Source organism: Trachemys scripta, chromosome 2 (assembly GCF_013100865.1).
Source record: "Trachemys scripta elegans isolate TJP31775 chromosome 2, CAS_Tse_1.0, whole genome shotgun sequence".
Lineage (NCBI taxonomy): Eukaryota > Metazoa > Chordata > Testudines > Emydidae > Trachemys > Trachemys scripta.
Window position 1 is genome coordinate 58730847 of NC_048299.1, and position 72089 is coordinate 58802935.

The 72089-nt window shown below is 41.2% G+C and overlaps 1 pseudogene; it reads right to left on the reverse strand.

The window, feature by feature from the left end:
• Nucleotides 1-26365: 26365 nt before the first annotated feature.
• Nucleotides 26366-26516, reverse strand: LOC117874008 (annotated as a pseudogene).
• Between the last annotated feature and the right edge of the window lie 45573 nt (nt 26517-72089).

The window sequence follows — 72089 nt, forward strand, 5'->3', positions numbered from 1 at the left end:
AGGGTTCCTAACCTGGTCAGGACTGTTCACAGCCCTTTGCGGAAGGGATCATAATGAAGCCAGAAGTGTTGTAAGGTTTAGTAAAACTGCTCCAGTTAGGGAGGCAGGAGGCAAAGTGTGTTGATGCGCTTTAGTAAGTTAAAGAAGGTCTTAGAATGGAGTGACAAGACCATAATCAGGGCAGGCTTGGTCTAATTGAGAGATGTTGGTTTATTAGATTGACAGCAACAGGAGAGCACTACTCTGGTTTCAGAACAAAGATTAACAGCAAGAAAACTGTCTAATTTGAAGCAGCATTTGCTTTCTGAAGTGGCAGATAACAGCTGAGCGGCAAGAGGACTATATTCATATAGACAGGCTCATTACAGAAAGGAAATAGAAGATTAAGCCACTGTTGATTCTCATTGCTTTGGCTGACTCAAAATCCAAGAGCTCCTCACAGTTTGCATTCTGTAATCTTGCCCTCCCCTCTCCTCCTTGCCTTTTGAGAACATTTCTGAACATGCTAGGCAAAGATTTTTATTTAGACTCCTTCTGAGACTGAAATGTATTGACAAGCTGAATGTGTCAAGGATGCTTACGTATGTTATTGCCTAATAATAATAACTCAAAACCACTGTGATGCTTTTCTGCCAGGCCTGCAGCTCACGCAGGAGACTTGAATGATCCTGTCCACTGCAGAATCACTAGTACACTGCTCTCCTCGGGGGTAGGATTGTGATTAGCTTTCTGCTCTAAGCCCAAATTCGAACCCCCTCATCTATGAATTACTTTTGTTGAAGAATGTGCCTGAATGCTCTCTTGTTTGATCTTCTATTTAAGGGTTAGAGAGTTTTGGTTTTGAAAGACTGGTGGGAACTGGAGAAAATCTTCATGAAATAGGATATTTTGCAAAGTTTCCTCACTTTTATATTTTGTTGTAATATAACTTAAAAAAAAAAAACAACCAAACACAAAACCAAACAAAACCTTGGCATAGAAACTCCAAATCTAATTTAATTCTGTTGTCCTCAATGAGGACTGGTGCTTTTGAGTAATTTCTACTTTTCAACAAATTGGTGGGATAATTTTGAAGTCAGTTACTAATTCTACTTTTGAACTAATGAGAACTCTGCAGAGTTTATCAAACTTGCAAAATATACTGCTGGATTTCATGCAGATTGAAAGGTCCAGGTAAAAATTCAAATTGTGTAGGCCTGTTCCACTTTTAAACTGGATTTCAAGAAATGTTATTCTGTCTAATTCCATGGAGATTCCACTCACCACAACTGTATAGCCCCATATAAAGTGTCAAAACTCAGAACCAATTAAATGTAAGACAGAATCATGATATCATTAAAACAAACGCTAATTAGCTGGTTATACCCCAAAGCCAAAATCTAACTAGAAGATCAAGCCATTGCTTCTACCATCTCAACATGTAAATCATATTATCCAATTAAACTAAGAAATAATTCTGAATTGAGGATTAAATTTTCCTCAGCTCTCAGAAGGGGAAGAGGCTAATTTCTGGTAAGTAGCACTGAAATCCTGTACCCCTTTACTGCAAATAGCACAGAAAAGCCCCACATTTTTGAAGGGGAAGTTATTTAAACACCTGAGGCTCCAATCCTACAAGCTGCTTTGTGAGTTCGGGGCTTCCCCATACAGAACAATTTGAAGGATTGGGACCTTAGATTATAAACTCTTCAGGACAGATGCATCAAGTGCACTTTTGGGTGTGGGAAAGAATGATAGAACTAGTGTGTTCTAGGTGTCCCACAGGAGCAAGCAGATACAGCATCTGCCCTGTAGAGTTTACCATCTAAAGTCCCAATCCTGCAAACTGTTCTGTATGTGAGAACCCTGTGCTCTCAAAGCAGCTTGTGCGGAATACCTTAGTATATAAGACTATGTGTTCACTGCAAAAAATTCAGTGTGTTTTTACATTGAGATAATTAACTTGAGATAGCTATCTGAATAGGAAATGTAGCTAGTTGAGAACAACCTTTATCCCAACCTGGGGTTGACCTTGATTAGCTACGTTGAGGTAAAATCTACTGTGCCTTGTCTCCACTAGGATTTTACATATAGTTAGCTGTCTCAAGTTAGCTATCTCGATGTAAAATCACACTTTTTTTTGCAGTGAAGACAGCCTTAGATACAAAGATATTAGGCATTTTAGAAATACTTAAGAAATACATTTTTTCTGTTCCACCTTTTTTAGTGGAGATTCATCACAAGATCCATTAATTTGGGGGAATTATTTTAATTACATTATAGAGAACGAGATCACATGATGTCTCAGTGTATGCCACTCAAAATCTAATTTCCTTTTTTTTTTTTTTTTTTTGCTACTCGATCACACTGCATGCTTTGCTTCATATCCAGAGTCCTTTATTCCTGCTCGGCCATTTTTTTGCATCTCCTCCTCAATGAGTGTCTACAAGTGTTTCAGATGATCTTTCTTCAGATGCTTCATCTTCCATCTTTTCAGATTGAACCTTTTTGATATGAAATTATATATGTTGCCTACATTTGCTACCCTTTAGGTTCTCTGTTCTCCTTGGTGTTCTTAACACCTACCTATTTCCTGAAAAAAACATTTTTTTTTTGTAGTTTATTGTGGAGACTCTTCTTCCGGATCATTAATAAAGTTCAGAAGATGTCCATGAACTGTAGCAAAACTTCTTAGATTAGATGGTGTCTTGACTGCATGCCGTCCTCCCATGGGCTGCAGAACTGGCATGAGGAGGCTTTTCTTAATTCCAAGATTGAGGCCCTGCATAAACCTACAAGTCTTGTCACAAGCACAGTAGGATATCACTTCTCATAATATTGGTTAGAAGTGACTATTTATCTTGGGTATTTTTACTACCATATTTATCTTTGTCTCATAATTATAATTAATAATTTGACTGTGAAGCTTCCAGGCATGACTAATACCCCCATTGGCTTGCAGTGATGTCTGGAGATAGAAAATGTAGGACGAGTCACCACAGTAATCCTTCCATGCTCCTAGTTTGCAACTTATGTTTGCTGTCAGCTGGTGAAACAAAGTGCGTGCTACAAGATAGCTGCCATTACTGTTTTGCTACCGTTGTCAGTGACAGGATCTTTTACAGATTCCTTGATCCACAGTTGCCAAGTAGCATGATGTTAGAATTCGCTTTGTTGGCATCTTATTATCAGCAAGAAGCTGGTACATCAGCTGTATTGTATCATACGTTTAACTTTTTGTACTTGAAAGAAAAGTCATCAGTTAAATTACTTGCCTGGAAGTAACAAATAAAGTACTGCAAATTGCATTCCTTTCACCTCAAATTGCGCTTGTAGCCTGCCACAAATGGGAGAAAAAAGGTTGTTTGATTTCTGTAGCATTAACAAAAAGATTGAGAAACATGTTGGATGGACGCCAAGTGTATCTGTCAGGTGCATCAAAGCAATGAAGAGACGATAATGTACTTTCATTTTCACGAAGGAAAGGAAGCTGTTCCTCTCTATTACTTTTATCAAAGTCATCAACCTTAGAGATGCCTGTGCTTACAAACTGGTTTGAAACGTCATTGAGAGTTTATTACCATTATGCAAGTCAATACAATTTTCTGTTTTCTTCCTTGAAAACTATATCAGCTGTCTTTACATAACATCCTGCATGTCTGAATTTCCCCATTTTAAACGTATTATGAGATGGTTTAGAGAGATAATAACCGATAATGGATGCTTAATAATATCCCATAGTAATACCACAGCATTAATTACAACATGACTATAAGTTTTGCCATGATGAATATTAGACAATGATGACTTATCCTTACAAGAATACATTATTTTATTATTCAGCATGCACTTATGAGATTTTTGGACTCAAAGGAGATATCTTGGTAGAAACCATAAACTATTCTGATTTTGCTTCATATTCTACTCCAATATGTATGCTGTTTAATAAAGGATTTTGAGAGACTGGACAGAAGACAGAAAGCAAAAAATATTAGTGTATTCATTTTATAATTTTGGGAGATGCTCAGTGATGGGTGCTATGAACTTACATGGTTAGATGACTTGAGTTGCTGGTATTCCCAGCTCCAGCCCGACCCTTCTCCACACTGTATCAAATGTTCCTCTTTTTGGACTGCTCAATGCCAGGCCCTAGATTAATTTGACTAGAGGATCATGCCCATTTATTTGATATCCAAAGTGAGTCAACAAGCTTACACTTGCCTCAGTGAGTCACCAGAGCCCAATAGCACCAACTTGTAGGGTTCTACCTAAAGCTGGTCAAAATTTTTCCATTGGAACTATTTTTGAGCTGAAAAACAAAATATTGAAACATTTCAATTGAAGTTTACTGCTGCAGTGCCTCAGGGGAGTTTAGTTCACGTCTCGTGTTCCCATTCTCCTCTCTGGCACACTCATGAGCTGGACTTTATCTCCCATTCACCACAGTCATGGGACTCTCGTGATGCACCTTCCACTCTTATTAGGAGGGGAGACTGTGTTGCATCATCGGAGCTGTAGCTGACCAGGGACCCCAGCATGAAGAGGAAAATGGGAAGATGGGGCACCCAAACTACAACTCCAATGCCCCATAGCACCATTTATGGATTGAAATATTTCAGTGTTTGATTTTTTTGCTGAAAAGTCAGTTTTCCACAGGAAAATAAACCATTTTTCAACCAGCTTTCATTCTAACACTTGGTGACAGGCAGACTCAACTAAAGAACCCAACCATCCTGCTACAGATTGATTGTGTAAAGCATTTGCAAAAATACCTTCCACAAGAAATTAAAACCAAACAAGATATTATTTTGTCTTAAAATGTTTAACCTGCTGTCTGTGGCATGACTGTAAAAGCAAGGGATCTCTACCCTGTTTTCTCTGCTTGATGGTTATGAGGATGAACACAGAACATGACAAATTAGGAAGGGCAAAGTGTATGCATACATATGAAAAGAGCCACATGGGCACCTGATAATCGCCTTATAAATTACAGGCTTTCACGGCTTTGTATTTTACAGTGTGATCCTTCAGTGACAATACAAAGTGCATTAACTAAGAGGTATATTTTTCTTTGGACAAAAACAAGCAACTCCCAGGAGTGTTAATAAGGGTTACGCAGTCACATTGTGAAGCTCCTTCAAGTTTAAAAGGAATTTTATTTTCCACACCACAGCAAAACGTTTTCATGGACACAGCCTTGCTGTTTTGTTAGAAGAGCAGTGTGAGACTTCTATTGAATAGGAAAGTTTATTGAATAGTAAGTGATGCAAAATGCATAGAGAAACATAGGGCAAGTGACAGGAGATGTTCATTTGAACTAGATTGGGCAGGTACTGGCTTGTATTTTAGTTCTCTACCAGTGGATATAAAATTTGACAAAATGAACCAGAAGCAGCCTGCACACTATTCATACAGGTCACACCTGACCCTTCAAATATATATGCATGTGCTTAACTGTATGTTTTCATTGTGGATGACATTCCCTTGTGTTAACTCTCATTCTCTACTAAAATATCAATTCTCTCCATCTATATGGATTCAAACTTCCATTTTCAAGTTTGAATGGACTCCAGAGAATTTCTGTTCTTAGAGTCCAGATGGCTGGAGGAAAACCCTTCAAAAGAACTAATCTTTTAGGGTGGTCAGCATTTTAAATATTTATAATAATATTGGTAGGAAATCCTATTTGAACTGTATAGCTCTACCAGATTTTGCTCTCTGAATATTCTTGCATGAAAATCTACTTTACGTTACCTATCCATTGTGTGTGTGAGACTATGCACAAATTTGATCCAGGGCAATATTTTACAGTGTGTGATTTCTATTCAAGCAAATATAACTTAACTTGGTGAAAATATCTCCCTTACTGCGTAAAATCCTGAGTTAAGTCCAGTTCAAAAAAGCTCACCCTTTTTGTAGTATAAACACTTTTTTTGTGGTAAAATGTCAGAAACAGTCTTTTTGGTTTTAGGGGAAAATTCAAAGCAAGAATGATAAATGTTTTGCTCTTCTGTGAGCCCTTGAAAATGTGAAAATTCCCAGTAGAGAGATTTTTTTTTTACATAGCTTCAGGGGTGAGTTTCCTGCTTGCTTCTTTGGAAGATTTTCATGTAAATAGAGGGATTCTGTATGGAATGGTTTTTAGCTGTTGAGACCATAGAAGAATATCCTCCTCAGTGGGGATTTTTAATCTTGGCAGTATGGGGAAAGGGAATTTTGAAGATGATCCTCTCATGGTTGGATGATTCCAATTTAAATTTCACAGACTTCCCACTGAAAGTCTTTCTGAGCTGGCAAGAAAGGGTTTTATTTAAAACACCCCTTCTGAAGATTATAACATTATTGCTTGTTTTTCTGTATAAAGCGTGTCTGTCTGTCTGTCTGATTTTTGAAATATTTGCCTGCAAAGAAATTTTGCTCCATTTTACAGAAAGACTTCAGGAATCCCTTTCTTTAACCACAGTCATGCAACTTGGGAATTTGTAGGGCAAGAAAGAGGTTGAGTTAGATTACCAAAGGTCTGCTCAGCACTGAGAAGCATTGAATTCATTTGAAATGTTAAACATTTAAGACACACACATACGCGCGCGAAAACTGTTGGAAAATAAATTGCTGTGGAAATGCTAAAGGAATAACATTGGAACTCTTCCATTTAACTCAAGCCTTTATTTCCCATTACCTAGGTAGCTCTGAAGAGAAATAAATGAACACCCAGACTCAGTCCTCAGCTCAGTCTGAGGAGCTCTTAGCAGAGTTGAGGAGGCAGGTTGTGTAAAGGTGGCTTTTAGTCACCTTCTCACCCTCCACAATTCCTAAGCAGTCCTGGCACAAAATGATCTCTACCATAAATCAGAGTATCCTGAAGACTGTTCTAATTTGCTTGGCTACCAATGAGCCAGAGGGGTTATTTTGACAGCTGGAGATTACTGGGCACAGGGATGACATGGCCATGTCTCCGTTTCCTTGGCAACAGCACCAGTGCTTGTGGCAACTAGTTTTATAATGACAATAATTTATGTTTATTTCAGAAGGATCCCAAATCTCTTTACAAACTATGGTCTTGATCCTGCACTAACATCCATGCAGATGGACACCGATTGATGGAAGTGGTGATTGTCCAGACAAGCAGAAGACTTTGTTCATGCACAGCCAAGCTCAGGCTTGGTGTGTTCAAAGCAGGTACAGTTAGGTGCCATCCTACAGTTGACAGTTTTGCTCAGAGGGGGCCCCCCCTGACTTCAATGGGCATCTGCTCATGAAGATTTGATTGCTGATTCAGTGCCTATTACACTAATGTGAACAAAAATAACAAAGTGTAGGGCAGAAAAATGCCTGTGGAGTTATCTAAAAGCTAAGAATGTAACTGCAGAAAAGGCCAGGTAATTCAGACGTTAATATTTCCACTGAAATATTAATTGTGCCACATCACACACGACACATAACATTTTAGGTTGTTTATGCTTTGAAATGTATGCTGTAATATATGAGTGTGGCTGGGTCTAAAAGTGCTATGAGAAACTTAGTGTCTGAATTTCCTCATTATTAGCCAGTTAAATGCTCAACCTTAGCATTTTATAAATGTATTGCCTTTTCATTCCATGGCCTTACAGGAAATGAATAAGTGTCTCATATAATCCCCTCCCTGATGCCAATCCCCTGGCCCTCTGTGACTATGCCATTGCCTTCTACCAGCTTTCACACTGACGCTCCTGCTTCTCTGACTAGCCCATGATCATTCTAATTCCCTGCTTCTGGACTCACTCCATTCCTCTCTCCCAGTAACAAGTCCTGACCCATTCCCCTTCCCAGTTAAAGAACTCTAATGGAATGACATTGAGTTTAACAAATTGCTATGGAATAAATAATGACCACAAGTGTGTCAGGACCTCAGTTTTCCATCTCATCCCCAAGACAGCACCTTCAGCAGCCCAGTCTTTGCTGACATTATGCCGGCAGGTTGTGCAAGGAGGAGTACTCTTTTGAATCACTAGCAATGCTCAAAAAAAATTCTATCCCATAATCACACTGCATCTTTGTGTTACCATATCTAATGCAAAACACTAAGGGAAAGATTTTTCAGTGTTTGCTATATGCAATTGTGCGCACACTTTTATGTGCATATGTTTTATGAGGCAAATACACAGTGTGTGAATATAAATACCTTATTTGGGTGTGCAATTTGAAATATATGTATGCAATTGAAAACCTGGCTCTAAAAAACATATGGTAAACAGATGAGGTAGGTGTTAATTTATTCATGTGTAAAGCCCTTTTCAAAGAGAAGGGGACAAAATAGTTTTTACAGAAACTTGATCAATTAATTTCATCTCTTGAAAAATGCTTCATTAAACTGAATAAAAGTGAATGAGTAAAATATTTCTATGTTTGGTGTATTAAATAACAGTAAGATAATTTTGTGTGCTTTGTTTAGACATTTTTTCAGGGATTCATCATCACTTTTCAGCTGTAATGACTAACTGAGTTTCTACAGGATACTACAATCTGCATGTACAAAATGAAGGATTTTTTAAACAGTATGTCAATAAATTCCTCCATACTCTCTAGTAACAGAGAATGATTGCTACCCGGAATACTTGTTCATCTTGATGGTAAGATAGTCCAGTATCTGGTTTATTCATGTTCCTGAGCGACAGAGATAAGAAAATGAATTTACTAGAGTTCAGTCATGGAATCCAGATTAAAATTTACCGTAGCCTATGAACCATAGCTTTAATATCAGTTTTACTTCATCAGAATAGTAAGTGGTTAAGGAAACAGAAAGCTCACTGATCGTAGACCTTTAACATTGAGTAAGGCTGAAAGCTCAATTTTCTAACTATAGAGAGTTATTTTTCCTAATTCTGAATTCTTTCCTCTGAAAGGCAAACAAAAGCATGCAAAAAACAGTCAGGTCTCAAGGGAAGAATATATGCAGTAGAAATATTATTTTATATAGCAATTGACATATGCAATGGTTGTTAAACTCTTTTTCTATTAATCTATTCTTCATTGGCAGACTACTGGTTTCTGTTTTTTTTTGGCAAGTCTACAATCTATTGGTAAATTACAGAGGTCAAGCATTTGAATCCTCAGCACACTACACTCTGATTTAGGGAGTGTAAAATTCATAGCCCAAATGAGGAAAACTTATCTATCCGAAAGCGCGTTACAGTTATGGCAGTTAGAAAGAACATTGCAGCATCACAACCTGAGTATATTTGAAAGGTCAATGCAGAGACAACATCCATGTGCACTCTCATGAAAAACTGCCATGTACACCAGCTCAGAAGTCATTAGTAGAGCTAGGGAGAGGTTTTTAAAAAATGTAAATTGCAATTAAAAAAAAGTCTTGCTTTCATTATTGCTTCTTTCTGATAAAGAATGTCTTGATGTTTATTTTTAAAAACAATTTTCCCTGCTTGTTTTTGCTTTTTACCTGTGAATAATCAGCACTATCAGGTATTTGCTTCCCTCTCTTTGCTGGAAGACGAGATTTGGAGGATCTGAACAGTGAGATAGCTCTCCGGAAGTTAACCTGAACTGCAGGTGTCCCTCTCCTTAGTTTAGAGGGAAGGAAATGTTTGATTCTTGAGAAATGCCAGAAGAGGATACATAAAACAAGACAAAATGAAGAAAATGGAAGGTTTTGCCAAATGATTTGGAGGGCATGCTGCAGTATTTAAAATTGCCATGATTTTTTACAAACTGCCTTTCAAGCACCCTATGTACCTTGATGGCAGAGATGTTTCTGATTACTGCGACAAAATTATTATTATTATTATTAAGGTCTACAGAACTCTGATTAGAAAATGTATGTAACTTTTCAATGTGCATCTTGGCGAATCAGAACCCTATCTAATTCCCACTGAAGTCAATGTGAAGGCTCCCATTAATGACAATTGGAGTTGGATTGCGTCCTTTGGGTGAAATGCTGACCTCACTAGAGACAATGGCAAAACTTCTTTTGCCTTCAGTGGGGCTGCAATTTCACTTTGATCTCTGTTGTGGACTGAAATTGTATGCAAAAGTTATGCCCACAATGAGAAAGGTCACTAATCTGAAAAATGTCTGCATTATTGATATCATTCATTATTGCTCATTATAGAACTGACTTGTTCCCAATGGAGATGATGAATTTTGTGGCTTCTTAAAATACACCGGTTTGATAAGTTAAAGATAATGAAACCTTTCAGTTTATGAGAAATTTACAGAACAATCTGTTTTTAATCAGTGACATGTAAAATAGCCTCTGATTTTTATTCTGGTCTTGTAAATGTAGAAGAAGGAAGATGATATTAAAAATTATATGACAAATGCAGGTTTTCTCTTTGATGAAGACTCTAGGAATTGGCTCTGAGCTTAGGGTCACCCTATCTTCTATTTAATGTTTTTAGGAAGGGAAGAAGATAAAGAACCTTACTTATATACTTAAATATTTATGTAAAATAGATAGTAAAAAGTACTGCCCTTTTGAAATAAAGAAATGAACATACAGACCAAAACCGTCAAACTTGGGAAATTAAAATAAGACCCTTGAATGCGTATTTGGGCATCTAAACCAGTGGCCTACATTTCAGAGGATCTGAGCACCCTTTACTCCTATTGAATCCTCCTGTTCAAATCAGGCCATTGATTCAGGGGCTCTGAAAATGTTGGCCTCATTATTTGTCTGTTAGGGCCAGATGCTGGTACCTTTACTCAGGCTGAGTTGAGCATTATTTAGTGAGTAGTCCCATTGATTTCAATAGGAGTTAAAGGATAAGGCTGCAGTATTTGACCATTTATACTAATTTTATATCAAACATGGCTTAGTCTGTTGCAAAATATTATATATTTCTTTATTATAAAAAAAATCATGAAGGAAACAATAAAGAGAGGCAACAGCAAAAGTTAGGTAAAAGTGAAGTGGGGGGCTTGAGACACTAAAGGAAGTCAAAAAATCAAGAAGAAAGATGGATTGCAAAAGTTTTGCCTTATATATTTTTACTGGTTTCAATTACTTTGCCACTGTTTCAAGAAACCAGTAATAAAGACCCAGAAATCCAAGGAGAAATACTAAGCAGACATCTAGCAAGAGATTCAGTATATTCATCTTTATAAGAAATTAGGAAAAAGTAGACTAGAAGGAGACATTTAACATCTACTGTAAAAAGTTACTGTGAAAACTCCAGAAATCTGGTTCTGCAGTGCAGCTTCCAATATTACAAAATGGCACTGCAAAGCAATTTTTCATTGGTTTGTAACTTTGGTAATGGTATATAGTTGTTGCATTGGTGGAAGTATATTTTATATTGCTATGTCGGATTTGGGTTTTAGTTTCCTCGTTTAAAAGTTTGTATAACTCAAATATAACTGAACACATGAGCTTTTTCTGTGAAGTTTGAGGGTGAAGGAAACAATGCATAAACTGAGAAAGAGGACTTGAAACTGTACTGTTCAGCTGCCAGCCAGAATAACAAGATGTTTCTGGCATACGTGCTGAAACTGAGAAGAGCTATAGAAATGGGAGAACTCTGAGAAAACATTCTTAAGAAGCTGGAAATTTGTACTTCCCTTGTTGCTCCATGTTCTGATTTGATTCTAGGAATCAAGAGTTTCTTTTCCTTAGGCTAGGTCTTTACGCTACGGGGGGGGGGGGGGGGGGGGTGTTGACCTAAGATACCAACTTCAGCTACATGAATAGCGTAGCTGAAGTTGCGTATTTTAGGTCGACTTACCTGGTTGTGAGGATGGCGGCGAGTCGACCGCAGCCACTCCAGTGTCGACTCCGCTTCCGCCTCTTGCCACGGTGGATTTCCGGAGTCGACGGCAGAGCAATCAGGGATCGATTTTATCACGTCTTCACTAGATGCGATAAGTCGATCCCCAATAGATCGATTGCTACCTGCCGGTCCGGCTGGTAGTGAAGACGTGCCCTTAGTCTTAGAGACTGGAATTGTTGGAACGATGTGTGGGTTAGCCAGCTGTGCAAGGCCTTCTGCAAGCCAAGGTAAAATGTCTTGATTTAGAACTTTGACTGTTTTCTTTCATATTTTTTACTAATTACTGAAGTTTAAATTTAAAGAAGAGTACTTCTTGTAGACATTCACTTGTATAAAATAAGTATATGCACATGTCCTCTAGAAGTAAATCCTAAGAAGTCATATGTTAAAATTAGGGCTGTCGATTATTCGCAATTAACTTATGCGATTAACTCAAACAAATTAATCGCAATTAAAAAATTAATCATGATTAATCGCACTATTAAACAATAGAATACCAATTGAAATATATTAAATATTTTTGGATGTTTTTCTATATTTTCAAATATATTGATTTCTATTACAACACAGAATACAAAGTGTACAGTGATCACTTTATATTATTATTTTTTATTACAAATATTTGCACTGTAAAAATGATAAAAGAAATAGTATTTTTCAGTTCATCTCATACAAGTACTGTAGTGCAATCTCTTTATTGTGAAAGTGTAATTTACAAATGTAGATTTTTTTGTTACATAACTGCAAACAAAACAATGTCAAACTTTAGAACTTACAAGTCCGCTCAGTCCTACTTCTTGTTCAGCCAATCGCTAAGACAAACAAGTTTGTTTACATTGAGGGGAGATACTGCTGCCTGCTTCTTCTTTACAACATCACCTGAAATTGAGATCAGGCATTTGCATGGCACTTTTGTCGCTGGCGTTGCAAAGTATTTACATGCCAGATATACTAAACATTCGTATGCCCATGCTTTGGCCACCATTCCACAGGACATGCTTCCATGCTGATGATGCTCATTAAAAAAAACAACGAATTAATTACATTTGTGACTGAACTCCTTCGGGGAGAATTGTATGTTGCCTGTTCTATTTTACCCGCGTTCTGCCATATATTTCATGTTATAACAGTCTTGGATGATGACCCAGCACATGTTCATTTTAAGAAGACTTTCACAGCAGATTTGACAAAATGCAAAGAAGGTACCAATGTGAGATTTCTAAGGCCCAAGATTTAAGAATATGAAGTGTCGTCCAAAATCTGAGAGGGACGAGGTGTGGAGCATGCTTTCAGAAGTCTTAAAAGAGCAACATTCAGAAGTGGAAACTACAGAATTTGATCCACCAAAAAAAAAAAATCAACCTTCTGCTGGTGATATCTGACTCAGATGGTGAAAATGAACATGCGTTGGTCCGTTCTGCTTTGGGTCGTTATTGAGCAGAACCCATCATTAGCCTGGATGCATGTTCTCTGGAATGGTGGTTGAAGCATAAAGGGACATATGAATCTTTTGCGCATCTGGCTCGTAAATATCTTGCGATGCCGGCTACAACAGTGCCATGAGAATACCTGTTCTCACTTTCAGGTGACATTATAAACAAGAAGCTGGCAGCATTATCTCCTGCAAATGTAAACAAACTTGTTTGTCTGAGCGATTGGCTGAAGTAGGACTGAGTGGATTTGTGTAGCCTGTAAAGTTTTACATTGTTTTATTTTTGGATGCAGTTATTTTTTGTACATAATTCTACATTTGTAAGTTCAACTTTCATGATAAAGAAATTGCACTACAGTACTTGCATGAGGTGAATTGAAAAATACTATTTCTTTTGTTTTTTACAATGCAAATATTTGTAATAAAAAATAAAGTGGGCACTGTACACTTTGTATTGTTGTAATTGAAATCAACAATTGTAATTGTAATTTGAAAATGTAGAAAACATCCAAAAATATTTAAATAAATGGTATTCTACTATTGTTTATCAATGCAATTAATCGCGATTAATTTTTTTTAATTGCTTGACAGCCCTTATTAAAATGATGGTGGCAGCAAGTTTTGCTCTATAAAGAAAAGACTACAGAGTGCTTTTAGTAACTGAAACAGTGGATCAGCATAGTCCATTCTGCTCCCAAAGACCAGAGTGCTCCTGTGCTAGTAGGAACCCTCCACTGCTGTCCGAGGCTTCCCTTTGGGTTGGGACTGGAGTCTCTCCTCAGCCTTTTTGTGGCCTGGGTGCTGCTGGATCAGACTCCACCTGTTTGCTCTTCCTCCTTTGAAGGTTTGTTCCCAAGGGTGCACTGGCAACATTTGTTACCCTGGCCCTTATAAATAGGCTTGGCAGTATTAGATTTTTATAGGTAAGTGTTGGTAAACATCGATTTCACTGTGCCCACACAAATCAATGAAAAAATATTTCCAGCAGTAATAATCTAAATTTACCGATAGGTAAAGTAAGAAAAATGCTGCTTGAGAACTTACAAGAGTTTGATTTAAGGATATTTACTTTGCATATTTTGACATGTGATGTTGCCAATTTGTGTTTTAACCGTTATAAAACTTTAACTTTTTGAATCTCAACGTTCACTGGCATTAAATAGTAATTATCTGACACCCCTTTTTTTTCAAGAAATTGAAGAAGTGGAACAGTACATATATTTGGGCCAAGAAGTTAATATGCGCCAAGACATGAATGGAGAACTCTCGCGAAGGATTCGGGCAGGATGGTGTATGTTTAATTCCATCCTCAAAGGAAAAATCAACAAGACCACACGTACAAATATCTTCAATTCAACAGTGCTGCCAGCCATGCTGTATGGCAGTAAAATGTGGGCACTGACAAAGAGAGAAGCACAGCGGCTGTCGGTAGCTGAAAGGGCAATGGAACGAGCTATGTTGGGAATTTCCCTTCTGGATCGTATCCCAAATGAAATGATCAGAGAACACAGTGGTGTGAAAGATATTGTCGTGGAAAGCAGATGTAAGATACAATGGGCGGGGCCACATAGCACGGCTCACGGACAATAGGTGGACCGCAATCATTACTGAGTGGTACCCGCGAGAACAGAAAAAACCACCTGATCGGCCTCCAAGAAGATGGAAAGATGACATTTGTTAAACGTTTCAGATGAATGTGGATAAGAAAGGCAAGAATGCGAGAAGAATGGCAGATGTGTTGTGATCGGCGCAGTCTTAACAACAGCTGAAGACCGATCGATCCAGGTGATCCAGGTGTGATCTGACACTCCTATGGCCTGACCTCCCATAATTTCCTGCAATTGTGAAAATTTAAATGAATAAAAATAAAACAGATATCAGTTGAGATTGGAAAAAAAAATAAAATTTTGCAAAGTCTACTTATAAAGCAGCAGAACATCCTAAATTCCAGTGCTTCTGAAGCCGTGTACTGTTTCTTTAAAAATGGAGAGAGACATAATAGTAAGGAAATGAATATACTCTTGTGTGTTGCCCATTGCAGGATAGTATGGGTCACGAAACATAAGTTATAAATACTAAAGGCTGATAGCAATAGCCTAGCATTTTAAAATCTCTGTCTGCATCTTTTGCCTTGTTCTCGCTCTCTTTCCCATTTTATAAAGGCTGTCCTTAGACGAGCATCATCAGCTGCTGTCATGAAAGGTTGTGTCACATCTTTAGTTAGAGGTTTAGGTAGCTGCTGGTATTTTTAAATTCCAGGTCATCTAGCTCTGATTAGAGCAGGTGAATAGAACCCAATGCTGGCAGCTGCCAATACCTTGTCTACGTTAGCACTCCCACTGGTGAAGATGAATCAGTGGGAAATTTTAGCACAATTTTCCTACTATATACAAGGACAGACACTCTTTACACAGAAACAATTTAAAATTGCAAGCTCAGGGAATTATGTAGCTAGTTTAGCAACAGGCCACGTGCTGTCACCAAGCATGCCCCTGCTATGGCATGATGTGGCCCTGGATGGCACCCTACCTTCAGTTCTGTCCTAGTTCTCCCAATAATTTACTCACAGCCCAGAGTATTTAATAGATTAGGCCCCAAGAAGAGGAATGTTTGTCTTTATAAAATATAGGTCTCTTTGGCCCTTCTGGCCCAAATCCATCCCTTTTGGGGCTTCCAATTCATCCTTGTTCCAAGACTTCAGGTTCCCCTCCAGTTCCCACTGAGTGGGGGAGCTCTGCCAGTCCCACTGCAGCCCCTGGCCTCTCTGGTGAGTCTCTCACAGGTCTCCTCCTGACCTGGTCCCTGGACTTAGCTCCTTCCTCTTGCAGGGGGCGGCAGGTTTGTAGAAAATTTGGTGGTGCCCAGAACACCCAGAGCCTGCCCCCCCCCAAACTCTGCCCCCCCTCACCTGCCTAAGGCTCAGGGAGAACATCTGGGGTGCAGTCGCTGGGCTGGGGCATGGGATTGGGGTGCAGGAGGGGGTGAGGGGTGCAGGCTCTGGGAGGGAGTTTGGGGGCAGGAGAGGGTGTGTGGGAAGGGGGTGGGGGTGCAGGTTCTGGGATGGAGTTTGGGTGCTGGGTGCAGGCTCCGGGCTGGGGCAGGGGTGGGGGGGCAGGAGGGGGTGAGGGGTGCAGGCTCTGGGCTGAGGATGGGGGTAAAGGCTCTGGGCTGGGGCAATGGGGGTATAGGAGGGGGTGAGGGGTGCAGGGAGTTTGGGGGCACGGGTGTGTGGGAAGAGGGTGGGGTGGAGGCTCTGGGACGGGGTGTGTGTGCGGCGCTTACTTGGAGCTCCTAGGCAAGGCGGGCGGGGGGCCTCCATGTGCTGGGGCCCCCATGTGCTGCTACCTCCAGGCACTGCCCCCGCAGCTTCCTATTGGTTGCAGGGGCACTTGGAGTGGGATACAGACCCACCTCACCCAGGGGCTGCAGGTAGTGGGTGGGGGCCCCTGGCCTTTTTAAATAGCCTGGGAGAGGCGGGAGGGTGGGCAAGGGAGAGAGCCGGCCTCAAACATTGCTGGAGCTGGGCCCCGGGCCAGGAATATTCCTGGTGCCCAGGCACCATGAGCCCATAGAACTCGCCACCCATGTCCTCTTGGTTAAGGGATCCCGCAGCTTTCCTTCTTGGCACTTTGCTGTGATTCAGGCAGGCTTCCCTAGCCCACCAATTTCCCTTCTGACTCAATTCCAGGCTATCTGCCCTCTCTCCTCTCGGGAGTCCCCTAAAATCTGGCTTTTATCATGTTTAAGAGTTAGCTACCTGATCAGTGCCTGGCCCCATTTCCAGCGAGTCTGCTGCTCCCTTGAATACCAGTTTCCTTAAAAGAGCCATGTAAAGGAACAGGGGTTGGGTGGACCCAGGCTCTCTATCCCTAAACAGGGATGGACCACGGTGTTTCATACAGCAAGTTGTCCATCCTTAGGCTATTGGTACATACTTTGGGTTTGTGGTAAGGATTGGTTTTGAGCATGAATATTGAGACTATCGATATAGAAAATAGTCTTACCTGAGAATTTCCAGACTTGTGTACATTTAACTGTAACATTCTTTACAACTAATTGTGTCAGAGGACAAATTAGCAACCTTCATTTAGTGATAATGATATTTTTGAGGGAGATTTAGGTTCCTATTTTCCACTGTTTATCTAGACCCCAGCATGTCATCCATAGAATTTCTGGAAAACTATCCATGAGGATCTGTTCATTAGTTAAATTTGTTGTTGAATGCCTTAAATCTGTTTTTCAGAACCACCCATCTGCCTTTACCAGCCTATAGGGTCATATGGACTATAGCTAATATCTCTCCAGGTTCTGCCAGGAGCTTTTTTATCATGCCTCCTGCACTGGCACCTGCCAGGAGCACAGCAAGCGCTCAGCCTGGTTGCTAGGCAACCCAGGAAGCTCATCTGGGCCCAGTGAGCCTTTGCCAAAAATGGTGCCTCCTGATTGGGCAAAGGAGCCAGCGGCCTGCTTCTTGAGCTTTGCAATAGCACAGCAGCTACTCAATGCATACCATGCCCACAGCTGCACTTGCCCTGCTCCTGCTTCGGTTTCCAGTCCTTGCTCCAGCCCTGCTCCTGCTTCTGCTTCCAGTCCTCGCTCCAGCCTTGGCTTTGGCTACTTCAGTCCAGTCTTTGTCTCCTTGCCCTACTCCTGATTCTGACTTCAGTTCTGACCTTTGGTATGGCTCTTTGGTGCTGACTCTAGCTTCACCCCCTCAGCCTGGTACCTAGCTCCTGGATCTACTCCTGCTGTTACTCCAAACTGCCACCGCATGCCCTGAGAGCTTACAGCACACAGAAGTCAATACACCAAAAGAGTTCTTAGGTTACAATTAAACAGTGCACTATTTTTATTTGGAATTAAGTTCCCTACCACACCCACTATCTGCAGGTAAAACAGAACAGGAGACATACAATTCTCCCCCAAGGAGTTCAGACACAAATGTAATTAAATGTGTTTTTTTTTTTTAACAAGCATCATCAGCATGGAAGCATGTCCTGTGGAATGGTGGCCAAAGCATGAAGGGGCATACAAATGTTTAGTATATCTGGCATGTAAATACCTTGCGACGCCGGCTACAAAAGTGCCATGCAAATGCCTGTTCTCACTTTCAGGTGACATTGTAAATAAAAAGCAGGCAGCAGTATCTTCCATCAATGTAAACAAACTTGTTTGTCTTAGTGATTGGCTGAACAAGAAGTAGGACTGAGTGGACTTGTAGGCTCTAAAGTTTGATATTGTTTTGTTTTTGAGTGCAGTTATGTAACAAAAATATCTACATTTGTAAGTTACACTTTCACGATAAAGAGATTGCAGTACAGTACTTGTATGAGATGAATTGAAAAAATCCTGTTTCTTTTGTTTATCACTTTTATAGTGCAAATATTTGTAATAAAAATAATAATATAAAGTGAGCACTGTACACGTTGTATTCTGTGTTGTAATAGAAATCAATATATTTGAAAATGTAGAAAAACATCCAAAAATATTTAATAAATTTCAATTGGTGTTCTATTGTTTATCAGTGTGATTAAAATGGCGATTAATCACAATTCTTTTTTTTGAGTTAATCGCGTGAGTTAACTGCGATTAATCAACAGCCCTAGTCTTATTATTTTTAAGGCAAGAAGTATTTATGAACCATTCATAAATGGTTGGCTTACACTCCATTCCATCTCTATCAAAAACTGGAAACAGACTCTTTTTCTTAATGCCCCATCCATTTATGGGGCTGGGTATAGATTCATAGATTCTAGGACTGGAAGGGACCTCGAGAGGTCATCGAGTCCAGTCCCCTGCCCGCATGGCAGGACCAAATACTGTCTAGACCATCCCTGATAGACATTTATCTAACCTACTCTTAAATATCTCCAGAGATGGAGATTCCACAACCTCCCTAGGCAATTTATTCCAGTGTTTAACCACCCTGACAGTTAGGAACTTTTTCCTAATGTCCAACCTAGACCTCCCTTGCTGCAGTTTAAACCCATTGCTTCTGGTTCTATCCTTAGAGGCTAAGGTGAACAAGTTTTCTCCCTCCTCCTTATGACACCCTTTTAGATACCTGAAAACTGCTATCATGTCCCCTCTCAGTCTTCTCTTTTCCAAACTAAACAAACCCAATTCTTTCAGCCTTCCTTCATAGGTCATGTTCTCAAGACCTTGAATCATTCTTGTTGCTCTTCTCTGGACCCTTTCCAATTTCTCCACATCTTTTTTGAAATGCGGTGCCCAGAACTGGACACAATACTCCAGCTGAGGCCTAACCAGAACAGAGTAGAGCGGAAGAATGACTTCTCGTGTCTTGCTCACAACACACCTGTTAATACATCCCAGAATCATGTTTGCTTTTTTTTGCAACAGCATCACACTGTTGACTCATATTTAGCTTATGGTCCCCTATAACCCCTAGATCCCTTTCTGCCGTACTCCTTCCTAGACAGTCTCTTCCCATTCTGTATGTGTGAAACTGATTTTTTCTTCCTAAGTGGAGCACTTTGCATTTGTCTTTGTTAAACTTCATCCTGTTTAACTCAGACCATTTCTCCAGTTTGTCCAGATCATTTTGAATTATGACCCTGTCCTCCAAAGCAGTTGCAATCCCTCCCAGTTTGGTATCATCCGCAAACTTAATAAGCGTACTTTCTATGCCAGTATCTAAGTCGTTGATGATGATATTGAACAGAGCCGGTCCCAAAACAGACCCCTGCGGTACCCCACTCGTTATGCCTTTCCAGCAGGATTGGGAACCATTAATAACATATGGTTATCCAGCGAGTTATGCACCCACCTTATAGTAGCCCCATCTAAATTGTATTTGCCTAGCTTATTGATAAGAATATCATGCGAGACCATATCAAATGCCTTACTAAAGTCTAGGTATACCACATCCACAGCTTCACCCTTATCCACAAGGCTCGTTATCCTATCAAAGAAAGATATCAGATTGGTTTGACATGATTTGTTCTTCACAAATCCATGCTGGCTGTTCCCTATCACCTTACCACCTTCCAAGTGTTTGCAGATGATTTCCTTAATTACTTGCTCCATTATCTTCCCTGGCACAGAAGTTAAACTAACTGGTCTGTAGTTTCCTGGGTTGTTTTTATTTCCCTTTTTATAGATGGGCACTATATTTGCCCTTTTCCAGTCTTCTGGAATCTCTCCTGTCTCCTATGATTTTTCAAAGATAATAGCTAGAGGCTCAGATACCTCCTCTATTAGCTCCTTGAGTATTCTAGGATGCATTTCATCAGGCCCTGGTGACTTGCAGGCATCTAACTTTTCTAAGTAATTTTTAACTTGTTCTTTTTTTATTTTATCTGCTAAACCTACCCTCTTCCCATTAGCATTCACTATGTTAGGCATTCCTTCAGACTTCTCGGTGAAGACCGAAACAAAGAAGTCATTAAGCATCTCTGCCATTTCCAAGTTTCCTGTTACTGTTTCTCCCTCTTCACTAAGCAGTGGGCCTACCCTGTCTTTGGTCTTCCTCTTGCTTGTAATGTATTGATAAAAAGTCGTCTTGTTTCCCTTTATTCCTGTAGCTAGTTTGAGCTCATTTTGTGCCTTTGCCTTTCTAATCTTGCCCCTGCATTCCTGTGTTGTTTGCCTATATTCATCCTTTGTAATCTGTCCTAGTTTCCATTTTTTATATGACTCCTTTTTATTTTTTAGATCATGCAAGATCTCGTGGTTAAGCCAAGGTGGTCGTTTGCCACATTCTCTATTTTTCCTAACCAGCGGAATAGCTTGCTTTTGGGCTCTTAATAGTGTCCCTTTGAAAAACTGCCAACTCTCCTCAGTTGTTTTTCCCCTCAGTCTTGATTCCCATGGGACCTTACCTATCAGCTCTCTGAGCTTCCCAAAATCTGCCTTCCTGAAATCCATTGTCTCTATTTTGCTGTTCTCCCTTCTACCCTTCCTTAGAATTGCAAACTCTATGATTTCATGATCACTTTTCACCCAGGCTGCCTTCTACTTTCAAATTCTCAATGAGTTCCTCCCTATTTGTTAAAATCAAGTCTAGAACAGTTTCCCCCCTAGTAGCTTTTTCAACCTTCTGAAATAAAAAGTTGTTTGCAATGCAGTCCAATAATTTGTTGGATAGTCTGTGCCCTGCTGTGTTATTTTCCCAACATATATCCGGATAGTTGAAGTCCCCCATCACCACCAAATCTTGGGCTTTGGATGATTTTGTTAGTTGCTTAAAAAAAAGCCTCATCCACCTCTTCCACCTGGTTAGGTGGCCTGTAGACTCCTAGCATGACATCTCCCTTGTTTTTTACCCCTTTTAGCCTAACCCAGAGACTCTCAACACTTCCATCTCCTATGTCCATCTCTACCTCAGTCCAAGTGTGTACATTTTTAATATATAAGGCAACACCTCGTCCCTTTTTCCCCTGTCTATCCTTCCTGAGCAAGCTGTAGCCATCCACACCAACATTCCAATCATGTGTATTATCCCACCAAGTTTCAGTGATGCCAACAATGTCATAGTTGTATTTATTTATTAGCACTTCCAGTTCTTCCTGCTTATTACCCATACTTCTCGCATTTGTATATAGGCATCTAAGATACTGGTTTGATCTTTCCTCCCAGTTTTGTCCTGACCCTCCTTTCTCTCTGCCAATATAGCCCACACTCCCTCTCGTTTCCGACCCATCTCCCAGGTCTCCATGTTCCCCACTTAACTGTGGGCTTTGCTCACCTGTCCCTGTCAAACCTAGTTTAAAGCCCTCCTCACTAGGTTAGCCAGTCTGTGTCCAAATAGGGTCTTCCCCCCCTCGAAAGGTGAACGCCATCTCTGCCTAGCAGTCCTTCCTCGAATAGCATTCCGTAATCTAGGAAGTATGGCTATAAACTGCATCTGACTGGAGGGCCTGGTGGCTATGTGGAGGAGATACTTCTGAGGTAGCACCTATAAAATATCACAATGTTGCAACCTCCAGAGTAAGTCGAGTATAGGGTGTCTCAAAACTCTAGCCCCCACTGCCTTGTGGGTATTCCTTGGTTGGAGTAAGGCTAAGGGACATCACCCTGACAGAAATGTGCCCTCATTGAGGCATTAGGCAACCAGCAGCAGCTCAGATCTGTTTCTCTCTGGTAGAAGCTGCAACCATTGAGGCGCTGAATGTCTAGACTTCGTCTGACCTTTGAACTCTGTCTGAATGGTCTAAAGAGAGGATGATAGGTCTAGGGCACCCTCCACTCCTCCATACTTTTGCCTAGACATATGCATCGAAGGTAGGGTTGCCAGGTGTCCAGTTTTCACCTGGAACACCCAGTTGAAAAATGACCCTGCCAGCTCTGGTCAGCACACCTGACCGGGCTGCTAAAAGTCTGGTTGACTGCAGCGGGGCTGGCAGGCTCCTGGGCTGGCAGGCTCTGCGTGGTTCCCAGGAAGTGGCCAGAGTGTCTGGCTCCTAGGTGGAGGGTCGGCCAGTGGGACGCCACGTGCTGCCCCCACCCTGAGAGTCGGCTCTCCAGGTCCCATTGGCTGGGAACTGCAGCCAATGGGAGCTGCGGGGGAAGCACACGGAGCCAAATGGCCTCTTCTCTGTCTAAGAGCTGGAGGGACATGTCGCTACTTCCCTGGAGCTGCCTGAGGTCAGCGCTGCCCGAAGCCTGCACCCCAAACCCCCTCCCACAGCCCAACTCCCTTCCCCAGCCCTGAACCTCATCCTGCACCCAAACTCCCTCCTGGAGCCAGCACCCCCCGCATCTCAACTTCCTGTTCCAGTCCTGAGTTCCCTCCCACACTTTGAACCTCTTGGCCCCAGCCCAGAGCCCTTCTTGCACTCTAAACCCCTTATCCCTGACCCTACTCCAGAGCCTGGACCCACAGCCGGAGACCTCATCCCCTCCCACACCCCAATACCCTGCCCCAGCCTGGAGCCCCTTCCCACACTCCGAACCCCTCGGCCCCACCCCCAGCCCAGAGCCCCTTCTTGCACCCTAAACCCCTTATTCCTGGTCCCACCCTAGAGCCTGCACCCCCAGCTGGATTCCGCACCCCCTTCTGCACCCCAACCCCTTGTCCCAGCCCGTAGGCCCCTCCTGCACCTCAAACCCCGCACCCCCAGCCAGATCCCTTCCCCCCCCACACACACTCTTCCCCAGCCCAGTGAAAATGAGCAAGTGAGCACGGGTGGGGGAGACCATGTGACGGGGGTGGGGCCTCAGAGAAGGGGTGGGGGAGAGTGGGGCCTAGGGCAAGGGTGTTTTGGTTTTCTGCACTTAGAAAGTTGGCAACCCTTACTCAAAAGTCTTGGTGTGATGGTTGCAGAATTCCGTAAGGGGCATAAGGAACCTGAGGCAGCTACCAAGGTGTCCAAGCAGCCCTATTCAGGGGTGGCCTGCTTGCCTCTCATCCATTTATGTTCTAATGCTCTGCGCATGTATGTAAGAAATAAACAACAAAATAACAACAACGAAGTGGCGTAAACATATTTTCTGAACGTAACAGTAGCCATTTCAAGGACAGACTATGGTGATTGTCACTGCAAAGGATAATAAGCCAGCACAGCAAAATTGAATATAAAGACTAAGTTATAAATGCAGTGATTATCCATTAGACATAGTAGCACGTAGTTGTTTTTTTTCAAACAATTTATCCTTGGTTCGCTCGTGATAAACAAATCTAGCTACATTAACCATTCTGTTATGATACAATCTAAAAGAAGTACCTGAAATGAGGTATTATTAGAGGCATCTTAAAAATGTAAGAATAATTCTTGGAAAATCAATCTAGCATGTATTTTATCTTTTACTTCTCTTTGAGAGAATAATTGCCCCAGTAGATGATTGTGGACTGTTATAAGATGTAATTTGTTCTGTCAGTTCTCTGAAATGTTTTACAGATTAGTACTTAAGAGCTGGCATTTACAAACCTCCTACTGAAGCTAATGTGTAGCAGTATTCAATACATTTTTCCATATAGCTATTTCTAGAACTGCTTGTGTTTTCTATTTTTTGTTTAAAGATGTGTAGATTTAAAATTATTACACAAATCTCTGAACTCTTTATTGGGAATGCAAATAATGGAATTGATCCTGCAAATAGATAACATGCACACATACCCTGAGTTCCCTTGAATTCAGTGGGAGTTTGCACGGGAATAAGGGACCTCAAGTGGGGACCTGTTTGCAGGATTAATCCCAAAGAACAAGTTTTCAACTCTACAGATTTATTTCAGGAGGGCTAGTGAGTCTTGAACTGTTGTGGTGATTATTACTTATTTTTATTCTGGTAATGTCTAGTGGTTCCATTCAGGATCGGGGCCCTGCTGGGTGCTGTACAGCCTCATTAAAAAAAGAGAGAGTCCCTACCTGGAAGAACTAAAAATCTAAATAGAGAAACAGACCAAAGGGGCAGAGGTGAAGGGGATGCAACATAGAAATGAGAATGGGGGGCAAACAATGTGGTAGCTCTGCTTTTAAAAATAATTATTTGTATCACTGTGGGTTTTGTTTTGTTAAATAAGGGCAAAAAATTCAGGGGCTTGGTTAACTGGATCATAGGAGTTGGAAAAAGAAGGGAGGAAAGGGCAATATTGAGGGAAGAGGAGGATGAAGGCTTTCCTTGTTGTTATGAAACAGAAAGCCTGGCCGGGTCTCAGTCTGTTCCCTAATGAACAAGTGACCAATCGCAAAAGTGACCATCACAGTTAGCATTGATTTGTTGGTATCCTTGCTGGCAGTTTCAGGAGAGGGGACACTAGGCTTTGAAATCTAAGATAGCTTGTATCCCCCTAGAAGTGATCTCTCCAGGTCCTTGCATTGATTGGACAATGTGGTCAGGGCACCTTTCACTGCATATCTCTTTGTTCTGCATCTGCTATGGTCTCCAGGACTGGCAACCTAGCACCTATCACTGGTAAGAAGGTCATTGTATTTTATTTTTTTGGCATTAAAAAGTAAATAAAAAGAGCATTCCTAGACATGGCAGGATCAAGTTTTGTAGAATTTCTATATCTAATCAATGCAGAATTTTTATTGTTAAAAATTGGTGTATTTTTGGATGATATATAAGACTTCTGGGGGACGTTTTTTGATCATGGTTATAGTAAATTCAGCAGATTTTGTCACTGTTTTGTATTTGATGTTGCAAATCAGGCTTTAGTGTCTACCATATTTTTCAGTGCCAGAATAACTTGTCTCCTAAGTGTCAGTCTCTTAATAGGCTTGCTTATTAAAAGAACATCTGCTTCCCAAGTATTCTGGCTCATCACTTGAGAATTCAGTCTTAATTTTCTGCATGGTTGCTTCTAAGATTTTGAAGATATACCTGTATTGGTTTATCCAGGCCTTTGGTTGGTTAAAATACATCAGTAAATATATGAGAAGTTCACTTTAACACAAGTGAAAAGATAAAGGAGTATCCACACTTTGGGGACCTTTGTGGTAATGGGAAAATTTAAGTTTTAATGTCAGGATGAATTAGGCTTATTGCTTGGCCAAAATGGTGACTATGTAGATATAGAGTTCTGAGGAGGAAGAAATGAGACTTTTGGATGACTGTCAGTATTTTCTTATTGGGATAGTGTACTATGCAAAGCTACATTGAAATGTCCTATTTCTGGGCTTTATAAATTACTCTGTGTACAAAATGCTCCCAAAATGGGTGTGAGAGCTGTTTGTGAGAATGTCAGGTGCAGATTATTGGATCATGATGGAAAACTAACATTAACAACAACCGAGGAAGAAAGGTGGTGATATTCTATTCAAACCACACTCAGACTCCTCTGATAGCTTGGCCAAAATTCAGACTAGAATGAAAGAACTGGGGCATGGAAGGCAGTAAGTAGCTGAGCAGCCTTCACATGTGCTGCTCCTATACATCAACCATGTGGCAGGTGCTGCAGGCCACATGGTGCCAGTGGACACTTGGAAAAACAAATAAGTTTGGAAGGGAGCAATGTCTGCACTGTACTGTACAAATTTATTCCATCCTATTTGGCAATATCAAGAGGTAGGTTGCAAGATATAAAACCGTACATAGAATTTATTAAACCCCACTATGGCTTCACAAGATGCCTCTTGCGTTATTATTTACATAGCGGCAATGTTGTGACATCAGAGGTTCTCTAACACATTTACTGTGGGAATGCCCTATGGCACAGCTCTTAATTAGAATTCATTTAGCCTTGCAGCAGCAGTTTCACCGAGGTTGAAGTTAGTCATTAAAGGAGACATTAGTCACTTACTGTCTTCGAGCAAATATTTGAGAATCGCTTTGGCTACTAAGAAGATCCTTCTCAACATGTGGAAAAAAATTTCAATTAGCAATAATCATGCCTCGGATTAATCTCATTGGCTACGATACTGCCATTGCACAAGATCCTGCATGAGATTTGGTGGAGCAGTGCTCTCCTGGCTGTAGCTAAATTTGAGATGGCATCCTTAATCCAGGTGAGTAAATTCCACATGTGCAAGCAGATTTGGCATTCAGTTTTAAGAAAATTAGTAGTTAACAACTTAGGTTAGAAATATCTAGCGTCTCTCATGATGTTTTATAAGTTATAGTGCTGGAGCCCATTTAAAACTTTAATTTTCTTTTTAGTTTCTAGTCTGACTCTGAGGATGCCCTGCAGATATGTTACCGTTTTCAGCAATTCTTTGTGGGGCGGTACACTATACGATATAGTCTACTGTGATGTAAGTTTGACCTTCATTTATGGGTTTTGTCTGGATGTGTTCATGTTTGTCTATGTATGGTGGCATTTCTCCTACTGTTGGTTTTGTTCATCAGAGGATGTCTGATATGAACTTCATCTTTTTACAATATAACTGGAAATTTGCACTGGCTCGGCCTTACAAATTGTTTAAGGATGTGTAGATTTGTGGTCCCAGTACAAGAATGATGTTGATTAAGGTGAAGCCAAACTGTTCTAAACCTTTTCAGTCTAATTTATAAAACATATACAATAAAATAGAGGCCAAAAGTTATATAAATGTTTTCTATAAAATGAGTAACACATCAGAAAGCAATGGGCTTAATTTGTAGCAAGGGAGATTTAGGTTAGATATTATGAAAGACTTTCTAACTAAAAGGTAGCTAAGCTCTGGAATTGTCTGCCAAGGGAGGTTGTGGAATACCCATCATTTGAGGTTTTTAAGAACAGATTGGACAAACACCTTTTAGGGATGGTCTAGATATACTTGGTCCTGCTTTAGTACAGGGAGCTGGACTAGATGAACTCTCAGGGTCCCTTCCAGTCCTATGTTTCTATGATTCAATGACCCCAATTGTCTGAGGTGCTTAATGCTTTTATGGAGCTGAGTGTCTTTATTGAGTGGGAGTTTAGGGCACTCAGCAGTCTTTAAATGTTGGGCCCTCGCTTTGGAGATGCCTAGGTATTTCACAAAAATTGGAACATTGCTTGCAATATTTCACAAAGAAGAACAAAATTCACTGTAGTTTTTAACCATTTTTTCCTCTTTTCTGTTGTACCAGTAAGTAACACAAGAAGTGCAGTGATACAGCTAGTGATGTAAAATGAACACTGTTAAAAAATGAGATGATGTTACTTAATTTTTTTTCTGTTCTCAGTCAAAAATAAGTTTTGGTCAGTAACGTGGGTGACAGACTAGCTCACAGAAAAAGATACATTTGTTAAGTCAGTGACTATTCTGTTTTCTCCTTGAGGCAATCTGTAATATTATTAAGACACGTGTATCTTTCAAGACTTTCAGCAGACTTCCTTGAAAGCTTGGGTGCTTTATAAGAAGAGTGAATTGCCAAAAGCAAGTCACTTGATGTTAGATGAAGTCCTTGGTAATTACATGAGGTGAAGAAACATCACAAAGAACTCAGGTCAGAGCTGCCTTTGTGAATACCACTGTCTTGCAACACCATAAAGTCCTCTTTTAAATTCAGTATTAAAGGAAAAGAGAGATTCAAATTATTTCATCTAAGTACCAAGAAGAGCTGATTAATTTTTGTGTGTGTTAATATAATAGAAAAAGAACAGTAACAGGAGCCTGCCAACCTAAGAGTTTGGGGCTGTAAATTTTATGGCGCAAAGAATGCAGATCACCAAATGAATGCATAAGAAAGGCAAGAGACTGTCAGGGCCAGCTTTCCAAAGGCTAGAGGAATATAGCACTGCCAAACTGGATCACCCCAGTAGATGATCCAGTCTGTTACCCTGTCTCTGACAGTGGCCAATACCAGATGCTTAAGGAACATGTTCAAGAAATCCCATAATGGGTATTATGGAATAATCTGCCCAGAGGGGACATGTCTTCTTCACTCAGAGCAATTAGTTATTGGCTTATGTTGTGAAGCTCACAGTTTATATCTCTTCTAATGGGTGATCTGATTTTCTGTGAAGATATGCAAATTTGTGGAGTCCTCCTGAGATCTTTTGCTTCTACGATATCTTGTGGCAATGCGTTCCACGGGTTAATTATGCACCGTGAAATAAACTATAATGAAACTCCAAGCTAGGTGAGACGCTATCATATCAGCAATATTTTCTATGCAGTACTTTATTACATCCTTATATTTGATTTGCTGTTTTGACGACTACTGCCCATTATTAAAATGTTTTCACAGAGCTGCTCACAGTTACCCCTAGTTCTTTTACTCTTGTTGAGTATATCACATGTGAACCGCATGTTGGGTAAGGGAGGTCTAGTCACTTTGTTGCTGTTAAACTGCACATTTATGTAAAATAAATATTTAGATAAACTCTCCATTTCAAACCTCTGCAGTCAGTGGTGTAGTTGAGGGTAAACTGAGTTTACCTACTTTTCATATGGGAAATACAGAATTTAGATTAGATTACCCACTTCTTTTTTGGCCACAACATCACTGTCTGCAGTAAACATTCTGCAATCAAATCTCTGTAGCAAAATTTAAATTAGGTCATGCAACCAGACTGCTTTAAATTAAAAATCCTCTTCAAGGAACATTTGTGATTCTAATTGGAATAGGACCTCATGAAAATTGCAGCATACTGGTACCAGCATGTTTGTTTTATTTTTCTTCACTATCTTTTCCTGTCCTGTTTCAAGTTGATTTGCTGGCTCTGCGTCTCTATACAGCCATTATGTCAAGAGAAAGTAAGAAGGTGAATACACTAGTAACTATACTTTTTTTTATTAAATTGCCTTCTGCCAATTTGCTGTTTGATTATCTGTCATTGGTTGTTCTATGAAGCAGAGAGAACTGAGAAGTCTGAGGAAGGGGAAACAAAAAAGGGACTGGGGATTTAGCCACACAATTCCCTTTAATTCATCTTTGTAAGGTGCTCAGATACTGTGGTGATGAGTCACATTAAAAACAATAAATAATAGGGAAGAACTCCAGATGATAATGCATTTCAATCATAGAACACAAGACATATTTGTACTGCAGAAAGGGTCTTTCTGTCTCTTTCAATTTGCTCCTCCCCACTTTTAAAATATGTTTATAGTGAGGGTAGTGAATTGTTGTAACAAGGTACGTAGGGATGTGGTGGAGTCTCTATCACTTGAAATATTTAATCAAGACTGGGTGTCTTTCTGACAGATATGCTCTAGCTCAACCAGAAGTTATGGGCTTGGTGCAGGGACCACTTGGTGAAATTTTATGGTTTGTGTTATACAGGGGGCCAGATAAGTGATCATAATGGTCCTTTCTGGCCTTAAATTCTATGGGTGACACCTGGCCCTTTTGAAGTTAATGTCAAAACTCCAATACTGCAAAAACAGATTGTTACATTCCACTGACTGTAGTACAGCAATAGCAAATCACAGCTAGAGTGAGAGAGGCTGCTTATGTACAATGGTGTGGTGACTCTCTTAGTTTTCATTCCCTTTCCCTTGCATGTGCAGACGCCAAGACAACATTTCAATATGTCTTCACAGAAGGCACTTCATGTCAAGTCATTATGTTTAATTTTTCATTTTAACAAACTATGCAATATTCGATGATTTCATAATGAAAAGTATAAGATACTGTATTGTACTTTGCAGCTTGGAAAAGAGACTACTAAAGGGGATATGATAGAGGTCTATAAAATTGTGACTGGTGTGGAGAAAGAAAATAAGGAAGTGTTATTTACTTCTCATAACAGAAGAACTAGGGATGACCAAATGAAATTAATAGGCAGCAGGTTTAAAACAAACAAAAGGAAGTATTTCTTCACAAAACGCACAGTCAACCTGTGGAAATCATTGCCAGAGGATGTTGTGAAGGCCAAGACTATAACAGGTTTCAAAAAAGAACTGGATAAGTTAATGGAGGATAGATCCATCAGTGGCTATTAGCCAGGATGGGCAGGGATGCAAAACCATGCTTTGAAGTGCCCCTAGCCTCTGTTTGCCAGAAGCTGGGGATGGGTGATGGGAGATGGATCACTTGATGATTACCTGTTCTGTTCATTCCCTCTGAAGCACCTGACATTGGCCATTGTTGGAAGACAGGATACTGGGCTAGATGGACCATTGGTCTGATCCAGTATGGCCATTCTTATGTTCATAAGGTCAATGTAGCCTTGTTAGTGAATTTCACTTTTATCTATGCTCTATAATTTGACTAAGAGAACCTGTATTTCCGTAACTATTAGTTACAGATTATTTCTGAGAAAATACATAGTATCAGAAGCAACAAACCAGTATTCTAAAAGGATTAGATATTGTTGAGACTTGTTTTGCTTATTTCTTAAGCATTGCCATAAATTAGGAAACTTTTCTGAGGTAATGCAGCAAGTCAGCTATAGACCTTGAGAGTTCCTGCCTCCCATTCTCGTGCTCAATCTACCACAGCATGCACTATCGTTTGTATTATTATACATCTTTGCCTTCGTGAAGCTAAGAATATTCATTCAACAACTTTCACAGGGCAAGTTGTTATTTAGCTTTTGGAACCGAGGAGCTGTTTCAATAGCAAGTTTACCCTTTAATGATCATTTAGGAGGGAGAGGCTCTAGATGTATTTCTTGTGGAAAGAGTTGATAGATTTGATGCAGAGAAAATGCGACCTACGAACAGATGTCTTGAACTGCTCTTCGTTTGAGGACTTTCTGTAGTACACTGAAAAGAGTATGCCTGAGAGTGTCTGATGAACAGTAAGATTTTAAAAAACAACAGAGAAAAAATAAACAAATACATTCCGGAACATGAATAATCACTATATAATTTTCTTGGGAGAAATGTACTTATTTCTTGCAGACATCAAAAAAAGCAGGCGTTTAAACAGAATCAGTAAAATATATGAAAGGTGTCCCTAGTTCTCTAACATATTGGTGTTTATTCTCCTTTGCCAGGCGTGCATGTGACTGTCCCTTAGCATTAATGAGCGTTATGTATAATCATCACGGCGGTGTATATATCAGAGCCTCAGAGGAAAAATAATAGTCCCAACCTCAGAGACTGATGTGCATACACTTCATTAAATCTCTTTTAGCATGGTTTGGAAAGGGGAGGCAAATGAAAGCAGTTCTAAGAAAAAGTTATAGCTAACTGAAAGGTGGCTGTTAGTGGAAAAGAAAATGTTTATGGATGAGAATGTGCTTCAGGTGCAGATGAGGTATTGTATGGGTAGGATACCTCTATAATTATTCACATAGGCAATGCATGTACCTTTCCATTTCAACTATCTCTTTCTGATTATGCTCTTGGAACCCCTTTTTCAGTGGTGTCGGCAGCAACAAGGGTCGGTCCATTTTTGAAGGGATTCTCTATAATTTCTTAATTTTTTGGCTTTTGTCCCCACTTTAGTATTCTGGGAACCTATAACTGGTCTGGGCACCTTTGCTAGCAAATCTGTATCCACTCACAAGCACAGGGGTTTAGCAAACAAACTTTTTTTGGGGACAAAAAGAAATGGGAAAGGCCAGGTTGAACTGGGACAAATATTTACAATTTAACACCTTCCATCACCATTTACCTCAGCGTGCATAAGTCACAGTCCCAAACAACTGGAGCCTGAATGGCTGATGCAGTTTGTTATGCCTCCCAGCTTCCCACTTGCAGTTCCTGGGTCCCCCACTTCCTTACTCACAGTTTGTGGTTCCAAGAGTCCAGGAAAATCAGGGTCCCTGTTTCATCGGCAGCTGTGGGGCTCTACCACCTGTCCTGCTGTAACAATTTCAGCAGCTAGGACAGTGAGGCCTCACCAGAGTCTATAGGCTGATTTAGACGGTTGCTATGAATACCTCTGCTCCCACTGTAGTGCATGCAACTGCTCTCACTCTGCTGTTCGCCTGCTGGAAGCTGTGGCCTGTGGGTGAATCCAACTGCTGCTTTGCTTCGTCTGCTGGGTGCTGTGGTGGGGCCCAATTGGCCTTGCTTTGCTTGCTGTGCAGATGATCATAACTGCTGCTGGGCTCTGACCATCGCCTGCCACTGGCTACATAACTGGAACATCTAGGAAGCTCTGTCCACATAAGGCAAGTACAGTTCTTAGAGGAGTTCTTTCAGAGTCCCTGCTGCCCACAGAGACATTCCCAGCAGCAAACCAAAAACATGTCCTCTCTCTCTTTGTCTCTAGCTTTGTCCAGGGCCTCTTACCCCACAATATCAGCAAATATCAGTTATCATTATTAGGGTGATCCCATGCCAAGTCACTGTCCAGGCTTTGCCCAGGTGGGTTCCCAACAGTGTAACCTCAAAAATATGGCCCCCAAGTACAAAATATAGTCAAATTATACTCCAATGTCCCCAAATTACCTAAAATTAATATACAAATGAAGTATTTCTTGCTCAGTTGACTCCCCTTGCTCTCTAGCTGATACCATCAGAGAGCTCACTCAGTTATCTCCCTTCTCTCTTTGGCTTCAGGCCACAGTGCTTATGCTCACTGTTAGGATCCTAAAATAGTTCAGAGGTCATTTTTATTTCTTTGAAGTTATACTTGTAACTTGAAGTGAGGAATAGCCAGCAGGAGCAGATGAAACTGAAACAGACACCTAGATGGGACCAAAAAACTTGGGCACCCAAGGTTAGTGGACCATTGAAAAATTGGGTCTAAGTGCCTGTCTCTACTTCTGTTCTTGCTCCCATTGAAGTCAATGGATGTTTGTCATTGACTTCAGTGAGCACAGGATAAGGCCCTAAGATTTTAGTCCTCCTGCAATGTTGTTACCTAGGAGTGGAATCCTCTGAGTCCCTGTGGAGCTCCGTTGACTTTGATGGGGCACTAAGTGGGTGCAGGGGGTCCCACCTGTGTGCAGTGAATTGTAGCATGGGCTCCTAAGTTTGTTGATTTATTATACAGTATAATTTGAGGTGATCTTGGGAAACAGCTTTTAGTTATTTTGCCTCATGTCTGTGGAACTTACTACCTGGTGATATGTGATTCCTCTTTTAAATCCAGATTCCCCGTTAAATTCTGCTTTTAATGGTACTGGTATTATAAAGTCCCGTCTTTTAACATTCATGTTGATATTTTTACTATTACTATATTATTTAATTGTGGCAAAAAATTACATTTTTAAAACTTCATAGCTGAATCTATTTTGATAACTATTCTTCCAGAAATATAATTGAAATCTAGTTAAATAAAACATCTCCCTTTTCTATTTTTCCAGGACATTTTTCTCATTAGTGAATCTTGGGGGTTGGGGGTGGGTGGGGCGAGAATGGAACTGAGCCTATTGCTAAGCTGTAATCCATAGCCTTTGTGCATGTACCATCTGTGGGTTAGAAGATAATGAACTTTATTCTTATTGATAAAAGGTAATTTTCTATTAAACTGACGCTAATGTCTATCTTACATCTTCATATACCAGCTTCCTTTGCACTAATGTCTGGTTTATAGAGTCTGAAACAAATTGTATCTTTAAAAATGACCACAGCCATCCTAACTGAAACTTGAAGGTACGTAAGCAATCTGAAAACAAAAAATACAAAAAACTTTTCATGTTTAAAGCTGTCTTTAGAGATAGGGATATTTTGTGCTTTTTTTTTTTTCTTTAACAGAGTCAGATTTCTTATACTAAAATAAATTGAGTTCTGATTTCTGAAATGCTGTGTAAGTTCTTGGGTCCATACATTTAAAGTCTGACTCCAAATAAGAATGCTTCAAGGGAAACACATGATAAGGACCCCACTGTGAAGAAAGGCAGGTCTGGCTTATATAAAATTTGAAATTAAACTGTACCAGTAAAAGAGTGGCACGTTTTTCTTTTCTGGGCTGCTAAAAGACATTTTGCATGATTTTAGGGGCAATTTTAAAGCTACCTTATAGGGAAAAATGCCACCGGAATGATGAAAATATGATCATAGATCAGATCAAGATCTTCAGACATTTTTGAAAGGGTAAACTTAATGATTTCTTCATCAGAACTGTCCTTATGTTCTCCTGATCCTGGCAGAAGAGATATTTAAAGGACAGAGACAAAAACAAATTTATCTGAATATACCTGTGCTGCTTAGAGAACTTTTCAAAGCTTCAGTAATGTACACTTCTGTGAAATTATCCTCATCCAAGAGCAAAACATATTGCTATGATTTAGAAATAGCCAGTTTCTACTGTTTGTTCCACAGTTTGCAGGTGAAGTGTTTTCCACATGTGCCGTTCTTAAGCAAAAGTACTTGAAGATATTAGGCCAAATTCACTCTAGAACATCACCAGGGAAGCCCTGGAATTGTTCCAAGGATGAATTTGGCCCATTTAATTTCTGTATATAGTTCAAATTAATATTAAATTCTATTAAGGCTTTAGATGGCTGTAGGTCAGGGCTGGATTCATTGGATAGTGAGTTATCCCAACCAAATATAGTACATATAATTTGTTTCTTCCTTGTACCGTTTGTTTAATGTCAAGGAGAGACCTCCTAAATGATGTTGGCATTGTCTCTTTCATGTCTTTGTTTTATAAATGAAGCTTATTTTTTAAGTATAATTATACCAAATATTTGGAATCGTTCTTAGACATTGGTTATGGAGAGCTCAGCAGCCTATCCGATCGGTTCTTACTTGTGTACCCAGCTGTGTCTCTTTGCTGAGAAGATTGAATGATGTCACATGCTGGGCATGTGAGGGACTCGGGATTAATGGTTACAAGGGCTAAGATCCCACAATCCCTTTGATGATGGGTAGGGGAATGACAAAGCATGAAGAAGAGGTGATGCAGGGGAGGATTTTGCATCCAACCTGTCATGCAGATCTGCTGCCCTATAGGTATATTGAGTTAAGTATGTCCACTTGGTGCATGATGGGAAAAGGATAGGGTTGGTGTGTAAGTCACCCTGAACCTGCTCTAACATAGGGGCCCAGATGGGGTGATCAGTTCTCCATAGTTATGGCACTGGAATAGTCGAAACTTAATGTTTGGTGATTTTACTGTCCATGTAGTTGGTAATTCTTGTGGATTGGCTGATACTTTTATGGCTGCCACAGTAACACTAGTATTGTCCCAGGTGACTGTAAGATCCACTCATAAGTTTGGGCGCACTCTGGATTTGCCTGTTGGGAGGGAAGAATAATTCACCCTCTGCTATAGACTGACGATTGTCTCCTTCGGCTTCTGTTTGGAATGCACCTACCCCAACAGGGTGAGGGACCTGTTTTAATGATCCACCAGTGGAAGGCGATGAAGTCAAAGAGTTCTAGGCAGCTTTGAAAAATAAAGTTGTTTTGATTATCCACTATGTTGATTGTTCATCAGGACTTCATAATAATCATTCATCCTCCACTACCAATCCGGTGGCCCCTAAATTCCCTCTCTACTGGTCTCTGCTTCACAGGTCACTATGTCTGTAGAATGATCTGCAACAGATGAATGGGAGGAGAGTCAGCTAGAGTGCCAATGACAGAAGTCTCAGGCTCAGCCCAACCATTTATGAAGTAGATTTTTTAATAGATGCATGCTCTAAAAGTTTTCTTCCAGCTCTGTCACAACATCTGCAGTCACACACAGCAGAATTGTTTCAAGTGATTGACAGCCTGCTTTGTTAGAGTCTAGTTTTTCTCATGGTGAAGAATTTTCGTCTTACTTTGCTGATACAATTGCTTGGATTCAGACTGACCTGTCTACTGTTGTGGACACAGAACAGTGTTTATGGGAGCAAATTTTGTGCTTGAATTTAAGCCAGTATTGCTCAATGAGGTGATGGAACAACTGAAGTAGCTTTGTGTTACAGCCTGTGATCTGTACCCTCAACCTGCCTGGCTGGTGAAAGCCAGTGGGAAAATATTGTTTCTATTGTTTGAGATGTCAGCTTTTCCTCATGTGGAGGATTGGGGAGGATGCTAGATGTTCTTAAAGATTGTTATGAGGCCAGTGCTCAAGCTACCAACTCTTAACACGGACAGTCTGGCTACCTGTCAACCAGTATCTAATCTTCTATTTTTTGGAAAGTTCATTGAAAGTGGTGATTAATACTGGTGATTTCTTGAATCCTCAGATTTCCTTGACCTCACATAGTCAATTGGACATGTGGTAGAAATTTAATTGATTGTATTAGTTGATTATCTTCATCCACAGCTAGGAAGAGATCATGTCTGTGCAGATACTTTTAGATCTATTGGCATCTTTTGCTACCATTGATCATGAATGTTTGTTGACTCATGGCCCTTAGCAGGAGTGGGTGGAGTTCACTCATGAGTAGATCCATTCTTATCTTACTAAGAGAACCCAGAAGGTAATTGTGGACAATGGTTCTCTCTTGCAGGGTGGTACAGGGTACCATATTCCCACCTCTCTGGGTGAATATGTACATATGGCTCCTGGAAAAGTTAATGAGGAGACATGGACGGCCATATATTCAGTATAATGATGTCACCCAGTTCTATTATATCTGACCTGACCAAATCAGTAGACCCAGTGTCTTAGTGACTAGAAGAGCTTGTGACATATTGGAACTCATTGGCTGCAGTTTAACCTGGGCAAGACGGCAGTAATGTTGGTGAGCTGAGGGAAGCAGCCAGAAGAGTTAGCAGAATTTATACTGATGACCCTCTTCGGGAGGAGTGCTATGGGCATTTCTAACACAGGGGCGCACCTTAGGTGTGGGGCAAATTCTTGGGCTGCTCCTTGATGCAGAGATAGCAGTTGTGACCAAGAGTGTTATTTACAGTGGTGCCTGATGTGACGAGTGCAACTTTTCTGTCAATATAGACCTTGCTTCAGCTAGCCACAACTTGTGATGAGATTGTTGAAATGCACTCCACATAGGGCGCTACATGTCAAGGCCACTTATTAATTGGAGCTAATGCAGAATGCTGCAGCCCTCTTAAGTGGAGTTTCATTGTTCTAGCATCTCCATTGGTTGCCAATAAGTTTCTGGCTAGTGTTAAACTATGAAGTCCTAAAAGGTTTGAACCCATTTACCTGAGAGACCACCTCTGTCTTGGTACCATACTGCCACTGTGCTATATAGATAGTAAATACTAGCCAGCCTTGCAGAATAAGATTATTACTCTATTGCTGGTTAGAGAGAGAGAGAGAGTGTGTGTGTGTAGTTTCCTAACTATAAAGGGAAGGAACAGCTGGTAATGTATTCTCTGTGAGGTCCCTTGACTTTGAATCCCAGCAAACCTCTAAAGCCTGGATTTATTCTCCTTATGGACATGCTCCAAAGACCATGTTTTTCTGCAGGCTATTATGGAGGTGGAGGAAAGGTTCAGGTTTATTTTATTATCATCATACTGAAAGAGTCAATGTGATTGGCAGTCCTTTATCTTGTATTTTGTATTGTGTATTTTAATTGATTGGCTGTGCATCTGTTAAGGTTTTTATAAATCCAAAGAAATAAGAAAAATAAATAAAACAGGAAAAGGCCTGGCATTGTCTTTTGCAACCTTACGATCCAACACCATATTTCTAAGTAGTTTTATAGCTGTTACTGCAAGATTTAATGTATTTCCTCCCTGCCCCCTTACTAGAAGATGGAGGAGTGAAGGTTAATTACCTGTTTTAAAGCTTTTATTCTAATGCACAGAGCTAGTAGGATAGTTGAAACTGATTTAATAGGAGATAGAAGAGTTCCTAGCTCTTCTGGCTTCTTCCCTCAGCCCACTCCTCCTAGGAAACCTTGATTTTTACCTTATTATATTAGTCTCTCTTAATGACTTTCCAGTTGCCTTAAATGATGTTAGGCAACCAAACATTTTAGCTCAGCATCTAAAATGTTCTAGTTATTCCCTTATTTTTTCCCAGCGTTATGTATTTGACACTTATCCTAGTTCTACTGCATCCAGTAACACATTTCAAGAGATGGAAGAAAAAAAATTGCATCAGTAACAATGGACAAGAAAAACTAATTTGAGCTTTACTTGCTCAGGGATCTAATGAAGCTAAATCCATGTGACTTAACTTTTTTTTTTATTTATGTGTAATTCTCTTTCAGTTTATAAGAACATTCCCATCCAGTGCTCTAGGCACATGTAGAACATCCATAAACATTAAATGAACAAAGAAGATCTCAAGTTCTAAAACCAAAGATGGTTCCAAATCCCTATAATTTAAAACTCAAAACACTCCCATAACACCGACCCATTCACTCCTCACTTCCCTTCCAAAAGTGCATCTTGAAGTGTGATCTGGCTCTGATGAACCCAATTTTCTACTCCAATTAACAGTGGTTTATAGATAAAGGAAAACAATAAATCACTTAGTACGGAGCCTTGAAGGATTCACTTGATAAATCTCAAGACCTGGAAAATCCCCCTCCCTAACATGGAGAAGCCATTTAGTAAGGAAAAATGAATTACTTGTATACAGTAAGTGTGTGGAGTTCAAGTGAATATCCAGGTCAAAGAACAGAAGTAGTAATTAATTTTTTATATCTATATAGCACCTTTCAGCCAAGTACCTTAAAACACTTTGCAGCTCAAATTAAATGTTGACTCCCCCCACCTCCTGCCAGGAGGTAGGTATGAAAGGGTTACATTCTGATTATCCTGATGATGATATGATTTGCCTGTATGTTTCAACGGTCAGAATTTGAACCTAAGACAGCTTGTTTGGTCAAGGCAGTATAAAGGTTCAATTTCTGACTTTGCCACTGACACAAAATGACCTAGTGCAAGAAGTCAAGTTACCTTTTTGTGTAGTTTTGCCATTTGTAAAATGACGCTAATACCCAACTCGCAGCAGTGTTGTGAGGCTTGTTATTTTTATAAGCACTTTATATTCCAGAAATCAAAGCGTATATTGACCTTAATATTTAGGGACAGTCTGTGAACCCTCTACCCATATTGAGGATCAATTACTCAGTGAGCAGTCCCAATGAAGTTAGTGGGACTGTTGGTGTGAATAGCTGTTTATCAGTTTGAGTAAAAAGGTTCACAATCTGGCCCTTATTAAATATCAAGATTTATTTTGCCTTGCAGTGTTAGTCATCTTAAATACATTTACTTGATATTGACCTGTGAGCTTTTCCATCTCTACTCTCTGATCAAATGAATTTTTGTGTTTGTGCTGCACAAGTAAAGCTTCAGTTGAGTCATTCTGGTGGATAAGGTTGGAGAAATTCAGACAAATCGAACCATTTCTCTTCCCCTGCTGTAATGGCATCTATACAGTGTGTTCAGCAAGAACCTTATTACTGCATGACAGAATGTGTCAGTGTATTTATCTTAATGGATCTTACTTTAACCCTTTGGTTCTACTCTGTCATTTGTAGAGATGACCAAATGGTTGTAGAGTTTAATGACAGTTTCTATTGTGACATCTTCTAACTTGACAAGAACATATTTCTTCGTGTGGGGTAGATACCATTTGCTTGGACTACATTGGCATTTTCTTGCTTTCAGGATGTGCTACACACAGAGCAGTTTCCTTCAAAGGTTACATTTGCATTATCAGCAGAGAATATGGAAAACTGCACAATTTTAGCTGATTACAAACTAAAGAATCTTTAACCAGCTCTGTAATTTTAATTGCTTCTTGCTGGGTTCTTCAACAAAGTCTACCAGCTAATTTACGCAACCGTATTCAGCTGTGAAGAACTGGAGATCAGTCAGAGGCTGCAATAACTTCCTGTTTCCTTTGTTTGAAGCATCTGTTATGATAAAATAGTAAACAATTTATTTTTTGAATAATTCCCAAAGAATTCATTCAGTGTAATTCATCCTAAGGAAATCTTAGACAGCACACAGACTCCTTTTGTTCTTCTACAACTTCATACTATTAAGAATACATTCTATTATTGTGTGTGATGCCAAATGGAGCCTATTAAACAAATGAAACAGGAGTCTGCCAATTACACTGCTGAGGAACTGACCTTTATTGAAGCTAAAAACAATGAAACGTCAGCCATTCAAAAACCAGCTTTTTCGGAGCCATACAGTAAACTTTTTTAAAAATTCAGCTTTCAGGGGGGAAAAAGAAGCAGCTTCTGCGTGAACCATAAGGAAATGTTCTGCTTTAACTAAACCAAAATGTCGTTATGGTACTATAAGCAACAATTACTTCTGTGTCAGTTGTTAGGTATGACAGGAATACAATTCTTGCTCAATCTCTTCAATTGACAAACAAATATTTAGGCCTTTCCTCCATTTATTTTTGCTAAAAGTCACAACTTTGCTCTGGCAAATTCTATGACAATATCATATTCCATTGTCCTTAACTTCTGATCAGATTGAATCAACTTTTCTTCTTTACCTACAGGAATTTACCAAAATATTGTGCTATTTAAAATGAATGGGGAAAAATGTACTTAAGGGACTGGATGGCTCAGGGCTAGAAAGGGAATGTTCACCAATATTCTAAAATGAACCAGAATGCTTATGCTAAGCTATGAACCAAACTCAGGCATTCTTTTACACCTATGCTAAGCTCACAGTAAACTCTGTATAGCCTCTTCTTGTTTCTGACAGCTTAGTAGAACAAAGAGATATGAGATGTACCAAATATGAACTATTAGTGCCAATGTCTGTAAGGTTTATTAATATCCAAAATATTACTGTGTGCCTCGTACAGCATTCTAGGGAGGATTAGTACAGAAGTCCTTGTCCCCTGAAAAATAGATATGAAACTAAGATAAAGAAAAAGGGAGTGAGGTGTTAGTCTCCAGCTTGTTAGCGGGGAGGGATAGCTCAGTGGTTTGAGCATTGGCCTGCTAAACTCAGAGTTGTGAGTTCAATCCCTGAGGGGGCCATCTGGGGCAAAAAATCAGTATTTGGTCCTGCTAGTGAAGGCAGGGGGATGGACTCAATGACCTTTCAAAGTCCCTTCCAGTTCTATGAGATAGATAGATAAACAAATCCTCTATAAATATAATTTGAATTAAATTCATACTTTGGAACAGAATTGAAGATACTGTATGGTGTTCTCCAGACTGGTGAGATATTAACCCTTGCCTTTCTGTTTGTGCTGATTTTTCTGTGTTCAACAACGCTGAGCCTGGGTTATCTGACGTTTCATCAATAAAATCCTTGAACCTTAAAGGGAATATAGAACTTTTTGGCTATAGATTGAAAAGGCTGAAAACTTGCATTTGCAGACTGCTGTCTCAATGGGAGAAGGCATAACTGGAGTGAGGGAAGGCATGTTTGAACTGTGGTGCAATCCAGCACTGATGGGAGTTGTCTACTCATTGGTTGTTAATGGACTAACGTAAAATCTGTAAAATAAAAAAAAATTTTTTTACTATTAACTCAAAGCTAAATCAAACTGGTATTCACCGAGTAAGTGCCCTATTGAGAGACAGAAGATTAGTAGTAAATAAATCATGGTATCGAGCAACTTATTAATTGGACAGAGTGCAAAATATAAGGTTACTTTCCCTGTGACCAAGTGGCATATCTACACACTGAGTGTATGCAGCTCATGTTCCTCGGAGCCCAAGCACAAGATCTTAAAGTCAGAGTTGCTAAACTGGTGGAGAAGAGAAACACAAAAGTATTTATAGATAAAGCATACAGGAACATTGAGGAGCAGACTCACTTCAGAGCTAGCTGCCCTGTCCTACAGGCAGCCAATGTTATGGTGGGAGAGGGCCAAGGTGGAACAGATAGACAAACACTCTTAGGTGGGATCCATTTTCCAGTAAAGGCTGATCATTCCTCACACACTGAGGAAGTCCCTCCAGGAGATTATCTGGATATCATTGTATAGCCTGGAAAAGATATGGTTAATAGGGTATTCAATTATTAGAAACATTCATAGCTGAGTTCATAGTGACCACCAGAGCTGTTCAGTGACTTACTTACTGAATGCAAAGATGAGGCTATCACAAGACATTTAGACAAACTTGTTATGAATTCTGGGAGAAGTCCGTGGTCGGGGTACATATTGGTACTGGTAACTTAGGGAGATGTTAGAAGGTGGTCTTGGAAACTAGAATTAGGTAATTAAAAAAAAAAAGCATAGATCTAGGCTCTCTACAGTTACCTTCTCTGAACTGTTTATAGTTCATCATACAAGGCTTTACATTGATTAGGCATTGGGAAACTTTTTGGGGAAGGCAGAGACTGCTAGTAAAGAAACCTGACCAGGGTGTTGAGGGTGACTAGGGGCTGGAGAAAAAGATGTCAGGTGTTGAGGAGCACTAGGGTTGGACAAACTCATTTACCAGGGACATCAGTACGTCCCTCGGCCCGTGCCGCTTCCAGCAGCTCCCATTGGCCTGGAGCAGCGAACCGCGGCCAGTTGGAGCCACGATCGGCCGAACCTGTGGACGCCGCAGGTAAACAAACCGGCCTGGTCGCCAGGGGCTTTCCCTAAAGAAGTGGTGAGCCCAGTTTGGGAAACACTGCAGTAGAGGGTATTTCTGAAACACTGCTGGATTGACAAAAAGCAGGGAGATACTGAAATTTGTGGGTATAATCTATACAGGAAGGCCAGATTATGTCATAGAGCTGAGGGAGTAATTCTATACTAGAAAGATTCATAGACTTTAATGAGATAAAATTTCTTATTGGAGAGGACTGTACATAAGCATTTGCCTACACGAAGTCAACTGCAAATCAGAGTTTAAATAGTCACAAGATGTGAAGTAAAGTACATTCATGAATTAGAAACTGGCTAAGCAACAGTCAAAGACTAGAAATAATAATACATTTTCAGCTTTGCAAAAGTTGAACAGTAGTTCAGTTGCCCAGATCTTTATTAGGGATGGTGTTAAATAAACTAATAATCTGGGTGATCAGTGAGATGACATAATTTGCAGATAGCACAAAATTATTTAGGTCCACTAGAGACAATTATGAGCAACTCTAGAGAGACTTGAAGCTGGGTGACTGACCAGTACAATGGCAGATAAAATTCATTGTTGACAAAGCAAGGTAAAGCAACAGTTGAATTACTCATGTGAATCGATGGGTTTTAAAGTAACAGTAACCACTCAGGAAAAAGAACTTCACATGTATGTGGACAGCTCAGTGGAAACATCTCCATGTGCAGTAGCAGTCCTAAAATCAAAACAAAACATTAAGATATATAAAGAATGGGCTTGAAAATTAATAACTAAATTCTTTATGAAGTAAAAGGCCACATCTAAAATTCTTTCAAAATAATTCCACATGTACAACATAGAATAAACCTAATTTGGAGCCATGTGTAATATCCAGTAAGAGGAAGGATCATCTTGTGAATGGGGACTCTAGAGTTCTGTGATGAATTCCCAACTGTGCCACAGACTTTCTTTGAACTTGCTCAAATCTCTTAATCACTCTGTGCCTGAGTTTCCCAGCTGTAAAATGGAATTTCTTCATTTCTCTCATCCTTTCTCAGTCTTATCTATTTAAGGAGAGATTTTTCAAAGAATTTAGGAGGTCAAATCCTGTATGTGCTCCAAATCCCATCGGCATTGTTGATGATTGACCCCCAGAAGCTATAAATGTTTTGGGGCTCAGATTATATGTATGCATAGTGCTTAGCACAATGTGGTCCCAATCTTGGTGGGGACCTCTAGGCCCTCGTGTAAGACTAATAATAATATCACCATTGCTTTCATTCAATCTCAGCAAAAACAGCTGTAATAATGATAATAATCCAAATGGTTAAAGAGACCTCCCCACAATTTGCCAGATTAAAAATTCATGTCACAGTACAGAAGCCATACCAACTTTGTTCTGGAAGCCCTATGACAGCAAGACAAAGGACAGACTTTTTAAGATCAAGATTATGGAAGTGTGACCCATTTTCTGTATCCAATTTGCTCTGATAAAAGATTAAATTGAATGCTGCCATTGAATTGATATGTGGGTTTGGACAGAATTTCTGTCCTGCCTCATTTCTACAGATATTTGCTTTGAATGACCCTTTATTAATAGTCCACAGGGACTGAACTGTCAATTCCTGGGAGATTTGCTTCTCACCAGCTGTCTCATCATTGCTTCATAAACCTTAAGTGAATCCTTTAATGTGCAATGCGACTCTGAAACATCAGCCTGTCAAAAGTGAAACTCTCCCCCTCACAGATTTCCATTGTGCTGCAGGAAAAACTTGTAGGTAGCTCATCTGTACAGTCAGATGTGATTACTCATCATTATTTATGTGCCAGTGTTGAGGGGCTTCATGGAGAAATCAAATGTTATATCTGCAGTAGCTGAATTTGTTCATATGAACCTATGTTACCAGCTAGAATAAGTCAGAGCTGGTTTTCCCCAAAGAAAGCAGGATGGGATTTATGCAGATAATTCTAAATAATGCAAAAGTGACCACCAGAACTCCCACCGCCTTGAGATGTCTCCTCATCTACATGGAGGGGTATGGATCTCAAAGTGCCTATTGAGGGAAGACATCAGGGCCGGCCCACAACATTTTGGCACCTGAGGCGGGGAGCTCAAATGACGCCCCCATGCCCCCTTGCTTGGGCCAAAACTTTGAAAGGTCTCAATTCTGCCTTCTTCTTGTTCTACTCCTTTCATGGTACTGCTCTGCTACCTACCCCAATAAAGGAGAACTAACAACTTAAAATGCCTTGTTCCAAAATTTTAAGTAACACTTAACTTTCAAACGCCTGAACAGCAAATGTAACTTTTCTTGTCTGCATAGTAAACACCAGCATTTTTATCTGTTTGAATAATCAAAGTGGTGCTTTCCGTGCCTTCTTGGTTGCAAAGATTTGAACTGCTTCCTGAAGGTCCACAGTCTGGGCCAGCTCATGCTCTATTGAGATGGTTGCAAGGCCGACCAGCCTCTCCTGTGTCATTGTGGAGCGTAGATGTGTTTTTATTAACTTCAGCTTGGAGAAGCTGTGTTCTCCACCGGCAACTGTTACAGGAAGTATTAGAAGTACACCTCTACTCCGATATAATGCGGCCTGATATAACATGAATTTGGATATAAAGCGGTAAAACAGCACTTGGGGGAAGGGGGGAGCTGCGCACTCCGGCGGATCAAAGCAAGTTCGATGTAACGTGATTTCACCTATAACACAGTAAGATTTTTTGGCTCCCTAGGATGTGTTATATTGGGGTAGAAGTGTATGCGCAGAACAGCAAAAGCATTTGGAAAGAGAGTGGTCATCTTATTTGTGCACATATATTTCAGAATAGCCTTTGGAGTTGATCCTGCTGAAATGTATCTTGAAAGGGCTTTCAGTTCATCGCCTAAATCACTCACATCAATATCGCGCATGTCATCATGTGTCAACACTATCTCTAGTGCCCTGCATTGCTGGTGTAGGTCTTCTTCAGGTATAGTGAGGAGTTTTGGAATATCATACAACATCCCAAATATACTGCTGTGTTCCTTGAGCTGCATGAAACGTTCTTCGGCTGACTGTATTGCACAATCTAGCACCCGGTTAAAGAATTCAACTTTGAATTGTTGTTTGGGGTCTCTTATGGGATTATCCTGTGCCTCGTAATCAAAATGTCGTCTTCTTCGGTGACTCTTGTATTCTTGAATGGGTGGGAAAATAGCTTCAGTGTGAAGTTCCTCTGCCAACTTCTGTGCACCCTTCAGAACGTTTTGAAATCCCTCATCTGACCGGTAAAACTGTAGATATGACTTTGCTTTGTCCAGTTGTTCCATTGCTCCAGATATATCCAGGTCAACACCTTGGAGTCTCTTGCTTACAACATTTATTTCAAACACTAGTCATGCCACAACACTAAGCCACACAGAAATTTGAAGTTATGTATGTTTCTGGTGACTCCATTTCCTTCTGCTACTGTTCTCCCATGAACAGTTCCTGTCATAGCATTATCCTCCATAATGGCAACTATGGCATCATCTATCTTCCCAATTTCGTGTTTGATAGATTTTATCACCTCCACTCAACTTTCCCATTGCGTGGCACTGAGTGGTTTCAATGTCAGAGAGGATGTTCCCAGATGTTGCTTCAAAATTTGCCATCGATGAGTTGATGCAGAGAAAAATATATAGATGCGTTGAATTACATTAAAATATTCAACAGCCTCACTAAAAGCTGATGCTGCATCACTGACCACCAAGTTCAATGAATGAGAACTGCATGGGACAAAAAGAGCTCAAGGGTTTAACTCTCGGATCCATGTCTGCACTTCTCTGTTCTTTCCTCTCATGTTGGCACCATTATCGTAGCCCTCTCATATCAGCTATCGCAATTCCCATATCTTCCAGCTTTTTAAGAAGTACATTTCTCATACCAGCTCCTGTAGTATCATCGATGTCAATAAATTCTAGAAAATGCTCTCTGACTGTCACCATTTCAGGGACATTTTCACTGGATTTTTGTTGTTGTTACAAAACGCACCATTAAAGTCATTTGTTCCGTATGGCTGATGTCAGGTGTGAAGTCCAGAATAACTGAGTAATATCTTGCTGACTTCAGATCTGCTACAATCTTCTGTTTGACTTTAGTTGCCAGTAACTGTATGATCTCATTTTGAATTGTTTTTCCAAGGTAGTGGTGTGTGTACATTTCTTGGGTGGTGACTCTTCTTAAATGCTCCTGGAGTACAGCATCAAACTCAGCCATCAGCTCCACAATTTTAAGGAAGTTTCCATTGCTTGGCGCATACAGCTGATCTGAAGTGCCATGCAGTGCTAGGTTTTGGGTAGCAAGCATTCTCACAATGGCAATGAGCCTTGTCAGAACATTTTGCTAGTAAAGAGACTCTGATCTTCTCTTGATGCTGATCATCTATGGTGGCCTTTAACCTTAGTCTCATCTCAAGCTCTTTCCACCTATGGAATGCTTTCTGGTGATTTGCTGCCTTCTCATGGCATGCCAGATTTCTAGCCAGATTTTTTCAGTCCTTTGTTCCTGTAGAACCCAATGTGGCTGGAACACTAGACTGGAAGAGTTTGCAAGAAAAACAGTATGCAGCATTCTGGGTTTTTGAGTACATATGCCATGGCCTCTCCACTTTGTCACCATTGGGGATTTCACACCAGTAATGTGTTGGATGGAAACTTCTATTTTCATTGTCTTTGGGGAACATGAATTTTTTCATTTGCTATGGCCCATGCAGTACAAGGAAGTCCCTCAGGCTACTGCTCAAGTGGGTCCACAGTCCTGGATCAGCTAGACTTAAGGAACTAAACTCAGCAGCAGCTGTTTCTTGCACCACCACCACACTCTTCTCTGATCTACACTTTTCTAAAGGAATGTGCATGGTTACATCCATTTGAGATGGAGATATGGATGCTGCAGTAGCTGCCAGGTCACCTGCACTCTGACTATCTGGAAGATCAGGCATCTCCTCACCACTCACATCCTCACTGGGGCCGGAAGGCTCACCGTGAACATTTGTGTCTATGTATCTCAGGAGAGCTCCTTCCTGCTTAGATAGAAAAGCTTCCTTTGCTTTCTTTCTTTTTCTGAATGCTGCCCCAGAGGGGCGTTTTCTTCTTTCACTCATGACTGTTCTGTGCCAGCTATAGTGGCTCTCAACACTCAATTGAAGGGGACAAATAAGCAGGCTGGTAGCAGGGCCTGAGTGAGGGAAGATATCAGCGTCTTAAGGGCCTAACTGGCTCCTACTACTTCAGTTGACGGCCTGTTTTCCTCTAGTGGATTCAGGAAAAAGCAGCAGGAAACAGGAAGTTCTCTGAGAAGCTGGTGTTAATCAGTCCAGGCTCCTGGGGGTGCTAGAGAGGTACATAAGAGGCTCCTCCTCCTCCTCCTTTCTCTCCCTGCAGCTCCTGCTGCTTTCTGTTATTCCCTCTCACCTTTTCTCCTGCCTGCCTGTTATGTCTCTTGTGCCGTCCTTCCTCCGGCACAGCACTCCACCATCTCTGTGTATCTAGAGCAGAGAGAATACATATGCACCAGCAGCAGACACAATTTTCTACACTCTGGGTCCTAGTGGTGACTCCTCCCCCCACAGTCTGGCATCTGAGGCAGCCGCCTCAGTTCACCTCATGGTAAGGCCAGCCCTGTAAGAGCTCCTTTAAACCTCAAGTGAAGTTCTTTAAGTAACTAATGCCACATCCTTTAGAAGCTGATACTGTTTTACCAGTATAAAATGTTGTGATGTCAAAATATGCAAGATTGACGACCATTAAAAAGGGGGTTTACTTCAGACAATTCCAACTTTCTGATGTCTTGATGGAGCACATCCTCCTTCTCTTTGCATCTAGAAATGCAGTCAACCTCCATTAAAAAAATCTGACAGTAATCATTTTTTTCTTAACATGCTAGCTTTATAACTGACTATATTTTAAACACAACAAAGGGCCAGTAAATCCATATTTTTCATTGGAGTAAAAAGTTCTCATAAATTGTTTTTTAAAAAACTCCAATTTGCGGTCTGTACAGCATCAGTTTATGGCCATGCATTACTATTTTTACAGAATACACCACTTTGGGCATAAAAAGCAGACTCTAAAACTGAAATACATATTTTAAAAGTGCTTGTGTAGTCTGGAAAATATTTAGCTAAATTATCTTGTCATTTTTATTGACATACATTTTTTTAAAATGAAAGTTTCTGATTTGTTTATATTTTTTACTCACAGTAAGTCGATTTACTGATAATTGAATGGCAACCCAGTTTGCCTCAAATTTAGGAGCCGGCAATTCTGTCTATTAAAACCTGTATTGTAAAATATCTAGTAATTGAAACCTGGGGCAAGGAGTGCTCTGCTAACCACTTGTTATGATCATATTGCAATTGTCCACAGTGGACAGTTGAAAAGCTTAACATGTCCCTATCTTTATTAGCCTTTCCACATCAGGAGTATGTAAGGAATATAGAATTTCTAGCCACTGATGTTAGTTCTCAAGTGTTCTGTAGTCCTGCAGTCCAGCACTGCAGGGCGAGTGTAGTTTCTGTTTGTGAGGGCTAACTAGCTAGGCCCAGATCTTCAAAGGTATTTAGGAGCCTAAATCCCATTAATTTCAAAGAAAGTTAGTTACCTAAATGCCTTTGAGGATCCTGGCCCTAGTGTTTTTTTTTCCTAAAGCAATTTGAAGATGAAAAGTGCTATATATGTGGTGGTGGTGGTATATTTTTTTATTATTACTGGTACTATTATTGGTCTGAACCCTGCAGTTGTTAAGCAAAACTCTCTGACTTCAATGAGAGTTTTTCCTGAGCAAGGACTGTTGGATTTGGCCTCTAGTAAGTGTGTTTGTAAGAAAGAAAGCTACAGAAATACTTCCTAGTCTTCCCTGGGCATTATTCTACCATAGCAATAGGTATTTTGACAATTTAATCAAATTAGAGTTTAATAGTCACAATTATTATTTTATATCAGTAGAATGGGTACTTTTTTGTGAATATGAATAGTTTTACATGTGCCAAATCTAAATGTCAAACAAAGCAAAAATAGTCCATATGAATGTAGGTGAAGATGTTAAAATTCTAGCATTCTATGTCTATTGTTGAAAACTCTGTCTTAGGTCAGTCTCAGTTTTGTCAAGAGGTTAACATTTTCTTTGTGGGAAGGGTCTCAGAGCCCAGGCCCCAGGCTGAGTGGGAACATCGACACTGCTATTTTGAGTCCCACAAGGGACTGTTGATCTGGGCTCAGAGACACACTCCCTTTGGCTTATTTTCAGTGTAGACATGCCCTTAATCATGCTGAGCCTCAGTTGCCCATCTCTAAAATGGAGCTAATACTTGTCTACTTATATTCTAAACTCTTTGGGGCAGGGATTTTTACTATATGTTTGTACAGTGCTTAGTACAACAGGGTCCCGATTTTGGGTCAAGGCAGTACTGTAAAAATAAATAGAATTTACAGTGGAGAAGATATTTAGCTTTTACCAGGTAACTACTGATCAGGATTCACATTGTCCGGCTTTGGAATTTGTACATTTAGAAAGTGCTACTTTCTTTTGGTTTTGTGTAGCAGTGTCTAGTAGCATAGAAAATGTTATGGATGACTTCAGATAACATTTCTTTTGAAATCTCACACTTTCCGAGACATAAAGGGATAGTAATTTTTGGATCAGTTTTGTGTGTCTTCATTTTCAGAGACCCAGTATTTTAGACATTTTAAAAGCTGAATTCAAATAATAAGCATTCATTATTTCTACATTTTTGAGTGCCAGTTTCTGGCAGCCCATGTGAAAAAAAGTGCCCTGCTTTTCCTCTGTACCTTTCTTAGTAATTGTATATAATTGTAGGGTAACTTATCCTTTTTTACAATTTTGTGTATTATCCCTGTAAAATTCTTGCCAATTGAACTATGCGTTGTGTCGTAGCAGTTTGCTAGTTCATTTCATTAAACATTAATTTAATGATGTTTAAACATGCCTAAGGTTAGTAATGTGACAAGATAGTAATCCATTAAAGTGCAGGCAGCAAATCTACTATCTCTTTTGAGGAGGTTACAATATGCCACACAACTAATTATCTAAAATCTGAATCCACTTAATTTCTTTGAACTGCAAGATGAAACAATTAATCAAGAGAATATTTCAGCTCAATTTCAAAAGGAAAAGTGATAGCTTTTTAAGCTTCTAAAAGCCTTTAGAAATCACGGCTGCACCTTGTCGACGCAGCACACTTACATGAAGCATTTGTGCATGTCAAAGACAAGCTCACCCCAACTTTAATGATGATAATAATAATACTTTGCACTGACTGTACAGAGAACCCTTTGTCTGAAGTTCTCAAAGCACTTTGCATATGTTAATTCATCCCCCCACCAAAAAAGACAGTAAATAGAATGTAAAGGAGCATTGCTAGAATGCGGAAGTTTTCATAAAAATCAAACATTTGAAAGTGAGGAAATTCTGAGTTAAAGTAAAAAAAAATAATCAAAGATTATACTTCAAAGCACCGTAAATATCCTGTGCACATGTGTCCTAGCACCCCATCTCCTTATCCTAATTTGGCCTCCCTTTACTTGTGAAAGAAGCCCATCAGTAGTTGTCCACTGAAAGAATGTGTTTCTTATTGTGCATACAATTTAAAATCATAGAAATCTAGGAAGGGACCTCAAGAGGTCATCTGCTCCATTTCCCCCCCCCCCACCCCCATGCTGAGGCGAGATTAGTCAGACCATAGTATGTTCTGTTGTACCCCATAACTTTCACCCTCCCTTCCAGTCTATATCCAGGTAAGGGAGGAAGTTCAGGCTCATCTTGCAAGGGTGTGCATGGCTCTGCAGGTATTTGTGGTCATATGTTCAAGATAGATGTTGAAAAAGTTAATTTCTGACCTATATTTGGAATATAATATCTCTAAATGGTATTGGGATGTGAATGGGATAGAGTTGCATATCTAGCACAGAGTGAGGTGATGGATGAAGGAGGGTCTTGTGCAGGACATATGTAGAGGGCCACATGTGAGATGTGATGGAGATCTGATATCTTTTTATTGACTTCGTTTGGTGCAGGGTCCACTCAATAGCAGGAATCTCACAAGCTGTGCTGACTTCAGTTTTATGCTAGTGTACAAAAAGGAAGCAATATAAGTAAAACCATGCTAATTTTAAGAGCCATGTTATATTTAAAATATTACTGAATATATTTCTGTATATCATAGTAACTTTGACATTACATTTCCCACTATATGTGAAATATAAGACTAGGTTCTCCATTGTTTTATGCCAGTGTGACTCCATTGATTTTAGTGGAGTTACACTAGGGTAATACCAATGTGAAATAATGGAGAATCAGCCCCCAATATACAAATGCATATATGATCTTAAAATAGCATATCAAAGCAATTATATACAGTATTCCAAAGAAGGAACAACAGTGAGACTTTGTAAGATTGAAAGAGGAAAAACCTGGTCATAAAGTTAGAACAGTGGGGAAGTAAAGACAATAGTAATAATTAATATCAGTGTTTAAAAAGTATCAGCATGGTATTCTCACTGCCTATTAATTATTATTCATTTATATATAAAATACCACAGATATATATAATGCTTTGCATATGACAGCACATAGGAAGGGAGGTAATTAAAGAAATAATACAATTAACATTAGTAATATAAATAATTGTGCTTTCAGATGGGAAATGAAAACTATGATCCATCCTTTTGAGGTTTCTCTCCCATAAAGTATAGCCTTCTTAAACATCTTAAATGAGAAAATACTCCTTTGTGAAGATTACTCCTATATTATCCTTTTATTGGAGAGTTTTGCAAGATTTAATGAATCCTTCCAATGTATTTTCATCGTGTTACCAATTCAGATTTTGTATCCTAGATTTTTTTCTTATTTAAATTCCCAATAAAACCTCTTTGCATTTTTTCAGACAGCTTATCTAAATAATTTGAAAACAACATAATCAAGGGCAGCGCTGCCTATGACATTGCTCACACACACATCTAGCAGCTCTCTTGTCATCATTCTTTATCAGCCTTCGCCAGATAATAAACAGAATAACTCTGTAGCTAGAGATTGTTTAATTAATTGGAATTCTTTTTTGTTGCTGTTCTATGGTACCAGTTTGTGGTGGGAAGTGTAAGAAGTACTGATATAATTTTTCTTTTCTGTTCTTTATATGTATCAGGGAAAAACCCACATTATTATTAAAATTCAAAAGATTGTAAGTAATGAGTTATTAGAAGGCCCCCGTGCAGAAATGTCTCACACCACAATATAATTAAACAGGATTAGTAAGCCTTTAAAAGTAACTGATCAATTTTATTTTGTCCATTTCATGAAAACTTCCAAATAAAAGTGCAGAAACCTAAAAGCAGCCTCAGTGGGGAAGAAAAACAAAACACCAACCAAACCAACTCTTTCCCCCTCCCCAAACTAGCAATAATATAAATTAATTTGTCATGAAGGTACTGTATCAACCTGTGAAAGCCCATCTCTTAACTTGTAATGATACTATCAGTTACAAATGTGTTATCAAGTGTTAGGGTTGTGATTTTCCCCAACCTGAAAAAAAATGAAAAATTCTCCCCAAAACCCATGAAGATTTTATGAAATGAAATACAAAACACATACTGTATAATTCACTATGGAAGCATATTTATTCCTCATATATAAAAAAGGTTTGTCTACACACACAAAATGGACCATTCTAGATCATGCTAGTTAACACAATGTGAAAGATGATTGCACACTCAGTGTGGCCAGGCACACAATTGTTAACCTAGGTCCAAGTCATGTTTAACATCATGTCAGCTGGTTGTGGTTAAACATGACTTGGACCTAGGTTAACAATTGTGGGCCTGGCCACACTGAGATAAGAGTTGTGTAACAACCTGGTCCAGTACTTCTGTGTACTTCACTAGTCTGTTGCAAGTTGACCCAATCACTGGATTCCACTTGCTTCCAAGCCTACTGGATCTGGGTACAGTCTATTCACTGTTTCTGTCTCTGGGGCTCTAAGGCGAATGCCCAGGCTCAGACTTCTTGTCTGACACCCTTCTTGGGGAGGAGGGGTGCTACTTCCCAGCCACCTTAGACCTCAAAAACAGACATCCTGAGCATACCCAGACACCTAAACATGCTCCCTCAGGGTTCCATCTAGGCTGTGAGCACTCTGAGCTGTTAGTTTAATCTCTTTAGGGATAACATGGCAGGAAAGCAAGGAACACAGGCTTAGAAAAGGAATTTCTTAACTGCAGTCACTTTACTCTTAAAGCACTCAAGAGTTATGGCTGCTTGAAAACAACAAAGTCCTAAGATGCTCCCTCTCCTGCTCTATGCTCACCCTTCCTGTGAGAATCATAGAATCATAGAAGATTAGGGTTGGAAGAGACCTCAGGAGGTCATCTAGTCCAATCCCCTGCTCAAAGCAGGACTAACCCCAACTAAATCATCCCAGCCAGGGCTTTGTCAAGCTGGGCCTTAAAAACCTCTAAGGATGGAGATTCCACCACCTCCCTAGGTAACCCATTCCAGTGTTTCACCACCCTCCTAGTGAAACAGTTTTTCCTAATATCCAACCTAGACTTCCCCCACTGAAACTTGAGACCATTGCTCCTTATTCTGTCATCTGCCACCACTGAGAACAGCCTAGCTCCATCCTCTTTGGACACCCCCTTCTGGTAGTTGAAGGCTGCTATCAAATCCCCCCTCACTCTTCTCTTCTGCAGACTAAATAAGCCCAGTTCCCTCAGCTTTTCCTCATAAGTCATGTGCCCCAACCCCCTAATCATTTTTGTTGCCCTCTGCTGGACTCTCTTCAATTTGTCCACATCCTTTCTGTAGCAGAGGCCCCAAAACGGGACTCAGTACTCCAGATGTGGCCTCACCAGTGCCGAATAGAGGGGAATAATCACTTCCCTCAATCTGCTGGCAACGCTCCTAATAATGCATCCCAATATGCCGTTAGCCTTCTTGGCAACAAGGGCACAATGTTGACTCGTATCCAGATTCTCATCCACTGTAATCCCCAGGTCCTTTTCTGCAGAATTACCACTTAGCCAGTCGGTCCTCAGCCTGTAGCAGTGCAGGACTTTGCACTTGTCCTTGTTGAACCTCACCAGATTTCTTTTGGCCCAATCTTCCAATTTGTCTAGGTCACTTTGGACCCTATCCCTACCCTCCAGCGTATTTACCTCTCCCCCCCAGTTTAGTGTCATCCACGAACTTGCTGAGGTGCAATCCATCCCATCATCCAGATCATTAATGAAGATTTTGAACAAAACCGGCCCGAGGACCGACCCCTGGGGCATTCTGCTTGATGCTGGCTGCCAACTAGACATCGAGCCGTTGATCACTACCTGTTGAGCCCGACAATCTAGCCAGCTTTCTATCCACCTTATAGTCCATTCATCCAATCCATATTTCTTTAACTTGCTGGCAAGAATACTGTGGAAAACCATATCAAGATCTTTGTTAAAGTCAAGGTATATCACGTCCACTGCTTTCCCCATATCCACAGAGCCAGTTATCTTGTCATAGAAGGCAATCAGGTTGGTCAGGCATGACTTGCCCTTGGTGAATCCATGTTGACTGTTCTTGATCACCTTCCTGTGGTGTTTAGATGCTGCTTGTATTATTAGAACTGGGAGCACTGGCTGTTGGGAGTCTGAAAGGACAGGAAACAGGAAGGAGGGGGGAGGAGTTGCGGAGGCTGAGTGAGAGTTACAGGGTGTGCAGTTAGAGCTTGGTAAAGAGACTTGCACTGTAAATAAAGTTCTGTTGAAGTTGTTAATACTTTGCTGGGTGGATACAACACTTCCTCTCCTCCAAGTACTTCAAAATGGATTCCTTGAGGACCTGCTCCATGATTTTTCCAGGGATTGAGGTGAGGCTGACCAATCTGTAGTTCCCCAGATTCTCCTTCTTCTGTTTTTTAAAGATGGACACTATATTTGCCTTTTTCCAATCATCTGGGACCTTCCCCAATCGCCATGAGTTTTCAAAGATAATGGCCAATGGTTCTGAATTCACATCAGCCAACTTCTCAGCACCCTTGACATTGCATCTGGCCCCATCTGGACTTGTGTATGTCCAGCTTTTCTGAATTGTCCTTAACCTGTTCTTTCACCACTGAGGGCTGCTCCCCTCCTCCCCATGTTGTGCTGCCCAGCGCAGCAGTCTGGGAGCTGACCTTGTTTGTGAAGACCAAGGCAAAAAAAGCATTGAGTACTTCAGCCTTTTCCACATCATCTGTCACTAGGTTGCCTCCCCCATTCAGTAAGGATCCCACACTTTCCCTGACCATCTTCTTGTTGCTAACATACCTGTAGAAACCCTTCTTGTTACCCTTCACATCCCTTGCTAGCTGCAACTCCAATTGTGCTTTGGCCTTCCTAATTACATCCCTGCATGCTCGAGGAATATTTTTATACTCCTCCCTAATCACCTGTCCAAGTTTCCACTTCTTGTAAACTTCCTTTTTGTGTTTAAGCTCACCAAAGTTTTCTCTGTTAAGCCAAGCTGATCGCCTGCCATGTTTGCTATTCTTTCTGCACATCGGGATGGTTTGTTTCTGCACCCTCAGTAAGGCTTCTTTAAAATATAGCCAGCTCTCCTGAAATCCTTTCCCCCTCATATTAGCCTCCCAGAAAATCCTGCCCATCAGTTCCCTGTGGGAGTCAAAGTCTGCTTCTCTGAAGTCCAGGGTCTGTATTCTGCTGCTCTCTTTCTTCCTTTTGTCAGGATCCTGAACTCGACCAACTCATGGTCACTGCTGCTCAGGTTGCCACCCACTTCTACTTCCCCTACCAATTCTTCCCTGTTTGTGAGCAGCAGATCCAGAGAAGCATGGCCCCTAGTTGGTTCTTCCAGCACTTGCACCAGGAAGTTGTCCCCAGCACTCTCCAAAACTTCCTGGATTGTCCGTGCACTGCTGTATTGCTCTCCCAGCAGATGTCAGGGTGAATGAAGTCCCCCATGAGAACCAGGGCCTGAGTCTGAGGTCTGTCATGTTTCAGGATGGGCCGAATCCATCCTGCCCCCGTCTCTCCTCACCGGCCTTGTTACATGTGGCGGTGGTCAGGCCAACTGCTCAGAACAAAGCCCTGCTCTTAAGAAGTCCTCTGTCTCTCTGCTGTGTGCTCCACTGGAAAACTCCTGCCCCCTCCCACTGTCATGCATGCCCCATCTGTGTGGAAAGACCATAGTTCTGTAGGAGTGGGGTGGTAGCTGACAGTCATTCAAAGTCCATAACTCCAGATTAATCTCTGTGACACCTCGTTGAAGGGCTGTCGCAGAGACGCCCTTTCCTTAGCAGGGCAGCTGTGTGGAATGCAATTCAATAGGTTGCCCTCAGGCAAGTTTAGACATGTGTTCAGCACATAATACAAAATGGAGTTCATAATTTGATACAGACCTATTACACTCTTGTCATGAGGTGTATTTTAAAACAAGTTATTGATCACATTTTAACTAATACATTTTAAAGCCCTAGTATAAACATGACAAGCTTTATTTTAACAGGTATTAGTGGGTCAAGGTAAACCCCGAAACACTCCTTTTATCCTAGTATGGACAGGTCCTGAATTTTTAACATTGTGTTAATTAACACATGTTCTAACACATTGTGTTTTTCCAGTGTAGGCCTTGGCTAGGTTTAAACAGACCATATTAATCAGATGTTCATCTTCATGAAGTTTCCGGATGCTAGCAAGTCTAGCTCCTCTAACAATTCACAGCTCTACCCACTCTCCTGTCTTCAACATCCAGTGACAGTTGATGCCACCCACTAAGCATGCCCGTGTCTCTAATCTCAACTGACTCTACCCACTCTCTTTCCCCTCTAGGCTTCTAGTAATTTCTACAGCATTGTTATTGTTTCCTAACAGGATTAACACTAACTTTAATCACCTTCTCATTGCTTCTCCTTTAACTTTTTGTAGAATAGTTAAAGCTTTCATTTATGGATTGAAATTAAATCCTCAAGATTAATTTCCAGTGTCAAAAAACTGTCAAATACATGCTATACTCGTATAAAAACTTCAGTGTGACACAGTGACATGTTAAAAATAAAATTAAAAAAACCCTGACACACCGTTACCACAAACACACACTGTTGGACTGGGTTTATGCCTGTAAACACCCATTTACCCTGCCACCACTGTTGTTCTTAACCCTTTCTAATGAGTAGCATAAAAGGTTTAATTGGCCCAGCACAACTTCATTGGTGGATAAGATCAGACTTTCATTTGTATACAGTCCATTTCTTACTTGAAACAATTTAAAAACAAAGTGGAACCAAAAAAGTGACTATTTCACATAGGAAATAACCGATAATATTTTACTTTTATTTGCATTTCAGTTTTTTGAGTTATAATTTGAGCCATCAAAAATCTATATCCAGTTGGTAGTAAAATGATAAATTTTATGTAGCACGTCACTAGTCAAATTATTCTGCTGTACTTTCTAACCTTAATTTTAAATACTGTCAGCATCAGCTAGAATTTCAAACAAATGGAACAACTCATCACCATACTAATTGAATGAAAAATGCTTCATGATTTAAATACCTATAGCTTCATCATTGACACAGTTTTATGCTTCCATTTTGTTAAGCATGAGGTTGGTGATTAAACTAGATGCATAATTATTAGCAACAGAGAGACTGTTGTCATATCTTGCAGTTTCCTGACCAGGTGCAGGCTTCTCAGATTCATACTGAGCTTATCTGTCAGTCTTATGAACAATCTAGCAAAATAAGTGACTGATTTCTCGTTATAATCACAGAGGCACTTTTCAGCAGATTGTCACACTAGACCCTGTTTTCTGAATGGTATAATGAACGTTCCAGTGTCTGGAAAAAATGTGTGCGCGCGTGAGATGTCTTTTTATATAAAAAGAATGTCAAAATGATATTTTCAAACCAATCCCAGTTATCAATATAACTCACAGTAATTTCTGGGTTAATGATGCATCTTGCAACAATGTTGAAGAACAGAATCAAGGACTATTGAATTAACCCAATATGATGAGAACTTCAGAAGATCAAGGTTCTTTGCCCTTGTTCTCCAAAATTCTTTCATGTTTAAAATCCTTAACACCAAGTAAGTGAATTAACCATGTGGATAAGAATGTCTTTCATGATCTGGAGGATTAATAGTTTTAGGATTGTGAGCCTTTCTTGTTGCAGTCCATACCAAGACTTCCATTCATTTCAATAGGTGTAGTAGTTGGCCTCTGACTAGCAATTCACTAGGTAAAAGAGAGAATTTAGAGTTCAAAAGTTATATGAAACAGGACTTAGAAAACATGTGCTTTGTGATCAGTTACAAATGTACTATGTGGCCAAATTCTGCAGCCTTTATTCAGGCAGAACACCAATCGACTTTGAATCTAATTAACTGAAAAAGGACTGCAGGATTGGCCCCACAGTTTGCAAAGTCAGCTTCTATTTCAAGGTAGAGTAACAGTTATTTTGTTAGTTCTTTACATTTTGTGATATAATACTTCTTCATATCCAGTGGAATTTTGCCATCGTTTACAATGGTGCCAGGACTTGACTTACATTTCACAGATACCTATATTAATATCTTCTTAGATTAGAGTATTTGTGAAACTTTCGCATGATTTTTGTCATAAGAACCATGTAGTCATCTGGTTGTAAACTATAAATATCTATTCTTGTAGCAGAACTTGTGGTTCCTGGTTCTCAATGGGGAGTTGCTAGCCAGCAGAATGTAAGTGTATGGAAAATATAATATTCCAATTCTCTGAATGGCAAATAAGTCTGATTTAATTATCACTGATTTAATGTGGCATGCTGGTCTGGGGCAGGACTCCAGATAACTGGGTTAAGGTGAGGGAGCTGGGACTGGACTTTGGTATCTAGTGGATAGTCATAAGAGAAGCCACTGGGCAGGAGCAGCCTCTTTTTCAGCCTGCTGGGGTCCATAGCTCAACTTGCCCAACCTTTTAAATTTGCCACTGCTGTTAACTGAGATGGCTACTTGGTAGTCTGTTTATTGGGTGGGCAGTTACATATGTTTATTGTGTAGACTTATGAGACATCTATATGTTGCTTTTTATTATTCCTGGCAATGGAATTGCTTGCACTCAAAGCTGCTCTGAATGCTTCTGCTACTTTCTGACATCTTCTTTTATTTAATTTACATTAGCACATGAGGACCACAAGGAGGATTAGGGCCCTAATATAATAGATGCTGCATAAACAAGGATCAGGATCATGAGAGCAGCCAATCCCTGCCCCAGAGAGCTTTCAATCTACATGTAAGAGACAACACAGATGGACAGAACAGACAAGAGAGGTGGGTGGGGGTGAGATGCGGTAACAAAATGAACAGAGAATGAACAGATAAATAGAACTCTCAGCTTGCCACTTGCCTACCCAATTATTATTCACATTAGTAATGTCAATGTCACTGACTCATAAAAATGTAGGGCTGGAGATGATCTATTAAGCCATCTAGCCCATTTCTTTCCATAACAAAGTGTGTGTGTGTGGCTGAGGGTGGAGAGGGAAGAATGAAAGCTAAAAATCAGACCTTATGCATCCTGAACACTATACATACAGCTAGAGAGCAATGGAAACAGTAGACTCTGCAAGGCTGGTAGATGTGCCTGCATAATGTGGCTCATTACTTGTATGAAAATGGGCATGGCCGGGGATGTAAGTAGCTGTACTCTAGAAATGTGCCCCATAGCTTATGTGCTTGCTGTTGGCAGAGATGTGTCTGTGGGGATGGTTTTGCCATGCAATAGGGTTAATGAGTGCCAGTGGATACAGCATGCCTGAGGTTGACCCTGGGCACCTCAGTGAGCGTGCAACGTGTAGCTTGTGATTAGGCGAGTACTACCTATGTGCACTTGTGATTTGCACTTTGTAAATAACGTTGTGATCTTGTGTATCCATAAAAACAGGTGCCTGCCTCACTGGTGATGCATCTTTGGGATAAGAAGGGACAGAGTCTCAGTAGTTTAGATCAGTGTGTTTCTATTGACTTGGAGCTGATTTACAATAACTGAGGTTCTGGCCCTATGTATTCAAGTGTAAAGGGCCAAAAGTTGGTGCCTAAACTGCACCTATAAAATTTGAATCCACTCCCACTTATGTGAGCAAATTTTCTGTCTGCACATACAAATGTGCATGGGCAAAGTAGGGTTTTACAAATTATTCAAGCATGATTTAGGTGCCAACCTAAGTGAACATTTTGCCCAAAGTGTGTTTAGAGGAGAAGACTGTTCAGTGTAATGTTCCTTTCTGTCACTTTTCCAATATAATTTGCTACCTAGTTTTGCCAGGTCAATCTACATTTAAATGTGGAATAAACATCCAATCTAAAAATCAAGTCTGCTCAGTAGGAAGATAAACATTTTGTAAATGTGCTATTAAAATGTTATTCTGCGGGATTAAAAGCATCATGGTGGAGAAATCAATCTCAAAGTCAAGTTTTCCTGTTTGACTCCATTGTAAAGTAAATTCTCCAGGGTATTTGTCATTTCCGCCTCTCATTGAAAATGTTCATCTGCTTTACCAATATCTCTATATCTATATATCTCTATATCTAACCTAATCATGTTGCTTTCAAGTGCATCCTACATGTCCCATGAAACAGAAAAGCAGACTAGAAGTTAATATGCTATAATTTTGTCCTGAATAAGTCTGTTTTTTTCCTTCCTCCTCCTCTTTCAAGATATGTGCCCTTGTAGTCACATTTTCACAAACACAACAGTAACTAACTCAAAATGGGTTTAAAATAGGTTTTAAAAAATCAGTCTAATTTTACTTACTGCAAGTGTAGCAATACTATTGCATTGCTGGAAAACATGGTTCTGCCAAAGAACGGAAGTATCCTGAAGCTCCAAAACCTGTGAAAAACATATTTTTCCTTTACATCAGTACAGTGCCCCAAAAGAATAAGCGAAAAATCTATTTTTCACCCTTTGTCTATTTTGCTCGGGTAACATCATCAGAGTAGTTGTTTCACTTTTGTATCTAGTGATTTTTGCTTTCTGATTGTCTTGCACTAGCGCAATAATACATTGTTTCAGCTGCAAATATTGGAGGGAATGAATGTGTAAGTTCCAACCACCTCCCCAGATAAACACGAAGCACAGAAACATTTCTAATAGTAGGAAGTGTTGTCAAACTTTTGGGGGTAATGGCTTTGAGCACCTTGCTAAGGGCAATGTTAGTTGGGATCCCTATTCCCAAACAGGGGTGTTGAAGAGGCAGCATGGGCACAGGGAGGGCTGAACAGGCTGTAGGATGCTATCTACCTTTTGTCTGATACATCCTGCAGATTATATACACTATATGTATTCTTTGGCTTTTAAACCAAACTTTGTACTTTTGGATAATTTAAGTATTTTACCCAGACCATAGAAACTCTTTCCTTAACCCATGTATTAGATAATTTTAACATTAGCTTTAATACAGTTTTTATCTTGACCTTGTCACCTTTGCATCTGAGTGCCTTACAATCTTTAATGTATTTATCCTCATAACACCGCTGTGAAGTACGGTGCTATTATTCCCATTTTACTGCTGGGGAACTGAGGCACAGAGAGGCTAAGTGACTTGCCAGGGGCACACACCAAGTCTGCATCAGAGCAAGGAATTAAATCCATATCTCCCAAGTCCCAGCCACTGTAACAGCCTTCCTCTCTGAGAACCTCTCTACGTGCTGGGCTTTATTATAGCTTTACAGACAGTATTTCACAGCACTAACACAAGCTGCCCCTTCTGACCCAAGTAGAGAAGGAGACCAGCTCTAAAAGAGTCCTGGTCCTCTCCACTGCTGGTAGAGGCTGCTGGGGCAAAAGGGGCTGGTGCAGAATGCAATATATGTCCTGCTTATAGAGGACTAGTGATATGGAACTGGGAGAAGAAATATTCAGGGGGAGGAAGACAATAAATGTCTCTCTCTTTACTGGAAACTCTTTCCCTTCCCTCTTCCCTGCTGGTTAAGCACCAGCCCCCCGTGTTCTAAAGGAAGAGACGGTGGCATTCCATAAGTGAGCATAACCAACATGGAAATTAATTAAGTCTATCAGTTACCCTGTTACAAATGACTGCATTATATTAGACAGATTATTTGAGAAATAATGTGATATGAAATTGAAGATGGTAAGGTAATCATCAGGCATACACCTAAAGGGGCAGACTTAAGGCTGCATGTGAAACCTTATCTTAGGCATTTCCAGACTTTTGAGTGCTAAGCAGTGCAATCTTTACGTGTTTTTAACATAGCCTTTTTTGTAGGGGTAACAGACATGTTCAATGAAAATGTCACTATTTTCAACCTGAAGTTGAAAATGCTGCTCAAACATTTGAAAAAAGAGCTGGAAAAAATTAACTGCAGTGCATTTTATTATTAGCAAATTAAATATTTGTCTTTATTTAAATATCAGTATTATTAATTTAAGGCACTGACCCTGCACTGTTTCACAGACAGCCTCTGAGTCACAATTCCTCCTCTGCTGCTTTCTTGCTGTAAGGGGTAGGGTGAGGTAACAATTTGGTCCTGGCATTATCTACTCTGACCATAGAATAGGGGGAGAAGAACCAAGGCTGTGCTCATGCCCCTGCCTATTTGCGCTGGAGAAGGGAGTAAGCAGGTGAGTAACCCTACTTACTCCTATATATTTGGACCAAGTTCCTGGTAGCCTACACAGGAGGAATGGGTTTCTTACTCCTTCTCTTGTCCTGAATGAATTCGTAGTCCAAGTCCAAATCTAGCCCTTAGATATTTCTCTTGAGATTAATTCTCCAAGAGGTATTAGAACAACACCTTCAAAAGAAAGCATAATCTAGTCAAAATCACTGTATTATTTGCCCTTTCCAGCAACTTATTTGAGCTGTACAGTGATATTTGAAAGCCTTTTTTAAAGATCAATTTTCTTTCTAGAGTAAGCCAGAAAATAAATTAATGGTTTTCTGAAAACAAAGAGGCAGCTGGTAGTTTGTCTAACAGAAAACGCCAAACAAACAAGAAATTCAATTTAGTTTTTATCTCTTAATGACAAAAAGTGAGAGAGGTTCCATTAGGGTCAAATATATGAACTACCCAAAAGGCACAACAAACAGAAATATTCAATGGATTTGTAATTTACCCTTGAAATGGCCTGGTCTGATTGAAAGTAATGATGTCTCACTGTGCTGGGGTCAGCATGTTACTCTTTGTTAATGCACCGCTAACCAAGATCAACCATGCACTGAGACTCAAAAACCAATTAGCTATTCCAGGAAGTATATTAGCATTGGAAGATAAAATGTTCTGATTAATCCTGTAGAATATACATATTCCTTAGTTCTGTAACCCTTGTTTGAATATGTTCATTAATAGTTCTGAGTGAAATAATTTAGTTGTTGGATGTCCCAGCAGAGGTCTTGGAGCCAGCTATAAGTGAATTCTTCTGAGAGAATGTACGTGTGTATATGTATCTACAAATACATGATGTCAGATATATCTATAATATATATAAATGTCTGCATGTGAGTATATATGATTACAGGAACAAATACATTTCACTTACTCTGGTGCAAATCTTAAAGAAAATTATTTAAGTATTACTACATTATGCTGATTACAATTTTATTAGTAATGTACAGGAAACTTCTTTCTTGAGAAATTTACCACTTTTCCTGTAAGTTATTAACAAAAATATATTGGTATGGTGCAATATTACTGATTTAATAATTTCAAAAAAAATGTATACTGGGCATTAGAATACTAGTTTTATTCAATTGATTCTTGTAAGAATCCAGTTTCTCCTTTGAGTTCCCTATGTTATATTCGGACTGAATGGTATAGAAAGCGTTTTAATGTTTATAGCTGTAAGTGCATGAGAAAATGGATTTTCAGTTAAAAATAGGAAATCAAGTGAGGGTATGTCTACACTGCAACCTCTTTCCCCCGCCTCCCACCCGGCAGTGAGTCTCAGAGCTTGGGTCAATTGACTTGGGCCCGCATTACAGGGCTAGAGATAATAGTGTAGATATTACTACTAGGCCTGGAGCCTAGGCTCTGAGTCCCTCCCCCTTCATTGGGTTTCAGACCCCGGGTTCCAGCCTGAGCAGGAACATCTATACTGCTATTTTTATCTCTGTAGCACAAGTCCCATGAACTCAAGTCAGTTCACCCGGACTCTGAGATTCCCTGCCTTGAGTCTTTTCTGCGGTGAAGTCATATCCACAGTGAGAGGTTTTGTAGCAATTGGAATAAGTTACTCTAGTAATGAATTTTTCATGCATGTTTTTAGCCGCCTTCTTGCAGTAGATTCTGTTGCGGAAGAAGCACACACTGCACACAGGTGATTATAGCATAAACGAATGGCTGCCTCTTCACCAAATCATTTAACTGTAAGTATCCTCACTTATGTTACCTGCTGCTGACTTGTCCAATGCAGAGCTCTTTAAGTACAAGCTGCCCACATCGGTGGAAGGAATCCAATTACAACACACCCAGACACCCACCAACCTCCAACTAGATCAAGGGTCTCAAACTCAAATGACCATGAGGGCCACATGAGGACTAGTACATTGGCCCAAGGGCCGCATTACTGACACCTCCCCCCCGCCCCCACTCCACCCCTTCCATGAGGACCCGCCTCTTCCCACCCCTTCCCTGCCCCCATTCCAATCCCTTCCCCAAAATCTCCACCCCAACTCTGCCCCCTCCCTGCCCCCAGGGGGTGCAGGAGCGGTCTGGGGTGTGGTGGGGGCTCAGGGCAGGGAGTTGGGGTGTGGGGTGCAGGAGGGGTGAGGGGTACAGCAAGGGGTCAGGGTGAAGGGTGCAGCAGGGGGTTCAGGGCAGGGGGTCGGGGTGCAGGAGGGGTGCAGGGTATGGCAGGGGGTCGGGGCACAGGAGGCGTGCGGCATGGGGCTCAGGGTAGTGGGTTGGGGTGCGGGGTGAGGCAGGGGGTCGGGGTGCAGGAGTGGTGCAGGGTATGGCAGGGGGTCGGGGTGCAGGGTGCGGCAGGGAGCTCAGGGCAGCGGGTTCGGCTGCAAGAGGGGTTCAGGGGGCAGTATCTGGCCTGGCGCGTACCGGGGGCAGGGCAGGCTCCCTGCCTGCCTGCCCTGCCCCCACAAGAGGCTGAAACGTGGGGAAATAAATAAATAAATATTTCATATAAAATAAATAAATAAATTCATGGGAAGGGGGGGGCAGAGGGGCTTTGTGTTTCTGTTGCTTGAGGCACTGCCTCCAGCAGCTCCCATTGGCCGCAGATCCCCGTTCCCAGGAAATGGGAGCTGCTGAGGGCGCTGCCTGAAGTAACAGCCACACACAGCCCCTCCACCCCCTCTTTCCCACATTCCAGCCTCTTCCCGGAGTTGGGCAGGGCAGGGCAGGCAGGGAGCCTGCCCTGCTCCCGGTGCACATCCGGCCGCTGCTCTGGTAAACACTGGGGGAGGGAATTGGGGCTGCGAGGGGCTCGCGGGCCGCAGAAAATCACCCCGTGGGCCACAGAAAATTAGCCCGCGGGCCGTGTGTTTGAGACACCTGAACTAGATTGTGTCTTTCTGCACAGCACTCAGCAGAGGGTGGTACATATTTAAGGTGCATCACCCCTGGAGCAGCCAATGGAAGTATTTTGCCTCAGAGATTCCTCTCTGAGATAAAGTTCCTCCCCTCTTGCTCTTTGTGCTAGCAAGAAGAGTAAGTTATTGCGACCTCGTAAGGGTGAAGCTTATTTCCCTCTTCCACCTGACCAGGTACTCTGACCAGTGAGTGGCGGGGGATGGGGCCAAGGCTTTGCCCATTTTCAGCTTGTCACAACCCCAGGTTTTCTACAGCCTGGACTCAGGTAACTTCTGCCACCACCTAGCTTTACACTTAGAAATTTTACCCTGTGTTGCCCCTCGCTCTTCTCCCTCATTCCAAGGATGCTGTTCCCAAGGAGTAGCGTGATCACTGATAGATATCATTGGTGCTCTTCAATGGCCACTGCAGGAAAAACCCAGTCACTACAGCTACACTCCAGATTTGATTAATGAATTATTTATTAATTTCAAGTAAACCCATGAATGAACTAATTTAGAGTCCCTTTCTGCACTTCAGCCAGGTCCTGAAACAAGTCACCTCCAGCCAGCCAGGGGCAACTTTCCGTTCCAGTGGTGCTCGGCCAGCTGCTGGAGTGTGAACAAACATTCCGTGGTGGCTCCTGGCAACCAAGTGGGCCTCCACAGAGTCCTCAAATGTTGCATTACTGACTCATGTCCAACTCCCGCCTTTACTTCCCCTACAATCCCATACACAACATAACAGTAACTGAACACATCACTTAACTTTCTCCACATAGCCCCATCCTATTCACTTGCTCAGGAGAGAGTACCCAAAGAGCAGGGACTGCGCTTCGTGCCAGACTTAGACCAAGATTCACATAGGTCTCATTCAGCTGAACGAGATGGAAGGATCTTACTCTCCAACTGAGCAATGGACAAGGTAAGTAAGTGACTAATAAGTATGGGACAAGTAAGACAAGGGCACAATATGGCCCATTGGGATTAGATTACAGAACAAACTGTCATTCTCCCCTTTCCTCATGCTAAGAATTTGGGCACTAAAGCCTCAGTCTGTGGTCACGGTTGAAGCCCAACACCCTTTCCCATCCCCCTGAGCTACATGTGTATTAACTTAGGTAAAAGGTAAAACTTAGTCAGAAAATTGTTAGTGAATATTAACTCAGCTAAGCTCTGCTATTGTTATACCCATTTAAATGAATATTCTAGTAAACATATTCTTGCTAGATATATTCATGCAAACAGCAAATTTTACAGACAGCCAATTTCTATCTTGAAATCCAAATATTAGCACTAGAAAGCTGATTTGAAGAGTAACTCATTCAACCAGGGAAAGGAAAAATACCATGTGATCTATCAGTCCAGGCAAAATGACCCAACATTACTTAGATTTTGAATACAGAATACTTGCAATAAACTGCACATGAGTAAGGCTAAGATTTAGTCATGAGCATTTTTAGTAAAAGTCATGGACGGGTCACAGGTAATAAACAAAAAATCACGGCCCTATGTTCTGTCCATGACTTGTACTATATACCCCTAACTAAACCTTTGGTGTTCTGGGGTTTCCAGGGGCACAGCTGCTGCTCTCTGGGGGGTGGGGGGACTCTGGGGCATGTGATGGGGGGAGGGCCCGGGACTCCCACTGGTGCTGGGTGCGGGGGCTCTGGGTCACCTGTTGGTGCTGGGGGGCGGGGAGGCTCCAGGGTGCCTGCTGACGCTGGGGTGGGGGGGGCATGGGGCCACCTCTGCTGGCAGGGGGCAGCCTGGACCTGCTGCGCTGCTGCTGGAGGGGGACAGCCCAAGACTGCTGCTGTTGTGGGGGGCGGGGAGCATTGTGCGGCTGTCCCTAGGGACGCCTGAGCTGCTTGGGCAGCCCTGGGGTCAGTCGCGCCTTTCGGCTGCAGAAGACTCGAGCCTTACTTATGAGCACTCTATGGAGCAAGAATTACTGAATGAAATTATTCAGGAAATAATTTTGAATAATGAATAAATCACAAATTGTTTGCAGACAATTCATTAATAGAAAAAGTAATAATCTCTATGTGGGCCAGTCAGTAGAGATAATTTGAGTGCCTGCACAGACATGTATGCACAAAGGCCCTGATCCTACAAAGACTTTGTGCAAATCCTTAACTTTATGCATTTTGGATGAGATCCTCACCACTGCTCTGTCCCCTTGGCAGGTAAAAAGGCAGAGGGGCCTAAGGGGGCCCTAAAATCTCTGGTTCTGGCCATGCGATGATTCTCCCGGCATAGGTGCTGTAGAAAACAACCATAATGCTATCTTCAGAGGAACTCTTACCACCACTGACATAGGGGCATGTCACAGGTGGGGCTATAGGGCAGGAGGTAAGCATCAGGGTGGGGATGCAGCACACAGCACTGTGGAGATTTGGGGCAGCATGGGGGGGCTGCTATAATTTACAGGCCCCTAAGGCTGTGTTATAGCGGGGATCATTCCTGCCCTGGAGCAGCCAAGAATTGGGATGGTGCAAAGGTATCTTAAAGCTGCCTTAGCCACTACTTTTTCACACTGCAAATTTTGCGTTACTCCTCTCTGGCTATGTCTTTGTTTAAAAATAATGCAGTTTTTCAGCGAGATAACTAATATGTGCTAGTTATCTCACTGAACACCCCCCCCCCAACTCTTTTAGCAGTGTAGAAATAGTTTGAGGCACAGCATGAAACACTGAATGTATTTCAGGGGAGTGACTCAATGTATAAAGTTCAGAATGCATACAAGACTCTGCAGGATTGGGGCCAAGGCTAGTACTTTATAATTGCCTCTGCTTTGGGGCAGATACTCTTGAATTCCACTCCCCTGGCTAATTAATTCAGAGTTAGAACACCTTGTCTGATTAAACACTAGCCCAGTTTAAATACATAATATCTTCTAGCAGGTTGCTCATTTGCATGCCAGTTCCTGTATTCTTGTCCAAGCTATTTCGTACCCATGCTGAGTTCTGAGGTCTAGGGAAAAACATCTCATGGTTTGGACATGTACATACGTATCGTATATACTCCATCATAAGATGGTTCGTTTATAAGCCGAACCCTCCCCCCAAGATGGATAAGTAAAAATGGAAAATTTTTATGACTCATTCATAAGCTGACCCTATAATTCAGGGGTCAGCAAACTTTGATTCCCGGGCCATCAGGGTCAGCTGCTGGCGGGCCGAGATGGTTTGTTTATCTCAAGCGTCCGCAGGCACGGAAGTAAACCTAAGTAAACAAAGTGTCCGGCGCACCAGCTGCTTACCCTGATGGGCCGGGACAGCAACTGGTGGGGAAATGTTTGAGGGGGGAGAAGCTGGCAGTCAGGGGAGTAATCCCTGTGATCCCCCCCCATGACTCCACCCCTACCCCGGGACTCCCACACTCTCCCCATCCCATCCCTTCCCTAGGGTTACCATACGTCCGGATTTTCCCGGACATGTCCGGCTTTTGGGGGCTCAAATCCCCATCCGGGGGGAAATCCCCAAAAGCCGGGCATGTCCGGGAAAATCGGGAGGTCAGCCGGGCCGGCGGGGAGCCGGGTCAGCCGGGCCGGCGGGGAGCCCGGCCGGCGGGAAGCCGGGTCGGCGGGGAGCCGGATCAGTCGGGCCGGCGGGGAGCCGGGTCAGCCGGGCCGGCGGGGAGCCGGGCCCGCGGGGCCGGGAGCCGGGGGGTGCGCCGGGCCGCCGGGGGCCGGCAGTGCTGGGCGGGCCGGGGGTGGTCGGCCGGGGCCGGCACCCCAGGGCCCGAGCTGACCCAGGCTGGAAACGCCGGGGGGCCAGCCTGGGCCACGCCTCCTCCCCCCACACCCCCCTTACCTGCTTCAGGCTTCCCGCGAATCAAATATTCGCGGGAAGCAGGGGAGGGGGCGGAGACTTTGGGGAGGGGGCGGGGTGTGGGCGGGGCTGGGCGCGGGGCCGGGGGCCGTGGAGTGTCCTCCATTTGGAGGCACAAAATATGGTAACCCTACCTTCCCAGCTTATCTGGGGAGGGCCAGGGGAGGATGTCTCTGGCCTGGCTGGAGTTGCTCTGGCAGGCTGGGCAGTGCAGCCGCAGTCTGCTCCGGTGGGCCAGACCAAGCGGCGCGGCCGCAGCATGTTCCAGTGGGCTGGGCTGAGCGGCACGGCCACAGCCTGCTCTGGGGGGCGGGGTTGAGTGGCACGGCTGCAGCCTGCCAGCCCTGGAGCTGCAGCTGCTTCAGAGGCTGGAGGGGGGGAGGGGGGAGCAGCGTGGCCAGAAGCGGAGAGACTCTGGCCCCGCCTCTTCCCTTCTGGCTCTGCTGGCTGTGCTGCCTCTCCTTGCTCCCTCTGTTGGGGATAGGGGCTGCATCCCACCTCTCCCTCTCTAAACCCGTTCGTAAGCCAACCCCCTTCTCTGGTGCTTCCCTTTTTTACTAAAAAAAAATCAGCTTATGAACAAGTATATACGGTACTCTGAGTTTTTGCCTGTGTGTGTTTAGCAGCAATTTTAAGATATTAATCAAGCAATTTCAGATTTCTCCAGGATCAGTTCTGTACCTAATAATGATGACATTGGCAGTGAAGATGCAAACACGTTCATTAACCTATTGACATTCAACCAATCTGTTGACCTTGGCCCAACATTTACTTTAGGACCACTTTACATCATATGTGGGGTCCCAGACCAAAGTCAAGAGGGGGAACTAAAAGATAGGTAGAGAAAGCTATAGGAGTAGTGATTCTTTTAGCCTGTATAGAGAGGATGGATGGTTTGTTACCTTTCGCTCCAACTCATCCAAGTCTAGAATAGGGATGGCAACTTTAAGGTAGTAGAGGGCCAAAAAACCCACTAAAACCCTTTGGTGGATCTTACATTTTTTTAAAGAGGCTACCAATTGCATAACTCAGAAATGTTTGCTACAGTACAGCATGCTTAACATACAATTAACTATTATGTATTAATGTGTATTATGTATTAACAGTGTAAACCTGAAGTGTTCTTAAATATAAAAGCCCCCGTTAGCACAACCTTTAAAAACAAAACAAAAGAACTCCCACACCACAGTTTACCCACAAATCTTTCACTAACCTTTTTTTTCCCAAAGTTCAGAGGAGCAGAGGGGTTAATCAATGAAAATAATAAAAACATCCTTCTGAATGTTTTCTCTCTGCTGCTCCCAGTCTCTGTTCCCCCATGTACACATGCTCCAACAGATGGGGTGGAGTCCAGGACTGGGAGCAGGAGCATGTGAACTGGGTTGCAGTGCCACTCAAATTTGGCGTGGGCACCCATCTGTCATGCTAGAAGGATCACATATATTCTAAATAACCCATCTACTGTGCATGACAAAATTAATTCTCAGGCTCTCAGAACATTAGTAAAGTTGTCTAGATTACGTAGAAACTAAAACACATCTATGAATTACCAGCTAACACTGTGGAAACTCATCATTTTTTTTAGAAAGCCTCACCCTCCTTAACCTGCCTTGAGCAATTGAGAGACAACACTATTAATCAAAAAGTAATTAGTCATTCATTCATTTAGTTTGTAAAATTTTCTCAGTATTTCATTTCAGCCTGGGGGTGATTTATGTACTGATTGGGCTGACAAAATGTGAGGTTTTCTTTCTACCATTTAAAAAATAAATACAACCTTTAAAAAATTGCTCACTCTCTCCTTGCTCAAGGATAAAGAAGGGTAAATTATCACAAAAAGTTCTATTACCATGGAACTACCCTGCTTATGTGAGGCACAAATACATAAGACAGATATAATTTTTAAATTGTTTTTATTTGTTTCAAGGCACACACATAACATTTAAAACCAGAAGTAATCTTGACAGCTTTGCTGTTTTTAAAACTGGCC